The 72,089-nt window shown below is 36.9% G+C and overlaps 1 protein-coding gene across 1 annotated transcript; it reads right to left on the bottom strand.

Moving 5' to 3' along the window:
* Window positions 1–17,896: 17,896 nt before the first annotated feature.
* On the bottom strand, window positions 17,897–64,257 carry LOC142349109 (uncharacterized). The gene is made up of 11 exons (XM_075400521.1): window positions 64,084–64,257; window positions 60,051–60,198; window positions 59,383–59,511; window positions 50,312–50,673; window positions 46,579–46,735; window positions 36,766–37,075; window positions 32,686–32,966; window positions 27,973–28,225; window positions 21,260–21,508; window positions 18,919–19,019; window positions 17,897–18,004 (listed from the first exon to the last, which is right to left on the bottom strand). The coding sequence occupies exons 1-11, from the start codon at window positions 64,101–64,103 to the stop codon at window positions 17,897–17,899; spliced, it is 2,118 nt and encodes a 705-aa protein (XP_075256636.1). The 5' UTR covers window positions 64,104–64,257.
* Window positions 64,258–72,089: the final 7,832 nt, after the last annotated feature.

Below are 72,089 nucleotides of genomic sequence, written 5' to 3'. Positions count from 1 at the left end.
TACTTTGACTTATTGAAAAGAGAACTAAGTTTGATATTCTCAAAACTTTCTTTCTGAGGAACAAAGTTCCAAAAAGTAAGAGAAACTTTGTTGAAAGCACATAGTCAGTTTTGCTCTTACTTGTTTAAACGAAGCCTAATTTTGTTCAACCTTTGTGTTATTTAAACCAATAGAGACACTTGCTAACTTTGAAATTAGAAAATTTTTAAATCTATTGTCAGATTTGCAACTGGTATAAAATCCTGCTTAACAACTGCTAACTGTAGCAGAACGCAACTCTGCACAGCTATAGCCAAGTTATAGGGATACAGTTTTAAAGAACGCGAATTTCTAAGTTCGGTTTATACAATGAGTTATAAACATAACTCATGCAAATTTTGATTGTTTCAATTTGAATTATTTTGTTATTCTGAGGGAAACAAGTTTGTTATACAGCAAAGCAGCGCAATTAGTTATCAAGAGTAATTGAACAAAAAGTAATGCAACGGTAATCTACAGCATAGCTGATATTACCGTTCACAAAAGTAAACTGCAAAAATTACAAAATCCGGACAGATTTGAAACTGTTGAAACGAAATGGGCGGTGTAAAGTTTTCCTCAACTTTGATAGGAGAGCAGCCGTTACATTTGGTCCGCCGAAACGGACAGTGGAAGGCAAACTGCTCTCCAATTTGATGAAGAGATTGTCGAAGGCAACCCCCAAAGAGAATCAAACAAATCAACAGCGCCACTCCAGTGAGGAAGAGGGAATGTTGGGTGTGCAAATCACAAAAGGCGTTGAAGAGCTAACATCACTTAAAAGGAATCAGCAGAGCAAAAGCAAAAAGCAACCAGGCAATCCAGGCACAACCCGCAGAGAGGAATTTAAATCAACACTGAGAGGTACGACAAGAAGTTTCAAGATTTATTGGAAGAAATTAACATTGAAATAAGATTTGGCTCCAAAATAATTGAAGATTCAGATAGTACCAACAAACTAAAGGTCCTCTACCAACAGACTTTTCATCTTCTGGAGGAATAAATACCCAAGCAACTGCAGCGTCGAAACAAGCTTGTGTCATAACAAGTTAATTTTATTGGCGAACATCTGAGCAAAAATATTTGCTCTAGCGGACTATTTGTTTCGCTGACAATAGACCTAATTTCTTGGAAAAAATTGGAAACGTTTTTTTTCATTTGGATAGGTGTCATGAGAACTACAGTATTCAAATTTAAGGCCTCATATATATATATATATATATATATATATATATATATATATATACATATATATATATATGTATATATATATATATATATATATATATATATATATATGTTTATATATATATATATATATATATATATATATATATATATATTTAGAGAACTAATATTGTTGCAAGTAGTTAACTTGGCCAAGTGACTAACAATCAACTTGAGCACAATTTGTTTTCTTATCTATAGTTGACGCTAGGTTTTATATACTTCGATCGATCTCGGTGTAGTTTGTTATAATATCTGTGCAAATTACTGGGTGTCGTCCTATCGGACAATAAGATAAGAGCAACTGAAAACTTGGTGTGGTGGCTGAGCTTATCAATTCAACAACCAAATTGAATAGCGCTTCAAGGCCATTTCAAGCAGCAAGGCTAGAATAGCATGACAAGCGAAATTTAATGCTACATTCTATCGAATCCATACGGATGTGTTCTTTTTGTTCAACATTTATTTTTAGTTACTCTTATTAGTACGCAATCGTCATACATGAAGTAAAACCGAAACTCAAACTCGAACTACGCTATTATTGCCACGTATTCAAGTGTTCACAATGACACCAATTCAGCTCAAATGGACCAAGAGATAGATACCCAACTTGGTAAGCCAGATTCGATGAGTTTCTCCGATTTTCATAACAATTCAGACAGTGCGGGGCACCGTATAAGGTATCCCGAACCCGAAACTCAGTGTATTCAGAGAATCTTATGACATAGTGATCTACAACCAATCAACAGTTCAGTTTGACATGTAAACCCACGTGAATAGCAGCATAAAACGAGCTTCAAATACTACCAAAGATCAGTTGAAACTCTTAAATTTGGTTATATTAAACTGACATACAGTGCGTATTGAGAAACACTTTCTTGAGCGGTAAATTACTTGTTATCGTATCTCGTTTCTGTAGATGATTTAGTGATTTTACAGCCATGACTTTACTTTGACTTATTGAAAAGAGAACTAAGTTTGATATTCTGAAAACTTTCTTTCTGAGGAACAAAGTTCCAAAGTAAGAGAAACTTTGTTGAAAGCACATAGGCAGTTTTGCTCTTACTGATTTAAACGAAGCCTAATTTTGTTCAACCTTTGGGTTATTTAAACCAATAGAGACACTTGCTAACTTTGAAATTAGAAAATTTTTAAATCTATTGTCAGATTTGCAACTGGTATAAAATCCTGCTTAACAACTGCTAACTGTAGCAGAACGCAACTCTGCACAGCTATAGCCAAGTTATAGGGATACAGTTTTAAAGAACGCGAATTTCTAAGTTCGGTTTATACAATGAGTTATAAACATAACTCACGCAAATTTTGATTGTTTCATTTTGAATTATTTTGTTATTCTGAGGGAAACAAGTTTGTTATACAGCAAAGCAGCGCAATTAGTTATCAAGAGTAATTGAACAAAAAGTAATGCAACGGTAATCTACAGCATAGCGGATAATACCGTTCACAAAAGCAAACTGCAAAAATTACAAAATCCGGACAGATTTGAAACTGTTGAAACGAAATGGGCGGTGTAAAGTTTTCCTTAACTTTGATAGGAGAGCAGCCGTTACATTTGGTCCGCCGAAACGGACAGTGGAAGGCAAACTGCTCTCTAATTTGATGAAGAGATTGTCGAAGGCAACCCCCAAAGAGAATCAAACAAATCAACAGCGCCACTCCAGTGAGGAAGAGGGAATGTTGGGTGTGCAAATCACAAAAGGCGTTGAAGAGCTAACATCACTTAAAAGGAATCAGCAAAGCAAAAGCAAAAAGCAACCAGGCAATCCAGGCACAACCCGCAGAGAGGAGCTTAAATCAACACTGAGAGGTACGACAAGAAGTTTCAAGATTTATTGGAAGAAATTAACATTAAAATAAGATTTGGCTACAAAATAATTGAAGATTCAGATAGTATCAACAAACTAAAGGTCCTCTACCAACAGACTTTTCATCTTCTGGAGGAAGAAATACGCAAGCAACTGCAGCGTTGAAACAAGCTTGTGCCATAACAAGCTAATTTTATTGGCGAACATCTGAAAAAAAACAAGAAAGCGCACAGCGAGTTTGGACTAATATTGGCTTGCATATATCAGCAAAGGCACGCAACCAGCAATGAATGCCAAGAAAAGCAACGCAACTCAAGCAGTAAATGACAACGAAAGCGACAACAATAACCAACGGACAAACCAGTTGCTAAAACAGTACAAACTGGAGCAACAGCAAGCGGCCAAGATACGGAGAATGTGTCCGAAACATCTTCAGGAAACCAAAGGTGTGAGGAAAAGACAAAAAAATTGGAAATTGAATTTAAAACCAAGATGAGACTGGAAAAGGCACGGTTCGAACGGAGAAGACTAGAGCTGGAAAAGCAAACGAAGCAACTGGAAACCAAGCACCATCTACTGGAGGTAGAGCGTGAGCTAGAGCGCAAAGTAAAGAGAACAGCATTAGAAAATGAAGATGTCCGTTCCAAATCAACTAGGGCTCGAGACAAGTCACCTTTCAACTTGACACCAAAAACTAGAGCTGATTCAGATTGGGCCAGTAATTTCGACAACCTGCTAACTCCAGATCGATCAACAGCTCGCTCCGAAGCAACCCTGGAAGTGAACAGGCATGGCCAATTCGTACGTTATCTCAGTTAACGAGAACATTCCTCAAGTCTCGGTGACCGAGATGTTTAACCCGGAGCTGGTATACGGTACAACAGTGGTTATTCAGGTAGCAGAGACCTACCAAAGCTGAAGTTGAACAATTTCGACAAAGAACCTCTGGAGTGGCCGGAGTGGTCTAGTATGTTCATTGCTACAGAGGACCAACGCCCAATACCAGACTCAGAGAAGATGAGCCATCTGAAGACTCTACCGACAAGCAAAGCCAGGTCAGCAATCTTTGGAATGGGCTATTCTGGACAGTTCTATGGTGCTGCAGAGAGCTTTATGGAGAGGAAGTTCAAAAGGCCTAATGTAATTATCGCTGCACAGCTAGAGAGTCTTCGCAAAGCTAGTCAGTTGAAACTGCATGAATTAACAGGTCTAATCAGTTTCTCAATTTTTGTTTCCGATTTTGTTAATGTGTTCAAAAACTACAAGCAGATTGGTGATCTGCAATCAAGCTCGACACTGTATATGGCAGTAGATAAACTATTTTAAGTTCTCAAAGAGAAGTGGTGTTTCTATGTTGATGATAAAGATGAAGATTGGCCTGATGTGGTTATGTTTGAAAAATGGCTATCTAGGATAGCATTCTTGCACAAAAGGTTTTCAGCTTTCAAACGAGAGTGAAGAGAGCAAGACCGAAGTGGCACAAATAGATACACATGGTTCTCAAAAACATCGAACTTCAGTGCTAAGTCGAATTTGGAAGAAACGAAGCAAATGCAAAGTGATCAATGTCCGCTAGATGATGAAACTATTAAAATTTGCATAGGTCTACTATTAAGGAACAAGAGTGTGAATGATCGCTACGCAGCAGTGAGGAAGCAACGCTTGTGTCAGGTATGTCTAAGCAAAGGACATGCAATCAAAGATTGTAATGTCAATGCGTGCGGTATCAATGGATGCATCAAGAAGCACAATTGATTAATACACTCAAAAAACTAAATGCATGAGGGCAATCACGCAGTCAACGTAAGCGCAGCAACAAACCAGAAAAACGAAGTTACAAGCTTTCGTCAGAAAGTTGCGGTGGCAACAGATTTTATTGTTTCAACACTGAATTGCTTGATTCGCAGTTTAAATAATTGTATCAAAGGTTTAACATTCATGGCTCATCATAAGATGATGAAATTGCTTCTTGATGAAACCAAACCTGACACACATTTACAAGTCAATGATGGCGCCTTGTTCTGGCACTATCACTGTCTTATGACGTATAAGTCAATTAGGCAAGGCAATGAAACTCCCAACTGCGGAACCCAAAAGTTGATTTACGTTCACAATACAATATCATGACAGCGCCATGATTTGACGCTATCACCATGTAACTGATCTATGAGTCAATTATCGATTGTAAAAATTTCTCATCCAGTTTGTTTTAATTTTAGAGATAAAAATAGCCATGGACTCATGACGGGCAAAAGAAGACAAGATGTTTGTGATTTCGCCTTCAATGAAGATGTGAAAGTGGCTGAGAATATCCAAACCAAGGGAAGTTAGAAACCTTTGCTTTCAAAATCAACGTCGCCAGTCAGTCAAAGAAGGAACTGCACGCAAAAAATGATGCCAGAGAGTGCAACGAATTTTACAGGCGAGCGGTACGAAGTGGGAATGCTGCGGAGTGTACCAGAGCCAAACGTGCCAAACAACTACAGCTAAGCCTTGTGTCAGCTTTACTCACTGGAGCGAAGATTCCAAAGGGCCCCGAAACTGAAGAGTTTGTATCAACAGTCAATAGATGCCGATGTAAGAAAGGGATTCGTAAAGATATTGGACGAGTCCAAAGTGAAAGGCGCCTTCGGGAAAGAATGGTATTTGCCAAACCATCTGATGAATGGTCTTTGACTGGCAAAGTAAGACGTGTTTGCAATGATGCATCAAAATACAAAGAAGTATGTCTAAAAGACCAGCTACTAGCAGCACATGATCTGCTACAGGGGTTAATTTGAACAATTTTGAGATTCCTTGAAGGACCAATAGCCCTGACAGCTGACATCGGATCGATGTTTCTACAAGTGCAAGTTCCCGAACAGGATAGAATTTGCTTGAGAATCTTATGGCGTCCAAGGACTAATGAACCTGTTCAGATATACGAATATCAGAGTCAAGAATTTAATGCTAAGAGTTCAACTTAAGCAGACTACGCTCTAAAGCGAGTGGGACTGGACAGCGAAAAAGAATATCCGATTGCAGCAAATGCAACACAAAACAACTTCTTTGTGGACGATTTCATCAAATCGGTAGAAACACCTGAACAAGTAATTAAGTTCGCTAGTCCACTACGACATACTCTCTTACATTATGAATTCGAACTGATGGAGTGGATAAGCAACAACGACGCAGTTACCGAGGCTATTTCAGAAGACTTGAAGTCAATCAGCAACACGAAAAAGTTGAAGTGGAACCCAAGACGGAGGGATCATCAGTGCAAGAACTACAATGGACTGTTACTGATGATAGTCTTCAAGTATGCAGAGGTACCAGCAAAGCAGTTGAAGCACCTATAACCCAGAGGAAGATTCCCTCTCCGGTCTCCTCAGTATTTGACCCGATCGGACCGTTTGCTCCGTTCAGTGTTCACATGAGACGACTTCTGACAGGCATCTGGACTAAAAATGAACAACATTGGGACAACGATGCGGAGCCTGGTGAAGCAGAACAATTCCTGACATGGAAAGAACAACTTCCATGACTTAACAAGTCTAATCAGTTTCTCAATTTTTGTTTCCGATTTTGTTAATGTGCTCAAAGAGTACAAGCAGATTGGTGATCTGCAATCAAGTTCGACACTGTATATGGCAGTAGATAAACTACCTTAAGTTCTCAAAGAGAAGTGGTGGTTCTATGCTGATGATAAAGATGAAGATTGGCTTGATGTGATTATGTTTGAAAAATGGCTATCTAGGATAGCATTCTTGCACAAAAGGTTTTCAGCTTTCAAACGAGAGCGAAGAGAGCAAGACCGAAGAGGCAGAAATAGATACAAACGGTTCTCAAAAACATCGAAATTCAGTGCTAAGTCGAATTTGGAAGAAACGAAGCAAATGCAAAGTGATCAATGTCCGCTAGATGATGAAACTATTAAAATTTGCATAGGTCTACTATTAAAGAACAAGAGTGTGAATGATCGCTACGCAGCAGTGAGGAAGCAACGCTTGTGTCAGGTATGTCTAAGCAAAGGACATGCAATCAAAGATTGTAATGTCAATGCGTGCGGTATCAATGGATGCATCAAGAAGCACAATTGATTGCTACACTTAGTTGCTGCACAACTAAATGCATGAGGGCAATCACGCAGTCAAGGTAAGCGCAGCAACAGTCAACCATAAAAACGAAGTAACAAGTTTTCTTCAGATAGTTGCGGTGGCATCAGATTTCGTTGTTTCAACACTGAATTGGTTGATTCGCAATTTAAATAATTGTATCAAAGACTTAACATTTGTGGCTCATCATAAGATGATGAGATTTCTACTTGAAGAAACCAAACCTGACATACCTTTACAAATTGATGATGGCGCCTTGTTCTGGCACTATCGCTGTCTTATTGACGTATCAGTCAATTAGGCAAGGCAATGAAACTTTAACTGTGGAACCCAAAATTGAATTACCTTCACAATATCATGACAGCGCCATATTTTGACGCTATCATCATGTAACTGATCTAAGAGTCAATTATCGGTTGTAAAAATTTCTCATCCAGTTCGTTTTAATTGTAGAGATGAAAATAGTGGTGGCAACAGGCTGTACACATATGCTCTCTGTATGGATACTCCATGGACTCATGACGCCCAAAAGAAAACAAGATGTTCGTGATTTCGTCTTCAATGAAGATCTGAAAACGGCTGTGAATATCCAAATCAGGGGGGACATAGAAACCTTTTCTTCCAAAATCAACGTCGTCAGTCAGTCAAAGAAAGAACTGCAGGCACAAAAGATGCCCAGAGAGAACAACGAAGTTTACAGGCGAGCGGTACGAAGTGGGAATGCTGCGAAGTGTACCAGAGCCAAAGGTGCCAAACAACTACAGGTAAGCCTTGGGTCAGCTTTACTCACTGGAGCGAAGATTCCAAAGGTCCCTGAAACTGAAGAGTTTGTATCAACAGTCAATAGATGCCGATGTAGGAAAGGGAATCGTAAAGATATTGGACGAGTCCAAAGTGAAAGGCACCTTCGGGAAAGAGTGGTTTTTGCCAAACCATCTGATGAATGGTATTTGCCTGGCAAAGAAAGACGTGTTTGCAATGGTGCATCAAAATGCAAAGAAGTATGCCTAAAAGACAAGCTACTAGCAGCACATGATCTGCTACAGGGGTTAATTTGAACAATTTTGTGATTCCGTGCAGGACCAAGTTTGTTATACAGCAAAGCAGCGCAGTTAGTTATCAAGAGTAATTGAACAACAAGTAAAGCAACGGTAATCTACAGCATAGCGGATAATACCGTTCACAAAAGTAAAATGCAAAAATTACAAAATCCGGACAGATTTGAAACTGTTGAAACGAAATGGGCGGTGTAAAGTTTTCCTCAACTTTGATAGGAGAGCAGCCGTTACATTTGGTCCGCCGAAACGGACAGTGGAAGGCAAACTGCTCTCCAATTTGATGAAGAGATTGTCGAAGGCAACCCCCACAGAGAATCAAACAAATCAACAGCGCCACTCCAGTGAGGAAGAGGGAATGTTGGGTGTGCAAATCACAAAAGGCGTTGAAGAGCTAACATCACTTAAAAGTAATCAGCAAAGCAAAAGCAAAAAGCAACCAGGCAATCCAGGCACAACACGCAGAGAGGAGCTTAAATCAACACTGAGAGGTACGACAAGAAGTTTCAAGATTTATTGGAAGAAATTAACATTAAAATAAGATTTGGCTACAAAGTATTTGAAGATTCAGATAGTACCAACAAACTAAAGGTCCTCTATCAACAGACTTTTCATCTTCTGGAGGAAGAAATAACCAAGCAACTGCAGCGTTGAAACAAGCTTGTGTCATAACAAGCTAATTTTATTCGCGAACATCTGAAAAAAGCAAGAAAGTGCACAGCAAGTTTGGACTACTATTGGCTTGCATATATCAGCAAAGGCACGCAACCAGCAATGAATGCCGAGCAAAGCAACGCAACTCAAGCAGTGAACAACAACGAAAGCGACAACAATAACCAACGGACAAACCAGTTGCTAAAACAGTACAAAATGGAGCAACAGCAAGCGGCCAAGATACGGAGAATGCTTCCGAAACATCTTCAGTAAACCAAAGGTGTGAGGAAAAGACGAAAAAATTAGCAATTGAATTTAAAACCAAGATGCGACTGGAACAGGCACGGTTCGAACGAAGAAGACTAGAGCTGGAAATGCAAACGAAGCAACTGGAAACCAAGCACCATCTACTGGAGGTAGAGCGTGAGCTAGAGCGCAAAGTGAAGAGAACAGCATTGGAAAATGAAGATGTCCGTTCCAAATCAACTAGGGCTCGAGACTAGTCACCTTTCAACTTGACACCAAAAACTAGAGCTGATTCAGATTGGGCCAGTAATTTCGACAACCTGCTAACTCCAGATCGATCAACAGCTCGCTCCGAAGCAACCCTGGAAGTGAACAGGCATGGCCAATTCGTACGTTATCTCAGTTAACGAGAACATTCCTCAAGTCTCGGTGACCGAGATGTTTCACCCGGAGCTGGTATACGGTACAACAGTGGTTATTCAGGTAGCAGTGACCTACCGAAGCTGAAGTTGAACAATTTCGACAAAAACCCTCTCGAGTGGACGGAGTGGTCTAGTATGTTCATTGCTACAGTGGATCAACGCCCAATACCAGACTCAGAGAAGATGAGCCATCTGAAGACTCTACCGAAAGGAAAAGCCAAGTCAGCAATCTTTGGAATGGGCTATTCTGGACAGTTCTATGGTGCTGCAGGGAGGTTTCTGGAGAGGAACTTTGGAAGGCCTAATGTAATTATCGATCCACGGCTCGAGAGTTTTCGCAAGGCTAGTCAGGTGAAACTTCATGACTTAACAGGTCTACTCAGTTTCTCAATTTTTGTTTCCGATTTTGTTAATGTGCTCAAAAAGTACAAGCAGATTGGTGATCTGCAATCAAACTCGACACTGTATATGGCAGTAGACAAACTATTTTAAGTTCTCAAAGAGAAGTGGTGGTTCTTTGTTGAAGATAAAGATGAATATTGGCCTGATGTGATTATGTCTGAAAATGGTGATCTAGGATAGCATTTGTGCACGAAGGGTTTTCAGTTCTCAAATCAGAGCGAAGAGAGCAAGACCGAAGAGGCAGAAATAGATACAAACGGTTCTCAAAAACATCGAAATTCAGTGCTAAGTCGCATTTGGAAGAAACGAAGCAAATGCAAAGTGACCAGTGTCCGGTAGCTGATGAAACTAATAAAATTTGCATTGGTCTATTTTTAAGGATCATGAGTGTGAATGATCGGTACGCAGCAGTGAGGAAGCAAAGCTTGTGTCAGGTATGTCTAAGCAATGGACATGCAATCAAAGACTGTAATGTCAATGCGTGCGGTATCAATTGATGCATCAAGAAGCACAACTGATTGCTACAATCAAAAAACTAAATGCATGAGGGCAATCACGCAGTCAACGTAAGCGCAGCAACAAACCAGAAAAACGAAGTTACAAGCTTTCTTCAGATAGTTGCGGTGGCAACAGATTTTATTGTTTCAACACTGAATTGCTTGATTCGCAATTTAAATAATTGTATCAAAGGTTTAACATTCATGGCTCATCATAAGATGATGAGATTGCTTCTTGATGAAACCAAACCTGACACACCTTTACAAGTCAATGATGGCGCCTTGTTCTGGCACTATCACTGTCTTATGACGTATAAGTCAATTAGGCAAGGCAATGAAACTCCCAACTGCGGAACCCAAAAGTTGATTTACCTTCACAATACAATATCATGACAGCACCATGATTTGACGCTATCACCATGTAACTGATCTATGAGTCAATTATCGATTGTAGAAATTTCTCATCCAGTTTGTTTTAATTTTAGAGACTAAAATAGCGGTGGCAACAGGCTGTACACATATGCTATCTGTATGGGTACTCCATGGACTCATGACAGCCAAAACAAAGCCAGATGTTTGTGATTTCGCCTTCAATGAAGATGTGAAAGTGGCTGAGAATATCCAAAAAAGGGGGGACATAGAAACCTTTGCTTTCAAAATCAACGTCACCGGTCAGTCAAAGAAGGAACTGCAAGCACAAAAGATGCCAGAGAGTACAACGAAATTTACAAGCGAGCGGTACGAAGTGGGAATGCTGCGGAGTGTACCAGAGCCAAACCTGCCAAACAACTACAGCTAAGCCTCGTGTCAGCTTTATTCACTGGAGCGAAGATTCCAAAGGACCCCAAAACTGAAAGGTTTGTATCAACAGTCAATAGATGCCGATGTAGGAAAGTGATTCGTAAAGATACTGGACGAGTCCAAAATGAAAGGCACCTTCGGGAAAAAATGCTATTGGCCACACCATCTGATGAATGGTATTTGCCTGGCAAAGTAAGACGTGTTTGCAATGCTGCATCAAAATACACAGAAATATGCCTAAAAGACAAGATACTAGCAGCACATGATGTGCTACAGGGGTTAATTTGAACATTTTTGAGATTCCGTGAAGAACCAATAGTCCTGACAGCGGACATCGAATCGATGTTTCTACAAGTGCAAGTTCCCGAACAGGATAGAGGTTGCTTGAGAATCTTATGGCGTCCAAGGACTAATGAACCTGTTCAGATATACGAATATCAGAGTCAAGGATTTAGAGCTAAGAGTTCTCCAACTTGTGCGGACTACGCTCTCAAGCGAATGGGACTGGACAGCGAAAAAGAATATCCGATTGCATCAAATGCGATACAAAACAACTTCTACAAGGGCGATTTCATCAAATCGAAAGAAACCCCTGAACAAGTAATTGAGTTCGCTAGTCAACTACGACATATTCTCTTACCTTATGGATTCGAACTGATGGAGTGGATAAGCAACCACGACGCAGTTACCGAGGCTGTTTCAGAATACTTGAAGTCAATCAGCAACACAAAAAAGTCGAAGTGGAACCCAATACGGAGGGATCCTCAGTGCAAGAACTACAATGGACTGTTACTGATGATAGTCTTCAAGTATGCAGAGGTACCAGCAAAGCAGTTGAAGCACCTATAACCCAGAGGAGATTCTCTCTCCGGTCTCCTCAGTATCTGACCCGATCGGACTGTTTGCTCCGTTCAGTGTTCACATGAGACGACTTCTGACAGGCATGTGGACTAAAAGTGAACAACATTGGGACAGCGAAGTGGAGCCTGGTGAAGCAGAACAATTCCTGACATGGAAAGAACAACTTCCATGACTTAACAGGTCTAATCAGTTTCTCAATTTTTGTTTCCGATATTGTTAATGTGCTCAAAGAGTACAAGCAGATTGGTGATCTGCAATCAAGTTCGACACTGTATATGGCAGTAGATAAAATACCTTAAGTTCTCAAAGAGAATTGGTGGTTCTATGTTGATGATAAAGATGAAGATTGGCCTGATGTGATTATGTTTGAAAAATGGCTATCTAGGATAGCATTCGTGCAGGAAGGGTTTTTAGCTTTCAAACGAGAGCGAAGAGAGGAAGACCGAAGAGGCACAAATAGATACAAACATTTCTGAAAAACATCGAACTTCAGTGCTAAGTCGAATGTGAAAGAAACGAAGCAAATGCAAAGTGATCACAGTCCGCTAGCTGATGACACTAATAAAATTTGGATATGTCTACTTTTAAGGAACATGAGTGTGAATGATCGGTACGCAGCAGTGAGGAAGCAACGCTTGTGTCAGGTATGTCAATGCAAAGGGCATTCAATCAAAGATTGTAATGTCAATGCGTGCGGTATCAATGGATGCATCAAGAAGCACAACTAATTGCTACACTCAAAAGTAAATGGATGAGGGCAATCACGCAGTCAACGTAAGCGCAGCAACAATCAACCAGAAAAACGAAGTTACAAGCTTTCTTCAGATAGTTGCGGTGGCAACAGATTTTATTGTTTCAACACTGAAATGCTTGATTCGCAATTTAAATAATTGTGTCAAATGTTTAAAATTCGTGGCTCATCATAGGATGATGAGATTGCTACTTGATGAAACCAAACCTGACATACCTTTACAAGTCAATGATGGCGCCTTGTTCTGGCACTATCACTGTCTTATTGACGTATCAGTCAATTAGGCAAGGCAATGAAACTTCTACCTGCGGAACCTAAAAATTGATTTAAGTTCACAATACAATATCATGACAGTTTCTCATCCAGTTTGTTTTAATTGTAGAGATAAAAGTAGCGTTGGCAACAGGCTGTACACATATGCTCTCTGGATGGGTAGTCAATGGACTCATGACGGGCAAAAGAAGACAAGATGTTTGTGATTTTGTCTTCAATGAAGATGTGAAAGTGGCTGAAAATATCCAAACCAGGGGGGACATAGAAACCTTTGCTTTCAAAATCAACGTCGCCAGTCAGTCAAAGAAGGAACTGCAGGCACAAAAGATGCCAGAGAGTACAACGAATTTTACAGGCGAGCGGTACGAAGTGGGAATGCTGCGGAGTGTACCAGAGCCAAACGTGCCAAACAACTACAGCTAAGCCTTGTGTCAGCTTTACCCACTGGAGCGAAGATTCCAAAGGGCCCCGAAACAGAAGAGTTTGTATCAACAGTCAATACATGCCGATGTAGGAAAGGGATTCGTAAAGATTTTGGCGAGTCCAAAATGAAAGGCACCTTTGGGAAAGAATGGTATTTGCCACACCATCTGATGAATGGTATTTGCCTGGCAAAGTAAGACGTGTTTGGAATGCTGCATCAAAATACAAAGAAGTATGCCTAAAAGACAAGCTACTAGCAGCACAAGATCTGCTACAGGGGTTAATTTGAACAATTTTGAGATTCCATGAAGGACCAATAGTCCTGACAGCTGACATCGAATCGATGTTTCTACAAGTGCAAGTTCCCGAACAGGATAGAAGTTGCTTGAGAATCTTATGGCGTCCAAGGACTAATGAAACTGTTCAAATATACGAATATCAGAGTCAAGAATTTAATGCTAAGAGATCAACTTGTGCAGACCACGCTCTAAAGCGAGTGGGACTGGACAGCGAACAAGAACATCCGATTGCAGCAAATGCGATACAAAACAACTTCTATATGGACGATTTCATCAAATCGAAAGAAACCCCTGAACAAGTAATTAAGTTCGCTAGTCAACTACGACATATTCTCTTACCTTATGGATTCGAACTGAAGGAGTGGATAAGCAACATCGACACAGTTACCGAAGCAATCTCAGAAGACTTGAAATCAATCAGCAACACGAAACAAGTAGAAGTGGAACCCAAAACGGAGGGATCCTCAGAGCTAGAACTACAATGTTCTGTTACTGATGATAGTCTTCAGGTGTGCAGAGGTACCAGCAAAGCAGTTGAAGCACCTATAACCCAGAAGAAGATTCTCTCTCCGGTCTCCTCAGTATTTCACCCGATCGGACTGTTTGCTCCGTTCAGTGTTCACATGAGTCGACTTCTGACAGGCATGTGGACTAAAAATTAACAACATTGGGACAGCGAAGTGGAGCCTGGTGAAGCAGAACAATTCCTGACATGGAAAAAACAACTTCCATGAGTTAACAGTTCTAATCAGTTTCTCAATTTTTGTTTCCGATATTGTTAATGTGCTCAAAGAGTACAAGCAGATTGGTGATCTGCAATCAAATTCGACACTGTATATGGCAGTAGATAAAACACCTTAAGTTCTCAAAGAGAATTGGTGGTTCTATGTTGATGATAAAGATGGAGATTGGCCTGATGTGATTATGTTTGAAAAATGGCTCTCTAGGATAGCATTCGTGCAGGAAGGGTTTTCAGTTTTCAAACGAGAGCGAAGAGAGGAAGACCGAAGAGGCACAAATAGATACAAACATTTCTGAAAAACATCAAACTTCAGTGCTAAGTTGAATGTGAAAAAAACGAAGCAAATGCAAAGTGATCACAGTCCGCTAGCTGATGACACTAACAAAAATTGGATATGTCTACTATTAAGGAACATGAGTGTGAATGATCGGTACGCAGCAGTGAGGAAGCAACGCTTGTGTCAGGTATGTCAAAGCAAAGGGCATGCAATCAAAGATTGTAATGTCAATGCGTGCGGTATCAATGGATGCATCAAGAAGCACAACTGATTGCTACACTCAAAAAAATAAATGGATGAGGGCAATCACGCAGTCAACGTAAGCGCAGCAACAGTCAACCAGAAAAACGAAGTTACAAATTTTCTTCAGATAGTTGCGGTGGAATCAGATTTCGTTATTTCAACACTGAATTGCTTGATTCGCAATTTAAATATTTTTATCAAGGATTTAACATTCTTGGCTCATCATAAGATGATGAGATTGCTACTTGATGAAATCAAACCTGACATACCTTTACAAGTAAATGATGGCGCCTTGTTCTGGCACTTTTGCTGTCTTACTGACGTATCAGTCAATTAGGCAAGGCAATGAAATTTTAATTGCTGAACCCAAAATTGAATTACCTTCACAATATCATGACAGCGCCATGTTTTGACGCTATCACCATGTAACTGATCTATGAGTCAATTATCGGTTGTAAAAATTTCTCATCCAGTTTGTTTTAATTGTAGAGATGGCAGTGGCAACAGGCTGTACACATATGCTCCCTTTATGGGTACTCAATGGACTCATGACGGCCAAAAGAAGACAAGATGTTTGTGATTTCGCCTTCAATGAAGATGTGAAAGTGGCTGAGAATATCCAAACCAGGGGGGACATATAAACCTTTGCTTCCAAAATCAACGTCGTCAGTCAGTCAAAGAAGGAACTGCAGGCACAAAAGATGCTAGAGAGTACAAGGAAGTTTACAGGCGAGCGGTACGAAGTGGGAATGCTGCGGAGTGTACCAGAGCCAAACGTGCCAAACAACTACAGCTAAGCCTTGTGTCAGCTTTACTCACTGGAGCGCAGATTTCAAAGGGCCACGAAACTGAAGAATTTGTATCAACAGTCAATAGATGCCGATGTAGGAAAAGGATTCGTAAAGAGACTGGACGTCACCTGACTGGTCGTAAAGTGAAAGTCACCTTCGGGAAAGAGCGGTATTTGCCACACTATCTGATGAATTGTATTTGCCTGGCAAAGTAAGACGTGTTTGCAATGCTGCATCAAAATACAAAGAAGTATGCCTAGAAGACGAGCTACTAGCAGCACATGATCTGCTACAGGGGATAATTTGAACAATTTTGAGATTCCGTGAAGGACCAATAGCCCTGACAGCTGACATCGAATCGATGTTTCTACAAGTGCAAGTTCCCGAACAGGATAGAAGTTGCTTGAGAATCTTATGGCGTCCAAGGACTAATGAACCTGTTCAGATATACGAATATCAGAGTCATGGATTTGGAGCCAAGAGTTCTCCAACTTGTTCAGACTACGCTGGGTGAGACTGGACAGCGGAAAAGATTATCCAATTGCAGCAAAGGCGATACAAAACAACTTCTACATGAACGATTTCATCAAAGATGTAGAAACCACTGAACAAGCAAATAAGGTGGTTAGTCAACTACAACATCTTCTCTCACATCATAGATTCGAACTGAAAAAGTGGATAAGCAACAACAACGCAGTTACCAAAGCAATCTCAGAAGACTTGAAATCAATCAGCAACACGAAACAAGTCGAAGTGGAACCCAATACGGAGGGATCCTCAGTGCTAGAACTACAAAGGAATGTTACTGATGATAGTCTTCAATTGTGCAGAGGTACCAACAAAGCCGTTGAAGCTCCTATAACCCAGAAGAAAATTCTCTCTCCGGTCTCTTGAGTATTTGACCCGATCGGACTGTTTGCTCCGTTCAGTGTTCCCATGAGACAACTTCTGACAGGCATGTGGACTGAAAGTGAACAACATTGGGACAGCGAAGTGGAGCCTGGTGAAGAAAAAGAACTCCTGACAGGGAAAGAACAACTTCCAGTCGTATGTGAAACAAGCATCGATAGAAGGTACTTCAGCAGAGAAAGAGAGAGAGTGATGAAATCGATTTTCATGTGCATGCTGAAACATCTGAAGACATGTGTGTAGTAGCCTATCTACGTTAAAAACTGAAAGAATACCCAGTTGACTTAAAATTTGTCATTGGAAATTTCAGAGTGGCACCGATGAGGCGTCTTTCAATACCTTTATTGGAATTGCAAGCGGCAGTCATGGCATTGAGGTTGAAGAAACAGATAGTCAATGAACATTAAATGAAGATAAATAGTTGCAGTTTTTGCTCCGACTCAACTACAGTTTTGCAGTGGATACACAGTTCCCATCGTAAACAATAAGTGTTTGTGGCCAATCGAGTGACTGAGATACTAAATACAACTGATGTTTCAGAGTGGAAGCATATGAGCGGTATCAACAACCCATCGGACATTGGCACCAGAGCAATCAACATTGAGGATCTTAAGAGAAGCGCGTGCTTCACTGGGCCGTCCTGGTTGAAGGCACCAGAAAATGAATGGTCAGAGCAAGTGAAACTAGTCTTTGCCTCATATGAAGGGAATATACTCTCATCAGTCTTCATGATACAGGCTGGAGAGAAGAAAGCTTTTATTCAGTGGGAACAATTCAGTAACTTTAATAGACTAGTGAATACGGTGGCATACGTACAGCGAGCATTGAACAAATGCAAACCAGCAACACTCGGAGTCAGCATTGAAGAAAGAGAACAAGCAAAATCAACAATCGTCAAGTTACTACAGCAAGAACAGTATGGTGAAGAGATGAAATCCCTGATAGCTGAAAAAAGGAAAAAGGAAATTCCAAAAATCAGAAAAATCCTACAATTCTCCCTATTCCTAGATGAAGAAGGACTTATTTTCGTCAAAGGCAGAATAGGCAAAAGTCAATTGGACTTCAATGCAAAGCATCCATTTTTGCTACAGTTGAAACTTCATGCGGTTGAAATATTCTTGCGAAATGGGCACAAGGACAATCAACACGAAGGCACTGAGCATGTAGGAAGCCTTGTTCAGCAGATGTGGATCCTAAGAATAAGAAGCGACTTGAGATCAATCAATAACAAGTGCGTCACCTGCAGAAAAGGCAGAGCACAAACGATAGCACCAGTAATGGCCGATCTGCCCGACGAGTTGTTAGACGCTTCAACAGTCTTTATAAATGTTGGAGTTGACTACTTTTGCCCTTTCACTGGGAAGATTGGGCGAAAAAACGAAAAGCAATGGTGTTGTCTTTTCACATGTCAAACAATGAGAGCGGTGCATATAGAAGTTGTACCCCAATTGGACAAAGATAGTTGTCTCAACGCAGTTATGCGATTTACTGCATGAAGAAGCAAACCAAGTACAATCATCAGTGACAACGGGACAAACTTTGTTTGAGCTGAAAGAGAGTTTGCAGAGTAAGTTGCGGCATGAAACAAAGAAGGGATCGAAGAACATTTGATTCAACGAGGAATCAGATGGAACTTCAACACACGTGCGACACATCATTTCGGAGGAGTATAGGAACCGTTGGTCAGAGGTTGCAAGAAAGCAATGTTTGCAGTGTTGGGGAAAAAATCAGTCACCGAGGACATTCTTTCAACAACGATGTGTTTTGTAGAGCAGACATTGAACTTAGGACCGATGGCTCCAGTCAGTTCAGATGTCAATGACTTGGAATAATTGACCCCCAATCACTTCCTGCTCGGCAACAGGAACGTGTGTTTACCCTACCTACCATTCGCGGATGAATTTTTTGATCATTGAAAGGTCTTTCCACAACCTCAAGTGCAAATCTCAAATGGGAAAGATTTCGTAAACAATCTCTGCCAACTTTGAATTACCGGCAAAAATGACAACCTACAAACTACGGTGAACGAATCCCTTAAAGAAAGCGATCTCGTTTGGTTGATCGAAGACAGCAACAAGCGTAGATATTGCAATCACGGTCAAGTTACTGAGACCATTGATCGGTCTGACGGTGTTATTCGATCAGCGATATTTCGAACAAACGACGGAGTGTACAAGAAACCAGGAACGAAGCTCGCCCGAGTATTACCTGAAAAAGATGTTTTCGAGATGAAAAACAGAACAAGCGATGTTGTGGCTGAGCTTAATAATTCAACAACCAAACTGAATAAAGCTTCAAGGGCATTTCAAGCAGCCAGGCTAGAATAGCATGGCAAGCGAAATTTAATGCTGCATTCTATCAAAGCCATACGGATTGTTTCACTTGGTTCAACATTTATTTTCGGTAACTATCATAAGTACGCAATCGTTTTACATGAAGTTCAACTGAAACTCAAATTCGAACTGACTAATTATTGCCACGTATTCAAGTGTTCACAATCACACAAATTGAGCTCAAATGGAGCAAGAGATACCCAATTTGGTAAGCCAGATTCGATGAATTTCTCCAGCTTTCATACCAATTCAGACACAACGGGGCACTGTTTAAGGTATCCCGAAACCCAAACTCAATGTAATCAGAGAATTCTACAACATAGTGATCTACAACCAATCAACAATTCATTTTGACGTGTAAACCCACTGGACTAGCAGCATAAAAAGAGTTTGAAAAACTGCAAAAAATCTGTCGAAACTCGTCATTTTGGTTATATTAAAGTTACATACAGTGCGTCTTGAAGCACACTTTCTTGAGCAGTAAATTACTTGTTGTTATCGTGTCTTGTTTCTGTAGATCATTTAGTGATTGTACAGCTTTAACGTTACCTTGTCCGATTGAAAAGAGAATTAACTTTGATATTCTCAAAACTTTCTTTCTGAGGAACAAACTTCCTAAGTAAGAGAAACTTTGTGCAAAGCTTATAGTCAGTTATTCTTACTGGCTATAACGAAGCCTACTCTAGTTCAACATTGGTGTTATTGAAACCAGTAGAGAGATACTTGCTAACTTTGAAGTTAGAAAATTTTTAATATTTTTGTCAGATTTGCAACTGGTTAAAAAATCCTGTTTTACAACTGCTAACTGTAGCAGGTTGAAACTCTGCACAGTTATAGCCAAATTTTAGGGCTACAAGTTGTAGGAACGCGAATTTCTAAATTCGGTTTATAAATTGAGTTATAAACAAAATTCAAGCAAGTTTTGATTGTTTCAATTTGAATTATTTTGTTATTCTGAGAGAAACAAGTTTTTTATACAGTAAAGCTGAGCAATTAGTTATCAACAGTAATTGAGCAAGAAGTAATGCATCGGTAATCTTCAGTATAGCGGATAATACAGTTCACAAAAATTAACTCCAAAAACACAATATCCGGACAGATTTGAAACAGTTGAAACGAACTGGGCGGTGTAAAGTTTTCCTTGACTTTGATAGGAGAGCAGCCATTACACTTGGTGCTCCAATAAACCACTAAAAAATAATTTTTGTAACCGTAGACACACCTTTATAGACACCTTTATAGTATTGAGTTATATGGGTTGGTTTTTTCTTTATTTTATTATTTCTAAACCTTCTTAAATATTCCTAAACCAACTGCTACATTTAAATTTGGCGGACAGACACTGAAACCCCATTTGATATCTACAATTCTACGATGAACAGTTGCATCATGCATCCGCAAGATGTTTTTACACGCGTTACCAACACAATCCGGTAACAGAAAAGTGGACCAGCCAAAACCTTCTGACAGACGACAGAGTGAGAAAATCAGAACACTCTTCTCTGACTGAAATTCAGTTACCTCTTAAACCTTCAATTCTTATTACCCAATTCTCTTGAGAACAAAATCTCAAAACAATTTACTATCTCAGCAGTTGAGAAGAAGAAACTTTTTTAGACTCCTTAAACAAGTTTCAGACACCGCATCTTCCGTTTGTCCTGATAGCAACTCGTAAGTTTAAATTTGTGCAGCTCCACAACGCAAGTTTCGGTAAGCCCCGTTTCTTTAAGAACGATAAGCCTCGTTGTTTTAATTATATATATTTAATTCCCGGCATATTTTTAGCTAATCTTGAGAATTATCCGCGCATTTCACTGAATCAGGAGCGACAATACAGCTAATGATTTACTTTATAATTTTCGAGGTTGTGTAAAATTTGGAAACACTCTGTATATAGAGCGATTATGATATTAGAAACTCGGAAACAGATCGAAAATGACAGGGACATCTTTCACAAAACATTTCCAATGTTGAATTCGGCTATGGAAGATCAACAATTGAATAACTCACACGGAATGAATTTTCAAATATTTTTAAATAATGATTTTTTTCTCAATGTTTTTTTTCAGTTTTCGTGTTTCTAATTTGAGTTAAGAGTAAAAAAAACAGGTATACCTCTCCGCGTGGACATCGAAGGATTGAAGCCGACGTTCAGAAGATCCAGAGGAGGGACTCTCCTTGATCTGGATTCTTTTCCACAATCGGGCAGATTTGCAGCGTTGACTGTACCATCATTCTGCTCGCTTTCAACTTGGTGTACTTCCAGCGTCAATGGAACCCCGTCACTCTTCGTTAATTTTCGTAAATCCGAGCCTGGCAAACATCTTCTGTTAGTTGAACTTCCGTTGCTCATTTTGCTGCTATCTGTTAACATAAATGCTCAATTTTACAAAAAAAAATCTAGACTTTTGTTACTACTCGGCATTTTGTACATTTGAACTTGAAATTGTATTTCCGCTCAACTTCCGAAAACATTCAAAAACTTCCTCCAGATCAATCAGAAAAATTGCGGATTTTACCCCGACAGGCCTCCTTGAACTTCATTATGGGATTGAAACAAGCAAAGAGTAAGGATAAATTACATGAAGATCTGTTATTTTGCTAGAGTTCTAGGGGTTAGATTTGGATTGTAATTATTCTATGGCATATGGGAAGATAGCTCCAAGAATAGAGCGCTGTTAAATTAGATGCACGAAATTAAAGATAAAAAACTCTACTCCTGTTTAAAAGATTAAAGGTACAAAAAACTCTAAGTTTGCTGCACCGTTTAGATGCACTCCAATGATGATCAATTAGTTAGTGCTTTTCAGTTATACACTTGATTAAAAGAGTGCAGAAGTCATTTCTTCCAGTGAAGCAAGTCAAAAAACAGAACTTAAATTCCAGTGAAGCAAGACAACATATTAAGCTCGAAGATGACGCAATTGACAAAAAAAATTGACGCAAAAAAGAGTAACAAATGACTTCACCAATAAATTTAATAATACAACTCAGCAGTAGAAATCTCTTAAATTGAAGAAGTTAAATGGCCACGAAAACCATTGATGGAGACGACAAGTTAAAAAATATATACAGCGGGAAAAGTCCTGAGTTACTCCAAACAGTTAATTAAACAAAAAATCTGAACATCATCCCTATTAGAAAGTAAATCTTTTTCGTCATTAGAACATACACCAAAAAAGATTTAAAAGAGAAACACAGCAGACACTAAAAGCAAACACGAAAAAAAACATCGAAACATCATTAAAAACCTCAATTCCATTTATCTAAAAAAACGAGCGTTAGCAAAGTAGAAAAAACAATAACAGCGTATTAAGTAACCGTATACAGTAAGAGACCATTGACAGCAAAAGCCACCTTTGTAAAATACAAACGAGAGACAAAGGTTGGAGAACAATTTCACTATAACCTAAACTCAAAAAATCACTGATCGTTTTTTTGTAAAAGTGTTAGCTATTAAAATGAACTATCAAACAGTTTTAGATAAGTCTTATTAGAGAGCCAATGAGACCTGCAAGTAAAGATGCTAAGTGATAGCGCAACAGGCGAAAATGTAAGACACGGCAGAACTAAAAAGTCAGTTATTTATATTTGGTAAAAACAAAAAGTGTCAAAGTTGTTCGAAACGTTTCAATAAAACAAGAAAACTTTAAGTAGCAACAACCAAACCCTATAAAAGGGCCATAGAGACCAATCCTTAATGCGAATACGAGACAAGACAACAAAAAAAAACAAAAACAGTCAGAAATCGACAATCCACTAAACCCTGGAAAAAACAGAACCAAAGTCAGAAGCCAATAGTTGACCTCTGAAGGACCCGGAAAACAAAAAAGCACCTTTAGCGAAACGTATATTAATCTTTGAACCAATTGTTCCTCCTAATAGAAAAACAAAAATTTAATTTAAAATAGCTAAATTGCCGCACGTGGGAAAAAATTATCTCGCAATGACCCAAATTTTGTTTAATAACCATGCTGATACTCCAGATTCAAAGCAATTAAAGAAAAAATAGCGCCCTAAAACTACTTTCATTTTTCTTTGTTCCTCTTGGCCATAACGACTGCACTAATTTGACTTTTCAATGACTAAAGAAAGTAAAAATTGAACAGATCTTAAAATATAGCCAAAAAACTCCGCAAACCACCCGAAGTGTCGATTCCTCCCCAAAAGAACCTAACATTCTATCAAACTTGTAGGGGGAAAACCAAATTAGCTGACCGCCAGTTTCACAAATATTAGTTTGGTTGAGCAAGTAAAAGGATCTATTAATATTCGAATTTCAAAACAAAAAGAACCATTTTGAAGATAAAACCTAATTTTTGTGGCAAAATTACCATATTGTGGCTTGCCGAAAATGATTTGATTTCCACACACACCCCACTTTGACAGTTTATAAAAAAAGTTATGAAAATCAAAATTGTTGTTGAAAAATTGAAAAATTCGGAAATCTGTGTGAAAAAGAAAAATTGCTGAAGTTTGTTTCAATTCAGTTAAAAACTTTTTTATAGTTATCCCTTGAGCGGAAAAACAGCTCAATTTAAAAGACAAATCAGCTCAATTTCTTAAAAAAAACGTATCGGGAAAAAGATAAAGTAAAAAGATTGAGAATCGAATTTAAAAATAAATTGGCTCAATTAAAGTTAAGCATTAATCCTTTTGCCACAGTAATTCTAGCAAAACTGAAGTCTATTAACTAAAACCAACTGCCAACGAAAATCATAACCGACTAACGTCGGAAAAACTGTTCTCAAACGACTAGTGAGGGGACTAATGGGGGTTTCAAATGACGTCAATAGAGGTTATTGTATACCACTATAACCACTAGTAAAATTTAAAGAAAAAAATTACTCCAATTTTGGCGCCATTTTTATCTGACTTCAAGGAATGAACTGCCACCATTTGAGTTCCGCTGCTGATTTTTGTAAGTGAGAGCGAAATTGGAATCGAGCAAAGCGAATAAGTCAAGGACATAAAAGTCACTCAAAAAGTGAAAGCGGTCAAGCGAAAAAATTCCTTAAAAAATCACACGTTAACAACACTTACTTCAAATTTAGTTTGAGAGCAATTAATAATAGAAAAAGAATATAGTTGCAGAAATTCTGGTCACCAATTATAATAAATATTTAAATAATTAAAAAATGACGCAAAAAGTTTAAAGCCGATGCTATAACAATGTGGCTCAAAAACTTTTAGTCAAAATAAAATGCAAAATGCAAAGAAAATTGCATTGTAGTTTCAGAAAAATGAAATCTTTTGCCAAAAAATAACACAAAATTTTTAAAAATGAAAGTGCCAAAAGAAAATTTTTTTTGAACTTAGAACAGTTAATGTAAAAAATTGAAGACCAAATAACTTGAATTTAAAATTGCTTACGTTGCACAAAAAATCGTTTTTCGCTAAACCGAACCGAAATACATAGGAAAAATGTGGGAATATTGAGGAAAAACTGCCAAAATCGGATAGTCACAGAGTTTTATAAATAATATGAAAGCCGGAGTTCAAAGTGCGAGGTTTGTGTTGCATTATTTAAAAAACTTATGTTACCATAAACAAGAATTTATAGACCCATAAATTCCCAGTAGTGAAAACAGCAGAAACTAACTGAAAAACTGAGAAAAAAACTAGTGGATTTTTACTTTGAAACGCATTATTTGGGCGTTAGAAACACTTTAATATCATCTGATGAGGGTAAAATAAAACTGCAACCACGATTGACAATAAATCCTACAAAAAATGTGTCTATCCTACAAAAAATGTGTCTACAAACGTAACAAATGAGAAAAATGCATAAAAACGGCTAAAAGATGTTATATAGGTGACTTATCGCACTAAAGAACTTTTGAAATTCGGAAAATCATTCACTCAACACAAAGCTTGAACACAAATTGTCTTTCTCTCAGCAAGCATTTGTTCACACAGCAATTTTAACAATTTTACTCACCTTCTGTTTAGGTCAAAACGCGGCGTAAACACAGCACTTATGTTCAACCCCGGGTCGTGGTTTTTTGGTGAATTTTTGTAAGAATTGCGGTGATTGCGGTGAAAGAGGTTAAAAAATAGTTCAACGCGTTTCACCGCATTTCTTACAACAATTCACCGCGAAATTCACCGCATTTTAAAAAAAAATTCACCACATCAACTTTTGTTGCGATTTTATATAAAAAATGCGGTGATTGCGGTGATTTTTTGTAAGAAATGCGGTGATTGCGGTGAATGAGGTAAAAAAATAATTCACCGCATTTCACCTAATTTCGTACAACAATTCACCGCAAAATTCACCGCATTTTAAAAAAAATTCACCACATCAACTTTTGTTGCGAATTTATATAAAAAAGGCGTTGATTGCGGTGATTTTTTGTAAGAAATGCGGTGATTGCGGTGAATGAGGTAAAAAAAATAATTCACCGCATTTCACCTAATTTCGTACAACAATTCACCGCAAAATTCACCGCATTTTAAAAAAAAATTCACCACATCAACTTTTGCTGCTAATTTATATAAAAAATGCGGTGAGTGCGGTGATTTTTGTAAGAAATGCAGTGATTGCTGTGAATGAGGTAAAAAATATAATTCGCCGCATTTCACCGAATTTCTCACAAAAATTTACCGCGAAATTCATCGCATTTCTTACGAAAATTACCCTCATCAACTTTTGATGCAAATTAATGTAGAAATGCGGTAAATGCGGTGAAAAAAATTCACTGCAATTCTTACAAAAATTCACTGCAAAATTTACCGCATTTCTTTAAAAGAAAGTTACCGCATCAACTTTTGTTGCGAGTTTTTGTAAGAAATGCGGTGAGTTTGGTGAATTTTTTTAAGATATGCGATGATTGCGTTGAATGAGGTCTAAAAATAATTCATTGCATTTCACCGCATTTCTTACAACAATTCATCGCATTTCTTACAAAAATTCACCACATCAACTTTTGTTGCGAATTTATATCAAAAATGCGGTGATTGCGGTGATTTTTTGTAAAAAATGCGGTGATTGCGGTGAATGAGGTAAAAAAAAAATTCACCGCATTTCACCTAACTTCGTACAACAATTCACCGCAAAATTTACCGCATTTAAAAAAAAATGCACATCAACTTTTGTTGCGAATTTATATAAAAAATGCGGTGAATGCGGTGAGTGAGGTAAAAAATATAATTCACCGCATTTCACCGAAATTCTCACAACAATTTACCGCGAAATTCACCGCATTTCTTACGAAAATTACCCTCATCAACTTTTGATGCAAATTAATGTAGAATTGCAGTGAATGCGGTGAAAAAAAACTCGGTGCACTTCTCACAAATTTACCGCGAAATTCACCGCATTTCTTACGAAAATTACACTCATCAACTTTTGATGCAAATTAATGTAGAAATGCGGTAAATGCGGTGAAAAAAAATTCACGGCAATTCTTACAAAAATTCAGTGCGAAATTCACCAGTTTCGTACATAAATTCACCGCATCAACTTTTAATGCGAATTTTTGTAAGAAATGCGGTGAGTGCGGTGAATTTTTTTAAGAAACGCGGTGATTGCGGTGAATGAGGTAAAAAAAATAGTTCATCGCATTTCACCACATTTCTCACAACAATTCACTGCATTTCTTACAAAAATTCACCACATCAACTTTTGTTGCGAATTTATATCAAAAATGCGGTGATTGCGGTGATTTTTTGTAAGAAATGCGGTGATTGCGGTGAATGAGGTAAAAAAAATAATTCACCGCATTTCACCTAATTTCGTACAACAATTCACCGCAAAATTCACCGCATTTTAAAAAAAAAATTCACCACATCAACTTTTGTTGCTATTTCATATAAAAAATGCGGTGAGTGCGGTGATTTTTTGTAAGAAATGCAGTGATTGCTGTGAATGAGGTAAAAAATATAATTCACCGCATTTCACCGAATTTCTCACAAAAATTTACCGCGAAATTACCCGCATTTCTTACGAAAATTACCCTCATCAACTTTTGATGCAAATTAATGTAGAAATGCGGTAAATGCGGTGAAAAAAAATTCACGGCAATTCTTACAAAAATTCAGTGCGAAATTCACCAGTTTCGTACATAAATTCACCGCATCAACTTTTAATGCGAATTTTTGTAAGAAATGCGGTGAGTGCGGTGAATTTTTTTAAGAAACGCGGTGATTGCGGTGAATGAGGTAAAAAAAATAGTTCATCGCATTTCACCACATTTCTCACAACAATTCACTGCATCAACTTTTGTTGCAAATTAATGTAAGAAAAGCGGTAAATGCGGTGAATGCGGTGAAAAAAAATTCACTGCAATTTTTACAAAAATTCACTGCGAAATTCACCACATTTCTTACCAAATTTCGCCGCAATTGTTTTCCAACGTTTTTCTAATCCAATTTAATTTCAGAAGAAATATTAATAAAATAAAGTAAAAGATGGCGCAGTGGAATAAGAAGTTGTAGACATGCAGGAGGTGAGAGGTTCGAACCCGTAAACGGAAATTTCTTTTGAATGCAGACTTCCGTTGAATGCAGTGAAATTAATTAATTCACCGCTTTCACCGCTAAAATATGTCAGAAATACGCTGTGAAAATTATTTTTTTCACCGCATTTCACCGCATTTCTTACGAAAGTTTACTGCCAAACCTCGACCCGGCAAAGAAAGCCTAACGAAAGCCAATACTCCTCTCACTTGTAAAAAAAGACGCGCAGCAATACAACTCAAACTCTTTAAATTGAAAGAAACTCCGATGAGATCAATAGCTGCGCGGCTAATAATAGGAAAAGAGTAAGAACTTGCCGAAAACTCGCTTTTTTCAGTAATTCCGTTTTCTGCTCTAACTAATCTTACCCGATGATGCTCTACTTGACCTCTTGTGCATAGCTGACTCAGTTGCTTTCTTGTGATGCAACCGAGATCGAGTTTTGTGATTTGGGAAAGCGGTGACAGCATTTACGGCTCCACGATTCTGCCATGCGTTGGAACCACTTTTAGACGTCCAAGACGAGCTTTCCTCTTGTTTCTGCCAAAATGAGAGAACCTCTTTGACACTGCTGTTTCTTGTAGGATTTTGTAGCTCCTCGACGTTTGGGTTTATGGATTCCTGATAATGTCCCTAGTTGATTACTTCTATTTTTATGAGATTACAAACGCGATAATATGCAAACATGCTATTTAGTTAGAATTTAGTCACAACCAGCACGTCAACAAACGTAGGTAATCACCAGGTTAACATGAAGATGGCCATTAAGGCTCTTAGAAAGGAAGTCTGTTTTTCGAGAAATCAATCTCAAATAAGAAAACAACTGCCTCCCAGGAGTCAGCCCCCAGACAAAATCAGTACTGAATATAGTTTTTCAATTCTGTAAAAAAGCATCTCTGTTACATATACTGCACATAATGAGATAGCAAGATACTCATAGGATGCACTGATACAGTACTGAGCCGATGATATATTATTGGAATATAATATTTCAGTCATATAATATTTCAGTAATATAATATTTGAATATACATTACAGAGCACTTGAACAGCACGTGCTCTGGATTTATCGACAACTTTCTGAATAGACCATCTTTAAAAACAAATTTTGTACATTCTGCAACTCTAGGATCCATCTTAAAACCCCTTCTTTTTTGTCTTCGAAATTACATTGTGGGGTGGATTTGTGAAGGGAGATTATCCAGACTATCGAGTTGAGGCCGAGGAAGGCCGTCAAAACGGGTTGGATCCAAATTTGACAGCCCACCCACAGCCCCCCTCCCTGTCGCTTTTCAGGTCATCGGAACATACGATTCACGGAGCGGTTTGCTTGTTGAATCGTTATCGCTTTTTGACCATGAAATACAACCTAAGAGCTAAAGATCTGGTCCAGTCTGAAGCAAACCACGATATAATCAACAATTCATCCCCCCTACTCAATGTTCTTTGAATATCATTGAAAAAGTTCCAGTTTCTATTTCTCCCGTCAAAAGTTACTCACAGGAACAAACCACTAGCAGTTCATTAAAAAACGTTATGTCAGACACCTCAACTGGTTTAACATAGCAGATAAGTGAACTGTCAATAAACGACCACATATCTCGTTTCGTGATTCCAGTTGGAACTATCTATTTTTATCCCGACAGAAAAGATAACCTATCACGACGTGGTCAGGTCCAAGGTGAGGTACTTGCAGTCAAGTCGAAACTACGGTGAAAGGGTGTGCTCGAACACAATTTCACAACTCACTCATTTTTTGTCAACAGTGAAAAAGATACCGAAAGATTTATCTGCCCGCATAGACGAATCTGCAACACTTTGAAGTAGCCCATCAGGCCGCAGCTACAATCCAAATGAATTACCAGATTTAAAAACTATTTGCAGTAAAAGTATTCCAACGATCCGCTATATCCCCGTGAAATTTCGTATGCCATGGCCCGGGATTTTTACGTCAATCATAGAGAATTGCATCTGAAATCCTGACTGTGTTGATAACTGGAAGAAGTTTTTCGCAGTTAGCAAATGTGTTTTGCGTGCTTCAAACAGAAGGGGTAAAAAAACATACGCAGCAACAGGAAAACTCAATGATGAATAGATTTGAGCAAAGGAGATCGGGTGAGTATGCTGCACTTTGGTACAAAGCGGCTTCAATGAAGCAAGCTAAAAATAAAGCTAACAGCAGAATGGAAGCGCTTGCCTCCCGAGCGAAAACTCTTTGTCTTCAGGGACAGTTTGGTCATGCGGCAAAGATTTTAATATCGGGGGAATAGCACCCGACAAAAGAAAAACCCCCATTGAACTCACAAAACTGCATCCAGAGGAAAACGAAATTTTTGAGCTGATGGAAGATTATAGCTGCGAAGCTTATCAATTCGTTGAAGGAAAGGTCATTTTTCAGCTCCTAATTTCACAGCAGCTGGGCCGTCCCAAATTTACCCAGAGCATCTTCTCCACCTAATCAATTGTTCGATTTCTATTCAATTCAAGCGGGCAATGAAATCCCTAACAAAATTAGTAAACTTGGCCAGCAGGGGCCAGCTCCCAGGCTTCGTGGCTCCAGCTTTTTGAAGTTCTACATTAACAGCATTGAAAAAAAGAAAACCGGCATTAGACCTACTGCTGTGGGTGAAATTATTCGGAGCCCTGTTGCCAAATGCATTGCAAAAGAAGCAGCTATTGAGGCTGTTGAGTTGTTTGGTGTTGAGTTAGAGCATTGTACATGTCACAAAAATAACCTTCGAAAAAATGAAGATAGCAAAAAGTGGGGGCATACTCCAAATTGATTTCAGAATCGCATTTAATTGAGTGAAAGGCAGTCATCTCCTTGGCTCAACAAAGTTTTTGTTGCCTAGTATAATATCATTTGCATTCTTTTGTTACTCGAAACATAGTGATTTGTTCTTCAATAGCTCAACTGTTGATAGTCAGACATGAGTGCAGCAAGGTGATACATTAGGTCCACTTTTGTTTTCATTGGCCATCTGGCCACTTATTGACGAAATCGAAAGCAAATTACCAAATCTATTGCAACAATGCTGGTATCTCAATGACGGAATTATTGCAGGAACGGAGATCGAACTTTGTAAAGCGTTAGAAATTCTCTCAGAATCATGAAAAAAATTGATTTAGAACTCAGGAGGGATAAGTGCCAGCTATGGTCAATCGAAAGCATGAAGAAAGTTGACAGTGTGATGAAGAGGAACTGTTTTGATGGAAATGAAATTCTAGGAGCTGCTATAGGGTCTGATGCTTTTGTTTCCTCTTGTTTACTCAAACGCGTTAAGAAATTAGTGGAATTTCTAGACAATTTAGCATATGTAGACGATCCTCAATGTGCTCTTGGTATTTTGCGTTTTTGCCTTGGTGCTCCTAAAATGGTCTACTCTTTGCGGTGCACATAACCTTCGGACGAATCAAATAAAATCCTTCGAAAATTTGATTCGGTTCAGCGTGCAACTTTTGAAGGTATTCTTGGAGTTTTCAGACACCTCTTGGGACCAAGCATGCCTTACAATCAATAAAACCGGTGAAGGAATAAGACGATCAGCAGATCAATTTTAGGCTGCATACGTTGGATCTGTTTTTCAATCCTCTAATCTTGTAGAAAAATTAACAGGCCAGAAACCAACTGAAGATATCTCATTTGTTAAGGCAGTTGAAGAACTAAGCAAAATTGCGATGACTTTCTAAACGAAAAATTCAGGAGGAACTTGATAACTCAGCCTTCGACAACTTGTTAGGAAAACAAAGTTCTGTAAGAGACAAAGCTTGCTTACAATCTCTTTCTCTACCGCAGTCAGGTGCCTGCTTATCCGCAGCCCCTATTCTAGCTCTGGGACTACACTTATCTTCCAAGGAGTTCCGTGTTAATCTCAAATATCGACTGGGTGTAAAATCGTACGAGAACGAGAGAAAATGACCTTTTTGTAAATCTTGGACTCTAGATGTAATGGGCGACCATGCGGTTTCATGCCATGGTCGCGGTGATAAGATCTCTCGCCAGGATCGTATACGAGACCAAATTATATCAACTTGCTCGGGAGCTCTTTTGTCTCCCATCTGTTAACAGAAGAGTTTACTACCCAACAATAACTCCAGACCGAGCGATATTTTCATATCTGTATGGAATGCCGGTCAACCAGCAGCTTTAGACGTTACCGTCACTTCTTCCTTGCAGTCAAGCCTCAATATAAATGCGTCGGAGAAGAGTGGTTTCGCACTATCAGCTGCTGAGGACAGGAAGAATGAACAGTACGCCCAAAAGTCTAGTGAAGTCGGAATTCCCCCAAACGAATCGCTACTCTGGCTGACAACAGAAATTTGCAGCTGACGGGGTTGTAGGTAGCCTTCAGTAGGTTATCTCAATCAGTCTCTGTTACAGCAATTCGGGGCTCTGCAATCATGCTCCTTGGAAGGGATGCGAGATTATAGTCACATATGAAACGGGAGCAAAATCTTTGAATCCTTGTTGCAGAAGTTAAGAGGCGTGTCGGCCTTGAATAGTGTGTCATCCATGAGCGGGGACAACCTATACCGATAAGTTTTTGACTCACCCAAAAAGAGTGGGGAACTCAAAATTTTAATGCATTATCATACTAGTTGTAACTCAGTGGCGGGTGAAATGAGATTGCCAAGAACAGGAAGTTTTAACTCAAACGATTTTCCCAAGAAGGAAACGAGTGTGATTGCATGGGTGATTGCATGGGTTGAACTGATAACAATGATCGTTTATGGACCCAGATTTTCTAATTAAAGAGTGATCTTTTGAAAAAAAAATATTTCAGTCTAGGGTCATATAACTAGGGTCGGCATCGCCAATCATCTACACTTTTGAACTTATTTTTAATGACTATTCGAGTTGCATTTTAGCCCGAAGAAAAGTTTATTGCTACAGACATACACTCTAATACTTTACTGTCTTCTTACCCGATTTTTCATTCGCGCATTATTACCCGATGTAAAAACGCTATAAAGACCCAAATCAACTGAAAAAAAAAGAGTTGCAGCCTTTTGAGCCAGATTAATTTTTAGCAGTTTTAACTTTGCTTCTCATTTCAAGTATCAACTAGAGAAAGCAGAACCGTTGAATCTATTGCCGGTTGTTTGACTTTTCCAGCTATCCGTTGTCGTAACTCCCGAGAAATAACTTCATCTCTAAGATCTTTCTCATCTGCAGTAGTTGAAACTGGATTCTCCGACTCTTGTAATTGAAAAGAAATGGCGTTGCCCGCTACTTCACTCCCGATGGAAGTGAAGGCTCTTTTGTGTTTAGTCTTTGATGGTTGTTGAGTCTTTAGTGTGTGAATGTTGACATGCCATTTGACTGAGGGTGCTATTTGTTGCGTAGCATTGTTTGAGGAACCTAATTAAGACAGCCTAACAATGATCAGTTAATCTAACAAGGAGACTCGGTAAATTGCGTTTGCACATAATGTTCCCAACCGCTCAACCACATTTCGACTTTTTTGTCTACCAAATGAGGATGGGATATAAAACTTTTGTCTTTTTTTCGAAAATAACCAGTGTTTGAATAAAAAATTGAGTCCAACTCAAATAGCTCAGAGGACTAAAAAATGCCGCTTTAGACGGCCGAGGAGATTTGCCATTATTAAGATTTTCAAGAATACGAGACAAGACAAACAACAAAATCAATTAACAACAACAAACATTATTAACATCCAAAACTCGACGTCCAGCTGTAGAAAAACTTTATGACAAAGTCTAAATAGCGGCAGATAAAACCTAAACTTAACGAAATAACTGATTCATCGTTTTTCACTAGAAAATAATTGGAGCCAGATCTCAATGAGACTCGGTATCAAATAGACAAGAAACAACAAAAGCGGCTAACATAAAAATTACGCTCATCTTTTTTTGAAAACAATTGGTTCCAAAGTAATGAAATCATTTGGATATGAATTGAAATCATTAAATACTTTTGTAATACGAACGTTTAACACTCCATAATACAAGAATTGGGACCTGTCATATTTAAGATTTTTCATACGACTACAAAAAAAACAATTACAGAAAAAAAAACAAAAACTCAAAATCATTTTTGTGAGAAAACGGTGTCGAAGCCGTTAAAACCATAATATATTCCCTAAAAATAAAAACTATTTGATTGAGTGCGAGCTTTTCGAACGCCAATACAATTATATATGACGATTCAAAAATGAGACTAGGTACCAAGAACACAGGAAAGAGAAAGGTTCAAAACAACATTTTAAATTTTTCGAAAACAATTAATTTAAAGATCATGAAAATGATTAGTTATTTATTGAAGTAAAACATTAGGTTTATTTATTTTCCCTGAAACAAACTCAGAGACCTTTTTTGATCAGAATATGTTCTACGTTTACAAAAAGAATGTCAAACTCAGATAAAAAAATCAAAATATATTTTTTTTCGAAATACGGCTTTCGAAGAAATTAAAACAATATTTAGTTCAATTAAAGCATTAGATATGTTAAAGGTTACCTTCATTTAATGTCAGAAAGGTGATATGCGACTTATAATTAAAGAGACTAGGCAACAAATAGACAAAAAAAGGAAAGAACAGATGGTGCAGAATTTAAAAATACTTTTTTGAAAAAACGAGTACTTTTAAAGGCATTAAAACAACGAGCCAAAAAACAAAATTGTTAAACAGTTTCAATTTATCACCTTAAAAAAGCCCTTAAAACTTGAAAACTGGTTTTCATCAGAAGTTAAAAGAAATAGTGTCAAATACAGAAAAACTTCAAAAAAGATAAAGAAACTCGAAAAACCGATGTCAAGTGCGTTATAACCATAATCAATTGCATGAAAACTTTTAATATGCTTTTTCCGCCGCCAATGTTGTGATATGTGACCTTTATTCAACAAAAACAGGTAATTAACGAAAATGAACTAAAAAGAATGGAAGACGCAATGTTAAGAATTAATTAATTTTTGGAAAAAATTTTTGCCCAAGTCATGAAAACCATCAACCATGTCGTTAATCTATCATTTCAAGTCGTCAATGAAGTTTCTTGGTTCTTCCAACGGCAGTCAAAGAGAACTGTCTTTATTCAGAATTTTTTGAAAGTTTACAAAAGTAAAATCAAACAAAGACATTTTTTTTTGAAAAATGTTCTTTTTGTCAAAAAAGCGGCGTTGAAGCCATCAAAACCAAAACTTCAGTGAAAAAAAACTAGCAGTGTTCACATGCACCTTTTATTGATGTTCAAGAGGTGTTTTCCGAAGTCTATTTACGAAGATTTAAAAACAAATGGACAAAAACACAAAAAAGATCAAAGCTAAACTTCTCTTGAATTTATTATTTATAAAGTTATGAAAATCTATCGGCTGAGTATTGAAATATCTGACTAAGTTTATTATATCCTTAAGCCATTTAAACCGTTTAAACCTGCCGCAAAGCAGAACAGGTTTAACGTTTTAAAAATCTCAAAAACAGAAAAAAATCCAAAGACATTTTAATTTTTCGTTTCACTAAAAATATGGAAATTTCAAAATGCATCTCCAGTCAACGCCAATATTTGATATGTGACCTGTGATTAACGTGACTACGTAACAAATAAGCGAACAAAACAGAGGTTTGAAAAACTGTTAAAATCAGCTAAGAACTAAAATCATTAAAAAGGCTAATATATTCCTCCATAACAAGAGTCCATATCCTTGACAACACTTAGTATTCAGAAGTTCTCATACGACTACAAGAAAAACGGCAAACAAAGGCAAAAAAAGAAAAAAAATTATGAAACTCTTCAAGAGAACGGTATCAAAGCCGTTAAAACTTAATATATTCCTTAAGAAATACAAGTTTATTTTTGCATATTTTTTGAACACTAATGCTCTAGAGATAATTTGGTAATGTGACAAAACAAGGAAAAGAATCTAAAAATGGCAAATAACCGAGATGCATTCTGTCTTTTCTGGAATTAAGCTTCAAGATGACCAAAAAATAAGTGAAAAATAGTGACAGAGCTCCATAATCCCTTGTTTAATTTTTAAACAAAAGGATTAAAAGTCAAAACAACAAGAAGGCTTTTGACTAAAAGTTTAAAAAATTTGACTGGAAGTTTTCATTAAACCAATTTGACCTTGAATTAGTGAGCCTTGATTTGAATTGTTCTGTTCTGTAATGAACAAAAAAAAATCAAAATTTTTTTTGGAAAGAAAACAGCCACTGATTACAATCCGGATTACTTTTGGATTTTAGAATTGTACAATCCGACCAAAACTAGCTTTCCTGTTACCCTTCGCAATTTAAGAACATGCAACGGTTCCCAGTTTAATTGATGTAGATAAATTGACAAAAAGATCAAATATCAAAGAAAAATGATGCTGTTTGTTTAATTATCGAGATATGTTAGCTAACAACCGGCAAAATTTCCAATCCAGAAAACTTTCAAGAAAAGTGGAGAAGTGAATTCACCGTGCCCGGCGTTGAAGCAATTTTTAGGTGTTCACTTCCGGCAAATTTAAGAAAATTTAACTTAAGAAGCTTATTCCTTGTAACTTTCGATGAAAAATGGAGCCAAGAAATAGAGCCACGTAAATTCAGCCGAGCGTTAGATGCAAAATTTGGCCAAAATTTAGGTGCAAAATTTTATCGACACTCTACTATCTTTTTAAAATATACCAACAACACTTTTGAAAAACAAAACTGACAAAAAATATGGGCAGAATTCCGGAAAATGTGAATAAAACAACGAAAATCCGTCTATTATTCACAAACCTTTAAACTTCGTAAATTCATTGAAGAAAAAGCCAAAAAAAGAAAATCGTTCAAATTCCATATTCTACGCTGGACAGGTTTTCTAATGATACCAGTGTCAGCTCTACGATGAATATATCGATCGGCCAAAATTGACTCAACAACACACATTTGAGTATAAAGTCCCCCCCCCCACTAAACTGTGTCGGAACAAAAATTGAAGTAATTGGATGCGTTTTAACTGTAACGGAATTATGTTCACTTCAATAATATTCCATTAAGATTTCAATTAAACATATCTTGTTTCATAAAATCGATGCAAAAATTTTCAATTTTAGAAAACAATTTGTGCAAACAATAACTATTCATCAGCCATACATTTTTTCAATAACAGTTTTGTGCTTATTTCAAAGTTCCGTGAGCCAAATTTGAACGGTTTTATAAGTATAAAATTACTCACCAAATGAGTTTGTTGATGTTGATGTCAATGAGCTGCTTTCAAACAGCGTTTTGAGGTTCTTAACATTAGCTGAACCCATTCCTTTTGTTGCTTCTTGACTTGCTGACATAGATTGGGTTAAACTACATTCCTTTTGGGCAGGATTGTTTTTGTTTTCTCGGTTGTCACTGATATCGGGGGGAAATTTGGAAGATGGCTTGTGATGGTAGATACGTGTCCTGTAACTCTGCCGCCCTCCAGATCCAGAGTTATCCGACACTTGTACACTTGACGATGGTGCATCTTGATGGTTGTTGTTGGCTCGCTGTACCTTATAAATGAATGTGACTTATAATTCGGAAGCATCATCTGTTGCCTCATATTAGATATCATAATAAACCGAACACTTTTTTCATTTTGAAAACTACGGGCAAGAGATCCTGCTGTCAAATGAATCGCTTCTCTAGGTCCCGTGAGATATTGCAAATCACAATGAGAGAAAAAAAACAAGGTTTTATATTGTTTAAACAGTCTAAGGAAGAGAAAAAGATTTTGCTGGCCAGTGACAAAAGGAAGCATTGTCCTTGCTTTTATTGCGAGCTCTAATGCAGTTTCTGATTTGTCCATAATTCAACCACCGACGTCCAGATCCCAATTTCTTCTCTCGGAAACAACTGCACCGCGAAAAATTAAATCATGTTTGACAACGTGCAGAAGAATCATGGTTTTGACCAGACATTATGACCATTGCAGAACGAACCAAAAAAATAATGGTTTTATCAGCAATTTTGCAAAACTTTTACAAAGATTGAACTTTGTTGAGACTTAACTTTAACTATGAGAACTTTCGACAGTTTTCGAAAAACATTTTGAGGCTAAAATTTGAACAACAAAAATTGAAGGCAAAATCTCAATAGATAAATGTTGAAACTCCTTGACAAGAGCGACGAAAAAACCTTGACAAGAGCGTCCATAACATGCAATTGTTTCCAACAAATCACAAGATAGCAATTCCTCATTCAAAATTTTGTTGTCTCAAAATCTGATTTCTGTTAAAGATATATTAACCGGATGTGCAGGATTTTACAGGATACAATTTCAGTACAGCATGATTTGGCTGAGAGTTTTATGATACGAATTATGAACGCGGTACATTAAAAATAGTACAGTTTTGGAGTTTCACAATTTTTAAAAACCTTTTACATGAAGAATTTTTGTTGTTGGGACCAATCTCACTAAAGTAGTAATTGTTCACTGACAAATTAAACACTGAAGATAGAATAACTTGACAAGCAAAACTTAAATCGACATTTATCAATTCAAATTCTCAATGGATTTTTTCAGGATTTCAAATAAGTTTAGCAACATCTATTGGTACGTGATTACCATACATGAAGTAAAACTGCAACTCCAACTCGAACTATTTCACTGCTTCCCAATCATTATTGCCACCTAAGCGCAATTATGAACTTTATTACCAGTTCAACATGTCAAACTCAAATGGAGTATGAGATGCCAAATTTGTTATGCCAACTTTAGAGAGTTTTGTGATAATTATAACAATTCAGAGAGCACAGGGCACCATGTGATTTATTCAGAACGCGAACTGTATGAATTCAGATATAGTTTTGTAAAACCAATCAAAAGTGCATATTGACATAAAACCACGTGACTTGCTGCAGAAATATGGCTCGAAAAACAGAAAAATCTGTGAAAACTCGGTTAGTTTATCTGACTAAAATCCGTAATTTTGTCTTAATTACCGACAAACCATTCGGCTGGGGAAAAAATCTTGAGCAGTTAATTAAAGGGGTCTCTGTCTTCTTTCTGTAAATAAATTTGGTGGATGTACAGCCTAACTAAGATTGATGAAAACAATTAGCTTTGATATCCTGAACCTTTTTTGGAAGAACGACGTTACTAAGTAGGAAACAAGTTGATCAAAACACAGTGGTAACTGCTCTTACTGGAAGGTAATGAAGCCTGGCATCAAAACTGGTATTTTTATGGGCACTTGAGAAAAAAATGTGTTTAAAAAGTTTTTAAAACAATTCAATTTGTCATTTTTTTGCGAAGATGACAAAAGCAACTCAGTTCTATCCTTTTTCGTTTGATCACTCATATGACAGTTTGATTCAATGCAGAGTTTACTGAAATTTTAATCTATGCGTATGAAGTTATTCAATTATGAAGAAGTGACCCATGTTTTAAGATTTGGAAAAAATTTAAAAGGTAGGCCCACCGAAACATTCAACCAAGCGTTGTTTATTATTCCGTCAGAAAACGTGTCTGCTCAATATTCATAACTCTGTGGAATACAGGTTACTCCCAATTCTGGTTTTTGAGATAAATGCAAAACAAAAAACAATATATATTTGATTAAATGTTCAAGACTTTTCGATAATTTCTAGTGAAGCGTTTAGTTATTCGGCGAAATTGAACAAATCTTTCTTGGCACTGATCGAGTATGAACATACATGATGGTGATTTATAGTGCAGCAGAAAATACAAATCACCAAATTCAACCGCAAAAGAAATCTTTGGAGGGATTTTGAAACACTGGTTTGCAAATACAAGCAAAGGCACCCAACCAGTAACAAATGCTGAACGAAGAAACCCGTGCAAGGCAATCAACGTAAACGAAGGCAACGACAACTAGCCAGTATTTATTTCTTTTGCTCAAATGTTTCAAAACGGATCAGTCTCGAAGTAAGTGCGCAGAAAGCAGATGAAGACGATTTTGCGATCAAAGGGTCACGGTTTAAACAACGGAAGCTAGAAATAGAATTTCAAACCAAAGAACACAAAACTTAGCTTCATCTACTGGAAGAAGAGCGTGAACAAGAGGTAAGAGTGAAAATATTGGCATTACAGAATGACCATACCTGTTCTCAATCAACGAGTGCTCGGGACAGATCACACTTCAACTTGTCGCCCAAGATTCAAGATGCCCCAGATTGGGCGAGTTGAACCGACAACTTTCTTCCACTGGAGAGATCCTGAGCGTGTTGGGAGCCAACCCCTAAACTGTACAAACACAGTGATATCCGTAAATAATCGAAAATTGCTCAATTGTTCATGGAGCGATCAAGACCGGGACGCTTCCCCAGAGCTCTTTTATTAGTGGATATTTGCAACCTGAAAACTCTCACGACAGGCAATGCAATTTCTGCGATATCAGGATTTTTTGGACATTTCAATAGTGTTTCCCGAAGTTTTATGGAGCAGACAATTGGAGAGTATCATTGAATCATTAAAACCCTAGCTCATGAGTCGTCACAGACAACTTAATTGAAGCTTCGCGACTACTGGGTTCTAAAAATTTTTTCAATTTTTGTTGGTAATTTTGTTACAGTGCTCACAAAACAATTGTTGATCTGTGGTTAAATTATAAATGTAATCAGTTGATTTTCTTTATCAAAGGTTCTCAAAAAAAGCAGTTCTTCTCAGTTGATAAATAAAATTAGTAATGGCCTGATTTGATTTTGCTTTGAAATGGCTATCTAGAATGGCTCTAAGCTTTCAAGCGACAAAAAACGAGGTCGATTGAAAAAACACGCATAGCTACAGACGGTTCTCCATTCTATCGAACTTCAGTAAAGAGAGTTCAAACGCATAGGAAGCGAAGCAAATGCATAATGATCAATTTCAGCTGGTTGATTGCACTCCAATAAATCTCCCTTTGTTTACAAACATAAACGTAAATGAAAATTACGCTGCAGTTAGGAAGCAAGGCTTACGTTACTGGCTTCTGGGCAAAAAACATGACGTTCTTGTTTCCAAAAACGATGCGTGCGATATAAATGGACGTGCAAAGAAGCAGAAATGATTGTTACACAAAGAAAAACAATTGGATGAGGGCAATCACGCAGACACCGTAAGCACAGCAACAAACAACTAGAGTAACGAATTTTTCACGTTTCATCAGATAGTTGCATGCTCAATACAGGCTCAAGATGAGCGTTTTCCTCCACAATGGTTCTACAAGCTGCAACTTGAACAAGCTGAAACATAAAATGAACCACTTGCGTTTACTGCCCAGTAAAAATTACAGCTTGATTAAAGTTGGCATCGTCCATGGTCATCATATTTAAAAAGCCAATTGTACTACAAAACAGGAACAAGCAGTGACGCGCAAATGAAGAAAATAGAATTGTCATCTTACCTTCAGAGCAGATGTGAAACTGGTTGATGATATCCTAGCTTGGTGGGATCAACGTGGTCAGTCAGTTAAAAACGGAAATGCAAGCACAAAGAACTAAAGTCCACTACAAAGTTTACAAGGAAGTGCTGCGAAATAAGAAAGTTTGAGAGGAAACCTGAGTAATACCTACTGAAAAAATTACAGCACAACTTTGGGTCAGATTTACTCTTGGGAGCAGACCGTCCAAGCTGAACCAAAGCTAAAGAAATTGTATCAAGAACCAGAAAGTACAAATGTTGAAACAACAGTTCGTGAAGTTACTGGACGATTCAAAAGTGAAAGGCCTATCAAGAAAGAATGGCCATGGACTCAAAACTGGCGAGTTTGTATCAACAGTCAATAGATACAGATGTAAAATAGAAGATCAAGATGAAAATGGGCGAACCCGAAGTAAAAAGTACCTTGGGAAAGAATGGTATTTGACACACCATCATGTGTTTAACCCAAGCAAACCAAGCAAGCTGCGACCAGTGTGAATATTTTCATCAAAATACAGTAAATTATGGTTGGAATACAAACTGCTGTTAGGATTTTATCTTTTTCATTGTTTGATTGAAAAAGATAAAATTTCTCAAGCAAAGTTAAAGTTGCTGAGGTTTCTATGGACGACAAATGCTACCAAACCTAATAAAAGCATCAACGATGATATTTAGAGCAAAGAGTTTTACTAATTGCTCAATAATGTAAAACTCTTTAATTTCTCAAGCAAGGATTTAATTTCTCAAGCAAGGTTAAAGTTGCTGAGGTTTCTATGGACGACAAATGCTACCGAAACTAAAAAAATCATCAAAGATGGTATTTAGAGCAAAGAATTTTACTAATTGCTCAACTATGCTCTCAACCAAATGGGACTCGATAAAAAATCGTTGTCTTATGACGGTGGCAGTAATATTCAACAACTTCCACTAGGATGATTGTTTCGTTTCGAAAAAGCCACAAAAAACAACCGAATTCTCCAATATTCTAATTTTTTGTGACTTTCATTGAAATTAAAAATTGAATATCAACGCCGCAGATTACGAAAAAAATTCAGAAGTATTGAATTCGATCCAAAAAACAGCGCAAGTTGACTTTGTAAACTGGGACAACGATATGTAGCCTAGTGAAGACACAGAATTCCTGAAACCAAAAGAATGAATTGAAAAGGTAGCTGAAAAAAATTCAATAAAGATAAATTAAAACAGCTAGGGTTGACTTGGAACTTTAAGTGTTCGCAGATGCAACTGAAGACAAGATTTATGCAGTAACTTATATACGTTCAGAACGAACGGTATTCACATCTCGCATAGCTCTTCATATTGGAAATTGCAGTGAAACCGATGAGAAATCCTGAATTTTTACGTTTAAAACTGCAAGCAGCAGTCTTTGCAGTCAGATTGAGAAAACAGACAGCCATAGAAAATGAGTAGAAAATAGGCAGCTGCTGTTTCTTTTTAGACCTAACTCCAGTATTGCATTGGTTACACAGCTCCTATTAATAATAATAATTAAATGGTAGATATTTTGTATAAAACTGATGTTTCTTTGTTTAAACGTGTAAGTGGTATCAACCACCTAGCAGATATTGAAAGCAGAGCAATCTACATTAGAAACGCAAAATAAGAGTGGTTTAGTGGACCAGCCTGATTAAAGCATCCAAAAATTAGTCGCTAGAGGATGTGAATTTTTTTGGCCTCAGCTGATGATAAATATCCTCTTCAGTCTTCATAATACCAGCCATAAAAATTGCACTCATTTTCAGTGGGTTGGATTTAGTGGCTAAAAAAGTCTAATGGAAACAATGGCATTTATAATGCGACGATTGATCGCGCAAACCAGCAATACATAGTCAGCGCTGAATCTGGAAAAAAACAATCTTCAAGCAGTTACAGCAAGAAAAGTTTGGTTAACAGATGAAGTGTCTCAAAGCTGAAAGATAGGTTCCAAAAAAGAGTAAAATCCTACAGTTCTCCAGTTGCGCAGAATACTGGCTGTTCAGGAAAAGCTTAATAGTTGCAAAGACAAAAACGCAACAGTCAAACGGACTTCAATTCAAAGCAGCCAACATTACCTTGGCTATACTATATCATTCAGTTGAGTTACTGAAGCAAATTAGGCACGAGAACTTTCAGGAAAAAAAAATACTCTCGAGCATGTAAGTATCAATGTTCATAAAAAGATCTGCATTTTAGATATAAGAATTGCGTTCCGATCAACCAAGAGCATGTAAAATGCCCACCGAAACGGCACAGAACAAGCGATGGCACCAGCATTGGCAGATTTAAACAACGAGCGTTGAAACGTTTCAACGGGCTGTAGAAAATTTGGAGCAACCTTTTTTGGACGTTTAGCGGTAAAGATTGAGCAATGGAACTAAAAGTATTTTTTTCTGCTCAATGTCTGACTGCGAGAGTCGTCATTTTAAAAAAGTACCAATGTTAGACTCGGATAGTTGTTCTAAGGCCATAACAGGGTTTACTTTTTGCGCAAACAGGTGAAAACTACAAATATCAACAACATCGAGAAAAAAATTGTTGACGCTCACAGAGAGTCTGAATAGTACATTGCTACATGAAATAAAGAAGGGATCGAAGAAAATCTTATTCAACAATGCATCAGATGGAAGATCAATAGACCCAAAGTTCCTCATTTCGGAATACTAGGGAAACTATTAGTCAGAAGTTGCAGGAAACCAATTGATAAATTGTATAGGAACAAATAAGTCACTAAAGATCTTTCAATCACACTGTGTATTGTTGAACAAAAAATAACGTGAGGGAGTTGACAGCAGATAGTATAAAAGAATTAGCGGCACTGACGCCCAATCAATTCTTGCTTGGCAACAAGAATGTCTGCTTACTACATCAACCGTGGTCAAAGGAACAATTTGATGAGAAGTTTTTTCGACAAATTGAAAGTGACGTAATTTTTCTTCTGGCATATTTCAAAAGTTTGATACTTTCGAAAAATTCGAAGAAAATGAGATCTAAGGCAAACGAGAAATCAAAAGATGCGATCCAGTTTCATCGACAGATCAGTCAGAATTTTATAGATTGGGTCGACTTTCAGAAAAAAATCAAAAAGCGTGACAGTTTAAATTGATCAGCAAAAATTTTAGTAAACAACGGAGTTTAAAAGAGACCAGTAGTGAAACAACATTTGAGTGACCGGAATTTAGCTTCGGATCAGTCACCAAAAAAGAATTGTATAATTTTATTGATAATCTATCTAAGCATAAATCTCCCGGACCGAGCTATATTGCAGCATGGGCGCTAAAAGAAAGTAAACTGTCTCTTGGAACTAATTTAAAATTTGTCGTCAATGAATTTGTAAACAAAAACACGATTCCTCATATTTTGAAAACAGCCCGTGTTACACCTGTTCAAAAAAGAAAGGAGACCGACTAGAACCAGAAAACTATCGACCCATATCAGTCACACCAACTCTAGCAAAAATTTTTGAGCGATTACTACTTGAACTACTGACTCACCACCTAACTCTTAATGGTCTGATTAAAAAGAATCAATTCGGACTTTAAAAGCAAAAGTCCTGTCTCGATACTATCATTTCATTACTTGAAACAAAAAAATCAATGCGTTGACGAAAACAAAATTGTTGTCACACTTTTTTTAGACTTAGCAAAGGCTTTCAACTCAATATCTATAGATGTTTTATGAACAAAAAAATGCATGGAATTGGAGAGAATGCAAGAATCTTATTAAACTCCTTCCTTTGTGATAGAAAACAGTGTGTAAAAAATGGGATAGCAAAATCAGATTGGGTTTTCATAAATCACGGTGTTCCTCAGGGAACTATCTTGGGGCCTTTAATTTTTATACTTTATGTCAACAACTTCAGTGAAGCTGTATCAACGAAGTGTGATGTATTATCGTTTGCCGTGTTAAATATTAGCTCATTAGCATTCCTGATTTAGTTCATAACTGCAAAGAAGAAACAATTTTCCGTTTGACTATATGCTCAATGATCGAATTTTTTAAATTTTTTTAGCGATGCCCTTAGTTATTAAGTGAAAGCAAACAATTAATTCTGTCACTGACAAAAACAGTGCAACGTTTTCCTTGTCATTGCTAGAGAGCTTTTGTCACAGCTTTCGAAAGTGGTAAAATGAAAAACAGTGTTGTCTTTATAACCCGTTGCTATATTTGTTTTAAAACGTTTGTTATTGTTTTTGAATAGAAAGTTGAAAAGAAACAGAAGCAAGTGTAAAATCTTCATCAAACTGAATGCTCTTTCGTGATAAAAAAATTTTCTATTATTTCACATTCAGTGCGAAAAAACAATTAAAACAAAACAACACTAAACTTTCAATTCAAAAAGGAAAGCCAAAAAAGCTTAAAATATATCTGAAAGATTCATAAGATGAAAACTTGGAAACATTAGAACTGTCCAGAGAAGGGAAAAAATTAGTTTGCATATAAAAAATGGTACTGCTTCGAAAATTATCAGGATTCAAAAAATAATTTAAAGTCTTATATCTTACTGAAAAAGAGAAAAGAGCGCTGTATTCTGTACCAACTGGACGTTTGATTAAGTTAAGGCATATAAAATACTTTACGTTGCGACATTTACTCACGCACAAAAACTCAAAAGCTTGTTACTGCAATTAAGTGAAAAATTTAGTTGAGATGATCGAACAACAAACTGAGAACGGCATTTTCTTGTTTGGCACAGATTCAAAAACAAGAAAGGGAGGTTAAAGAAGGCACAACTCAATTCGTACTGTGAGAGAAACCAATCAATTTTCAAAGTAATTTTTAGAAGTAATTAGCCAAAATTTTGAGGAGAGGTATTCATCTGGAGGAAAAAATTAATTATTATTTGTGTTAAATGGGAGAAGTTTCAAAATATAGAAGAACATGTACATCCACCAAACCATCTGTTAACGCAACAGGCTGATATTTTGAGCCCATTGGAGTAAGAGTAAGGAAACCCTCTATATGCTCACTTCAATCCTGACAAGGCAAAATTTATAAATGTACTGCACAAGAACAAATTTGAAGAATTTTTTTCAAGGTATTTTGAAAGTTACATTCAATGCAACGCCGAATTACTTTCAAAGTGTCACTATTTTTGTTTTAAATTTCCTTTCACTAATTTTCTTCATGTATTTTTTTACTTTATCTATAATGAAGTTTCTTTCATAAACCTTGGAGAATTGTTACGTTTAAAGAAGGAGTTCTGGCCAAGAAGTTCTAGTTCAAGGCATCATTTGACTAGGATTATTTGAAGCATATTGATGACATGTCACATCTGAGTGGGACATTTGTGTGCAGTTAATAAGTTGTCCTTAGATCCTGAAAAGCAATTTAATTTTATTTCATTTCGTAATTGCGCTCTAGGTGATAAAAGCACCTCTCCAAAAAAATTCTCAAAAATTGTTGTTCGAACTCTACCGATTTCTACTGAATGGTTTGCATTTTCTGATGTTTTGATATTGAAATATGTTATAGATGTATATCTGCGTGTAACGCAAAGCAACGCAGATGTTTTTGAATGCTCACTGCTTCATTGAATGTACCGCCAATCAGTCAATCAAAAACTGCAAAAGAAGAGGCTAGAATTGTCCATTTAGCATCTGTCTAAGACAGGTCTCCACAAAATTTAATGAGAAAGTTCATTCATGCACTTACAAATGGTTGTTGACTGTAGTTTTCGGAACATACAGGTTGTGGGAAGTTGAGTTGGCTCTTAGCACTGTGGGCAAGCAGCTCAAATTTGTTCCTCTGTGGGGCGATGCCGCATTTGTTGGATCCGTTGTCTCTTTTATGTCCACATTCGGCCACATTCCTAAAATCAATCTTGTATTGAAGTATTAATCAGGCGCGAAGATTTGGCTACCGTTAGGCCAAAGATTATCGTACGTAAGATAACAACAAAAAATAATTTTTTTCACACTTCTCAGAGAAACTAGTTTTTTGTGAACAGAAAAATCTTAATATATTTGTGGCAAGCACCTTTAGCGGCTAGTTATTACAATGAGAGAAAATGCTTGTTGCATAATTAAAGCTGAAAAATTTTTAAAAGGGCTCTAAAATGTATCAATAATTTCCAAATAGAAGCTCAAGTTTATTAATCAGGTTTTTCTAGTGTAAAATTAATTCTGCTCTGGTCTAAAGATCTCAGGTTTGTTTTTAATAGCAACTGTTAATCAAAAATGGACTCGAAAAAATATAGTTTATCAAGCTCATATATTGAAGTCCAAAATATACAACTTGGCGAGAACTTAATTTGAGATCGAATCACAGATTGTTTTTGCAAAAAAAAAATAAAATGCATCCCTTTAACAACTTATTTTTGGAAAAATAGCTTAAATTGTCCCATATTATTGCCTCAGTATTTTATTTGTCTGAAAACTATTTGGTCTAAAGGGAAAAAGAAAAGAAAAATCTCAATTATTATATGGCTTGGTAAGATGATCTTAGTCAACTTTACTAACTCATTGACATGTTATTACTTATCAGTTCAAAGTCATAATCCAAGTTTCGAAAAATCCCTGCAACTCTCAGATTATTGCCCCCTCGTCACTCTCATATTGATTTATTATATGATACAAAACCCACAAAATCGGGTTTTCAATTGAACTTGTAGAACCCACAAAATCGGGTTTTCAGGTTGAACAATAAGACCCATACAATTGGGACCCACAATTCAATACGTTGGAATTTCGAATACAGGTAAAGAAAAATTCCTGACACGCTAAGATAATCAAGAAGCCAATTTTATTAAGCATTCATGAAATAAAAATGTTGGTTTCGTGTATATCTTGCAATTGAAATTTAGTATAATGAACAAATTTTTAGAAGAGCCACTATAGAAACAAGACAAAACATGATATCACGGGCTTGATTTATATCGTTCGTTTTTAAATTTTAGAATCATTAGTGCTGAATTAATATGCATATTTAGTTCTGTGGCCGAGAAATTTTACCAAGCGTCCGACATTGTATATACATTGTACCAAAAAGACTTATCATATTTTGCTTTTTTTAAAATAGATTTTGCCTTTATAACTATCAAGAATACAGTTTTTGACACAGATTTTTTCGGAAACAGATTAAGAATTCTCTTGTTTTGTAAGTAGATCCACCAAACTAAGGTAACATCTCAGGGGGTCTCCGGGATACTTTTTACAATTATATTTAAAAAAACGAGCTTTTTTGCTGCACTTTAGTGTGTTTGTTCCACTCCGACAAGCAATTGCACACATTAGACTGTAATCCTAAGGATATATGTAATCATCATTTTCGGGTGAAAAATCTCTGGATGTAACTGCTTTGATGTTGATCTATTGATAGGGTATCTATATTGATTTGTCTTTTAATTATTGCCACTTATATATTTTTTGAAAAAAATCCAACTATGAGTCTTTTTGAACCAATTCTTCTTCCATATCATTGGGCTTAAAAATTGCAAAAAAAAATATCAAAAAATATATTAATTATTTGCTTTCAAAGTCTAATTTGACCAATATTTGACCTTGAGAGAAAACAGGATTTACACTGGCCGCAATGATGAAGCATTTTTGTTTCGCAAACTATAAAACCCCTCAAAAAAGCATTTTACGATTATTCAGAAAATGATACTATATATTTGTAATTATTCGCCATTTTCCCATACATTGTATACAAAAGATCTACTCAAGAACTGATCTTTCGATTTTTCTTTTATTTGAATAAAAGAAGAGAAAATTGAGGCGAAAAAATTTGCGTCCTGCTTCTCAGCTTGATATGTTTAAAAGCGATCATTGGTTTAGAAATCAGACACGATGTTATGTTCTATCGTCCACTAAAGCGGCGCAAAAGTGATTGAAATAAAATCTTTCAAAACAGACAAGTATTTCATCGTCATCAGATTAACATATGGCTAAAATCTAAAGGCTTATCTTGCACAATGTGGTGAAGAAAGTAACTGTTTTACGTTGAGAATTTGAATGATTAAAAGGTAGTTTTAAACATCTGCGTATAAATTAACATCAATTGGAGGATAGAATTGATCCTCTCAACAAAAAGTCCTAATCTTTTGCCACTACTTTTGCCACCAGTTTTTAAAATCACAACGATAATCACGATCATAATACGACCTCATATTACGATCATAATACGACTTAATCCAAAACTGCTGAATTACTTGTCTAAAGCTTAAAATTACTTGTTAAAATATTTTCGTTTCCTTTGTTAATTGAATTTATGACACCCAAAAAGAAACAAGTCGGATATATACGTTTTCGGTTTCAAACAAAGCAATCATATATTACTTATTGAAACAGCTTTGATATCTTAACTGGGTAAATGGTTTTTTATTCCCAAAATACTTTCAGCTAAAAAGTGTTACATATAAATCCAGCTAGAAAAAAGTATGTTCGGTTGTTGGTTCTTAATTCTGGTTTGACATTCCACAATTTTTGCTTTTTTACAGACATACCCACCGGAGAGCCCATTTTAGCTTTTTGCTAACTCTTACCAAGTTTTTGCTTAATGTTCCTATTAAAATCATGCAAGAATAGTTAGAATAAATAAACTTACTTTAAAACTTTTTAGCATTATAATTAATACTATTATAATTACTGTTCATTGTTCCAATTAAAATCATGCAAGAGTAGTATAAATAAAATCATTTCAAAGTTTTGTATTATTTTAATTAATTTTTCTGGTTTCTTTTCAAATAGTTAAGTTTCAATTCACATATTAGTGCCAAAATTACAACAATCGGTACAATTGCTTGTTGTTTTGAAAAAAAAACAAAAAAAACCGAAATGAACAGTGACGGACCTCGATTAAAGATCACTTGCCCACTTGCCGAGGAGTATTTTTTTTGAAAAGTTTTTTGTGTTGGATTTGTATTTGTGTGTGTGCGTGTGTGTGTGTCTGTGATGTGTGTGTATATGTCTGTGTGTGTGTGTGTGCGTGTGTGTGTGTGTGTGTGTGTGTGTTTGTAAAACTTGTCGAAAGAGACGGCATGTTTTTTTGGTTTATACAGTACAAGAAATTTTCCCCAATGCATATAAGTTGTTTTAGGATACTACTAATAGTTTCTCTGACAGAACCTGCGATTGTTTGAAATCTGATATATATTATCAGATTCTTCTGCTGGAAGTTATATATCTGCTGGAACATACTGTGCTACGCACACACTCGCACGAGCCACCTTGTTTTGTTATCTACTTGTATCATTTGAGTTTTCACTGACTCATTCCAACTTTGCAAAATGGTGAAAATGGTCTTTTCAATGTTTATCATTAAGGCTCCGGACTTGTTAAACGCTGCGACTCGTATAACAACCACCTCTTCCCCATGTTGCATGTTGATATAATATTTGGATAAATAATTCTATCTTCCTTTCTATACATGCTTGTATTTTTCGAACCTGGAAGAGTGATGTATGTTGTTGTCATTGGCGATCTGTTGTCCTTTAGCACAGGTTACATTTGAAGTACTTTTAGCATTAGAACTATTAGTAGGAGGAACTCTGATAGTGAGTCTTCGGTCTGTGTCCCAGGAGCGAGTGAGTACACTTAAACTACTGTTTTCACTCTGCGCTTCACTAGTACCAACACCAGCACCACGGTACTCATCGTGTATGAATCCCTCATTGTTCCATCCTTGATTGATTACCCGTGTCACTTCTTCACGGCTATTTTCCACACCTGTATCATCTTGCCCTTCTCCTTCCGAGGGCGAGAGATACTCACGGGAGTTACTCTGACCGATACCAGTTTTAGTTTGGTCCTGAAAGTTAAATCACCATCTGCGAGAGAGTTGAGTCTAGCAAAAGTACATGTTCCATTGAGAAAAAACGAAGCTGTTATTATAGAGCTGAAATGCTCGTTAATATTCCATGCAAGTCTCATAATGAATGATACATATCTTTGTGCTGTCCTGACAAGTAAAATTCAAATTCATAGCATGGCCTTTTCATATTTTTTGGTCAAGCATGGTCCTTTGATAATTAAGTGTAAACTTGAGAGAAAACAGTGAGGTATAATTCGTGGTCAGATCGCGTGAAGATATCTCTTCAATAGTGAGGTTAAATTTCTATTTCACAGACTGAGGAAGCAATCATCTTCTCATTTTTTGTTAAACAATTTTTCAAAAATTTTGTGATTAAAAGTTTTTCAGAAATTGACCTTATATGGTTCGAGCAAATATATGATCAAGATTTTTTCAATTGGATTAAAAAATTAACATTCGCCAGATAACTATGTCAAGTCGATTTAAAAGCGACTCCTGGTACTTTTCAGGTTTAATTTCTGTTAGCCTCATGTTTTCTAATTTGGACTGGGAACCTGCTGTGAGGCAACTACTGATAAAAAATTATATGACCACGTTCATACCATGGTAATACCCTGACTTGTTAAATACCATAGCAACTAATCCTTCAGAAACAAATGGTAAGCTTACAAAAAAAACATTTAAACGAAGCCGACTGAGATGAACAGCTGAAAAAGCACGAGGAAGAAAAACCAAAAACCAACTAAGCGATTTTAATAAAAAATTTAAAGATTTGTTGATTAAATCAGCTGAAAACTGTATTTTTGTTTAATTTAGGCAGATTTCGTATGCCATAAAAAAGGATTAGCATTTTTAGGAGTGAAATGTGAAAATAAACGTTCTCCCATTTTTCACTTTCATAAAGACAAATCATACATATCACTTTTCGGTCAAGCAAATGTTCATAATCAGGTCTCCTCATCGGCGCAAAAAAATTGAATCTGATCCTACAAAATTTGGGTTGCAAAAACACAGGCAAGGGGTACAAGACCTCATAGAGAAATATAGACTGTGTGCAGATTTGTGCTGGGCTAAAAAATTTCAGAAGCCACTAACTCACATGCTACAGAACATGAAAACATGAAAACAAATCTACAATTCATCTCGTTATCTTAATGAGACACTTTTTTTGCTCTCAATTCTATTCTGGACAAATAAAAATAAGCAAACTTTTTTGATGAAGAATACAAGAGGAATTGCAATGCAACTCAAGTAAGTGTAATCAGAGCGGACTTGACTCTAAGCATTTTGGTGCTGAAAAGCTAGAACTGAAGTTTATCTAACAAATGCTGTTTTGAGTTGTGTATCTCCCTCCATCTTGGTAGATATTTCAAACGCAAATCTGCTACGAAGATTTAATTTTCAAGAAATCTATATAATTTTTAACCATATTGCAAATATTTGCAGATAATTTTCTTTATTTTGTATTTTTAAGACCCATTTAGTCGGACGCGGATCGATACTTTTAGGTTTTCGTAGACTAAACTACAAAAGGAGGAAAATTGGCTCTGCCTTGCTCCGTATTTAGTTTCTTATTTTGAGATAATACAAAAAAGAAACTTGTATTAAACTCGAGGTATTCGGTCAGCTAAACTTGAATAGAAAAGCAGTAACCGAACAACTCGGGTCGAGATGTCACCGCTAAAAATTGCTAAAATATGTAAGAATTGCGGTGAATTTTAGAAAAAAAAACGTGTAAGATTTGCTCTCAATGCGGTAAATGCGGTGAAAAAAAAACTTTCAAGAGGTGAAATATTTGTTTACCGCTTATTCAGTGAAAAAAAATTGACAGCTAAAATTGCAATTTTTACAGAAATTCACCCCTAAATTCACCGTCAATCTTACAAAGTTTCACCATTGGAATAGTTGTATGAAAATGCAAGAATAGCGCTGAATAATCAGCAACATCGTAATATTAAAAAAGATATAATACTATAATGTATGTCAAAATTTTTGAATATAAAATTAAATTGCCACCTTACCAGTCAAAAATTATACTAAAATAGGAACTTTATCGCACACACAAGCACACGCATGCATCTTAGTTCATATCAGGATTGCATCTTACAATAAGTGACTCTCTAAATTGTTATGAAAAAATCTAAAAACAAAGGAATAAAAGTCGTGCCTCGCAGAAATCTAAGCTACTATGAAATTTAAAAAACCGTAAAAACAAACCATTTCAGAATACAGCGTATCTTACAAGTCAAACAATATTGCCCGGTAGTGGTTGTCTAATTAATTAGACAACCACTTCCAGGCAATAATGTTTGAATTATAAGTTACGCTGTTGTCTGTAATGGTTTGTTCCCATTTGTTTTTACGGTCTCTTTGTTTTCATAGTATCATTGACTTCTGCTAGCCACAATTTTTATTGTTTTGTTTTTAGATTTTTTCATAAAATTTTTGAGTGTCACATTGCAAGAGTAAGTGTTACATTTTGAGTGTCACATGCAATCTAAGATGCAAGCATGTGTTTGTGTGTAAGATAACGTTCATATTTTAGTATAATATTTAATTGATAAGGTTGCAATTTGATTTTAAATCTAAAATTTCTTACATTAAGTTGGAAATCTTACTTCCCGTACATATCAATAAGACTTCTCGTACGTGCGTTGCTCACTTTGTTTCCAAACATACAACTCAAGGTTGAAAAAAGAACTTTCATTTCTGTCAGACAAATTGATGAGAGTAAACGAAGGCAATTTGTATGAATTGAAGAAAATTACTAATAATGATTGATATATTTGATAAAAACTTTATTTTGATGAATACCTTCGAACACAGCCGTCTTTCTTCTGCAGTATAAAACGATATCTTTACTAAACACTCTAGAAATATAAGTCTCAAGTGTTTTGAAAGCTCCCATCGCACACACACACACACACACACACACACACACACACACACACACAGGGAGAGAGAGAAAGACACACACACACACAAACACTAAAGACAACACAAATTCACAAACACACACACAAACAAACGCAAACCACGACACAAAAATAGTTTAATTTTTTTAAATTCCATTTTGGTCATTGGCCTTTTATCAAGGATCATCACCATTCAATTAGGTTCTTCGTGAATTTCATAAAATGAAAACAAAGCATTCCCCATTAGGGTAGTAAAATTGAAAATCGTAATTATAACAAAATTTGATATGAAATTTTTGATATTTTCCAAAAAAACTGTCATTTTTTATTTTTAATGACCATATTGGGCCAATCAAGTTAGAGAAATCTGGGTTAATATACAGATTTCATAAACATAATTTGTTCATGAAATATCATAGAATTGTTGTTCAGGCTGCAAAAACTGGACAAAATCAGTTCGAAGAGAAATATCAAAATACAGAAATGACGAAAAATATTTTATTCTATTTTCAGACTCGTAACTCAATAATTCTTAAATTCTTTTGCTCTACATCATGCTAGGCTCTACATCATACTGCTCTACATCATACTACATCATACTATTTTGATTAGCTATCAAATCTAATAGATAAAAAAAGTGAACAGTAGAACAGCACACAAAAGCAAGATTCAAGAATTCATAAAAATTTTTCAAAAACTGACAATAAATCTCTTAATAAGAACGCTAGGTAAAAGTTGAATTCAATAAATTAGGAAAATTATGCTGTCCTGATAGGCCAATGGGAACTTTTTTTGCCGAGACTGGACGATGGGACAACAAGAAAAAGAAATGGAAACAAGCAAGCCTAACAAACTTTCAATTTCTAAACAATGTGTCAAAACGATGAAAACAATTGCTAAACAAAAAGAGTGCTAAATTTTCTAAACAATAAGCGAAAAGTATGAAGACGATTTATATGAACCCAAGGAACTATCTAAATCCACTTATCTTTCGTTAGTAGCCGACAAAACCTGTTACTAATGTGTCTAAATGATGAGGGAGCAAAAACAACCAACTTTTTCAAAACTTCAACAATAATTAGCTAAGATTTGAAAACAAATAGTCAGAAAGTCACAGAAAGCATTAACAATGGAGTAAAACAATTGTTTTGATTAATTAAAAACTTCACTATCAACAGATGAGATCAGTCATTAATGAGATTAATTGATAAGACAGCAACTGGAACAATAAACATAGGCAAAGATCAAAAATTCACTAACGTTTTTCAAATCCAATAGACGAATTGAGCTTAAACGATTAATTTGATTCCTTTAAGCATTTTTTGAAACCGATGACATCTGTCATTACTGAGATTAAGAGTTAAGGCAAAAAAGTGAACAACCAATACAATCAAAAATGAGAAAGAACAATCAGCGTTAAAATCGAAGAAAACATTACATTTGAACAGAACCAAATGAATGCGTTTTTTCAATTAGCAAGTGCAACCAATGACACCTGTCCCTCTTAAGAATTAATTGATAAAACGGCAAAAGCTACAACAAATACTCGCACAACTCTCAGAATAAATAGAGTTAAATTCAAAAAAAGACTAGCAGAGCAGTCAAAAATTAAGATTGATACCTTTTCGTATAATTGGCATGCAATGAGACTGATCATTGTTGATACTAAGCGGTAACATAAAATAGAAACACAAAGAAGGTGCCAAAAATCAACTAATCACAAATGTTCTAAAACAACGAATAGTGTCAACGTTTTTAAAGGCGTTAGTTGGCGTCAATAAACTGAAGACATCTAAATTGAGTACAATTAGAAGACATAAGTATCATTTTAATAGCTCTCAAGAGAATCAACAGTAAAAATGAAGTCAATTTGAGACACGTGAAAAAAGTTCTTCCCAAAGTCCAAAATTATGATACAAAAACCTCATTCGAACCCTATTCAATTCTTTGCTTTCTTTACTAGTTCAACGTAATTAATTTTTAGTTACCTTAATTTTAATTGCAAGCACCTTAATTTTAGTTCCAAGTGTCGTAAAAAAGCAAAAAAAAATGTAAACAGGTGTTTAAAAAAACAGCGGACCTAAACAATCCATATAACTCTGTTCGATAAGGGAAAACGTTCGTTTGTATGCAAATGATTAAGGAGCGGAAAACAAAAAGTGGGAACAATACAATTGCAAAACCATGTTTTTTAAAAGATAAAATTTTGTTCAATTCTTTGATCAAAAGGTTTAAATTGTTTAGTTTTAAGATCCAAAAAGTATTCAATTAATCGTGAAAATCAAAAAGCTCCTTTCAAGTTAAAACTTAAACATCAAGTTGAGGGAAATTGGCTGCAAGTCATTTCCGTAATCACGATAATTATTGAAAGAACAGAAGAAGATTGAAAGAATTGATTTTTGTTCAAAAATATGTTGACGTGCAAATTATTTTCATGTAATTCAGTAGTTAACCTTAGTCCCGTTCTATATTTTTGGGATACAGGGGCTACAACAAGTATTGGAAAAGGTAAGTAAAAGTTTTAAGAAAAAAGTTTATATAAAAAAGTTTATAAAAAAGTTTATAAAAGTTTAGCATCTAAATTTTGGCTTCATTTATTTACGCCTATCCCATTCTTGATTTGCCTGTGATTGCTCTGTTCAGTTTGGATTACTTTTTTAGCAGCTATTGTTTCAAAAACTTTTTGAGCAGAAAGAGAGTAGGATGAAACTAGACTTTTTAAATCAAATAGATTTAACTAAAATATTGATAAAGCTGTGACTTACGGTAAAGCGAAACAATTTTTTATTATTTTTATTCAACAAAGTACAGATAACATGGCAGAACAAGTCCTGAAGTCCAATTGAAGGAACCGAAGTCACTAATGACCTGACAAATAAAATCTTCCAGCAATATCAAAAAACTAGTTCATATGAATACATTTCTTCAAACAACATCAAACTGACACAGTCTGCAAAGTAATTGGCCCTATGTGCGCAAAAAGAACAAAAAATCTGAAAACAAACAAATTTTTTTCCAACACCTGTCGTTTTAATAATCACTAACAAAAACAAATTTTTAAAAAAATATTGACTCTATTCACCCTAAGAATGAATACACAAATCATCAACCTTATGGAACTCAACGTTAAACTAAAGCAGAAAGAGACAAAAATAAGGAATTTGAGAAAAATTTGATTATTTTAAAAGCAAGCGTTATCACAATAAAAAAGCACATAACTCATGCTAGAATTTTCAACTAGAGAATACAATAAAGATTAAAAGTCTTAAAAAATCTTTTAACAATTCTAATAGCGCGAAAATTAACAAAAGATCTACAAAAAAAAACAAGATTTAAATTTTCACTCAAAGATTTCCAAAAACAGATGATAATTTAATCAATAAAACGAAGAGTAAAAATTGAAGCCAATATTTAACAAAATAATGCGCTGATAGATCAATGAGAACCGATTTTTTTTGTGGATAAGCGGTAAGACCCCAAGTAAAATAACAAAAATATGCAAAACTAACAACTAAACTTTCAATTTCTTTACATAGTTTCAAAACCATGAAAATGAGTGCTATGAACTGAGGCAGCTAAAAAAATTTTTACACTTCATTAGTTGCCAACAGAACCTGCTATTAACACGTCTGAATGATTAGGGAACAAAAACAACTAAATTTTGCAAAAACTCGCGGAAGCGTTCTCAAAACAAATAGTCAAAGGGTCACAGAAGGAATTAGCAATGGAATGAAACAGTTGTCCTGATCAACTTCCTTATCAACCGATGAGACCAATCATTAATGAGATTAACTGATGACACAGCAACAAGAACAATAAAAACAGGCAAAGCTCAAAAAATTACTGTTATTCAAAAGTATATAGAATTATTGAAATAAAAAGATTAATTTTATTCCCTTAGACCTCGCATTAACGATACTGAAGTGAAAGACATCAAAGTGAAAACAATCAATCAATAAAACAAGCGAAAACGATCAAAAACAATTATTGTTTAAGTCACAGAAAACAATAGCCCTGATCAGAATCAATCCAACGAATTATTTCAATTTCCAACAACAACCTATGATACTGGTCCTTAGTAACATTAAATGATAATTTAACAAAAATTACAACCAATACAAACAGAACTCAAAAACTTTACTTAAAATTTTTGAGAATAAATTGTGTCAAGTTCATGATAACCACTAACAGTGAACTTCAAATCAAGTTGGGTACATTTCCGGACGGATCATTGGCATGCAAATAAAAATTTTATTTTTGACATTAAGGTAAAACATAATATAAAAAATAATGAAAAAATTACAAAAATTGTAAAATCACTAACATTCTACGACAAGAAATAGTGTCAATGTTAATAAAAGCGTAAGATGACGTCCATCAAATCAAGCACATTAAAATGGGTAGCATTAGAAGACTTATGTAACGTGTTCATAGCTAGAAAAAGAAGAAACACTGAAAACAGAAGTCAAATTGAATCACGTGAAAAAAATCCCTCTGAAAAACCAAAATTTTTTGTTCAATCAACAATTTTGGAAACCACTTTAAAAGTAGTTGTAATAAAAAACCACTTATCAAACCTACTCGCTTCTTCGCTCCCTATAATACCTCAGCGTATTAAAATTCGGCGCCCTAATTTTAGTTCCAAATGTCGTAAAAAATCGACAAAAAATGTAATCAGATATAAAAAAAGCAAGTGCACCACGACAATCCATAAAATTAAGACTGTAAAACATTAGGGCCACAATTAAAACCGTTAAAATCGTGGGGGCTATTGATAAAAATTATTACAATTTTTTGTGTTTTCTAATTTTAATTTCCACGCCAGCTGTCACCCCATAACCCGACCGATGGTTTTTTTTGTTTTAAATTTTTGTCGTTCGAACTTTTAAGAACTTCCCCGTTTTTAAATCTCTGTAAAAACAAAATTTTTTATATAAAACAAAACTAGATTCTTAAAGCTACAAAATGGTGTTCTTGTTTTTTTCACAACGATGCGTGAACAAAAAGTGAAAATTTGACTGAAGAAAGAAAGACAGCCTCCTATATATATTACCCATTTTGAAAAAAATGTTGGAACCATTGGACTCTGTTGTACGCTCTGATTGGAATTGGACTTTTGAACCATTGCAGACGTGAGTTTTTTTCCGTGTGGAATTTTTTTATTTCTTTAATTTTATTTGGCCGATTTCTGCAGACAAAAATTTCATTATCAAATTTTGCTCGAACATTATTTTACACCGTACATTCATCTGTACTTTACTACACTGAAACCTCGTCTAATACAATCAAAGTGAATCTTTTCGAGGCAATCATTGCTATGGCAATCTTTGATTCAAGTTTTTCAATTCAGTCTAAAAAATATGTGAAATTAATGATAAACTTCAATTTTTTTTCCATTTTTCCCTGCTGTAATCAACTTTTAACTCAGTACCATTGCAATATCATTGCTATAATAAGACCAAATCAATCTTTGCATGTACTCTATTTGTTTAAAATTTATTTGCTGAATTTGTATGCTTTTTGAGGAATCTCATAAAGTTCAGAGAAAATAAATGAAATAATAAGTTTCAAAACCTTTTTTCTAAAAATTTCTCCGAAGCCATTTCAAGATGTGAAGAACCGAAATTATCAATCAAACCAACGGACTTATTAATGGAACTTGTGGACTATTCTTCGAGCTATCGCGCTTATGATTCTAATAATCTATCGTGTGGAAGAGTAGAAATATGTAGCGTCATATTTCTACTACTACAGTAACCCTGAATTTTTTTAGAGAAGAGCTGCTATTTACATGTTGTCCTTGTAGAAGTGGAGTGTCTGGTATGTGCAGAGAATTACAAGAGGCAAATGAGGTCCATGACTTTGAGGGGTGACTAATGGGCTGTGCATTCACCAGAGTCAGTCTGCATCTACCGCACACCTGTAAGGCATTAGCCCCCAATGACCACTGATGTAAGTTCCCCAATCAAGTAAAGTGCTTACAAAAATACGCGGGAAAAAGATGAATTACCTTAAAACCCCCTCAAAAACAAGCGCTGATTGTGCTGAATTAGCACTGAAAAAATAATATTCCATGTTCAGTTGGCATATTCAACGCTTTTCCTGCATAAATTTCAGGTTTTTCTGATAAATTTCAATACTTTTCTCTGGATGGGTATTTTACTCTGAAATTATGCCAATTCCGTTTGATTTTTAATTTGAGTGCTTTTCAGTGCAGTTCCCACAAAAGTAAACTACACTTAGTTCGATCCAGATAGGACTTTCGCACAGTTTAGTTTATATTTTGACAATCAGAAAAGTGCGGATGCTTAATGGGGACTTGGGTTAAACATGAAGAATCTGAACTTGCCGAAAAATTGAAAACTCCAACGTAGACACCAACACAACATAAAAAAGTGCTTTAATTTTATCTGAATTGATATCTTGAAATTACATTCCAGTGACCAGAGTTCAACTTACATGGCCGCTGTTAGGGTGTTTGCAGTTGCACAAGAGGAGAGTTGGCTCTAGGGACGCAGTGGTCGAGGACATAGGTGAATAGTTGGGACCCGATGTTCCCATTCTAACACCCACACCTCCCAGACCCATACTTACACCCAGACGAGGACTGAAACAATTCAGGCCTCCACTTAATCAAAAGACAATGAAATATCAATAATATGTGAGAAAAGCCCGTATGCTTGACTCAAAATAATAGTCTATGAAAGATCTTTAGCTCGACCTGAGCTTAGATTGACCAAAAAGGGATGCCGGATTTTGCTCGACCAAACATTGTCAAACTGAACCAAAAAACTGTGTATTTTAAGGTGTGCATATTAAGCGGGTACGAGTTTACGATTTTACAAAAACTTGCAGAAGTGGTCGTAATTAAAAAAATCAATGTGCTATTTTCAATTGCAGAAATAATATTTTCGGTGACCGGAATCATTAAAAAAACGACACTGAAATCATGGCTATAAAGTTTATGATGCAATTGCTATACATCTTAATTCCGTTAAAGCACTTGGATTCGCAATTGTATTAGATGAAATACTGAATGTACACCTTCAGCCAATCAGAGGCTGAGAAGAATCTATTCTCTTTTATATAGCGCTTCCATGCCTGATTTTAGTCAGTCTAATAGATAGTTGCACTATATGTGTATACCGTTGACTCCGGTGCTATATTATATTATCACCGTAATAATTGAAGTTTATCGTCAGTGTTTTATAGAGTCTGTCAGTCAGAGATATTTAGGTATCTCTTCGCGGGCAGAAATAAGTAGCCTTAACTCTTTATACTTTATGGCTATAAAAAGGAGCCCAACTAGGGTCTGCCTTACAATATAGCCTGCATGTGACAACTGATTAAATATGACATCGATTTTACTTCTTTGGCAAAACTATAAGTAACTGATTTCTAAGTGGGGACTGACTGATGCAACTCTAGCTTTGCCTTGCAGGTAGATGCACTAGCTGATAGGTATTGCTTATAGCTGCATGCACATGGGCATAAAAAATAAAACAATCTAGGCAAAAAAAAACCCTAAAAAATCAATTACTTGAATTATGACAGAATCATACTCGATCATTGTGGCATTGAATAGACCACTCTCGAAGGAAAACCACTACCATGCTCAAACCATGAATGACAAAAACTCGATTTGAACAAGTAATCTGAACTGAGTATTATAATCAGTTTTGAAACTCGCCCATACTGCACTTTTATATATATATATATATATATATATATATATATATATATATAAGCTTGAGATATAATCCTGAGCTTCATATTAAATACTTGAGTTTTCTTTTTTTAGATAGAAACATTTTTTGTCATTTTGTAACAAAGTTAACAAAAGAACAAGTTTTTGAGGAATGACGTTTGTTCTGAAATTAAAAACTACAATATTAAAATTGACATCATTGCGGTTCATAAAAAATTTACGCTCACTAAGCCGGGGGGGGGGGGAAACAGAATAGATCCTCAGACTTTTGTCCTTGCGAATTTTTGCGACAGTCCTTGCTCTAAACCTATCCAAAACATTATGCCCAGTTGAAAGGGACTACTACAAATTTGTTGCATTTTACGGAACCCTTATCAACGTTAGCGTTTTTGTAACTTCTATCATTTCAAGCCAATTTTTTCACACCACCCCTCCTTCAATTGTTCAATACTCCTAGTTTCAACGCATTTTTTGGTCAAACCCCACAATCAAATAACCAGAATTTATTCGGGTCTTTCCCATTATAGCCCCGCCCCCTTTCTTATTATAGGTTAGTGGTCAGATAACCTATAAGGGGGGCTATAATGGGAAAGACCCACTTACTCAAGTTAATAAACGTTTATAGTTCGGAATGGTACAGCAGCTATAATCAATCAACGTTTTATACTTTGGCAATTTCATTTCCGATTAATCTACCTGGGTTTATCACGACAAATCTCATCTCATTAACAAATTTTCATCTCATTAGCATGAGAAATTTTGGACCTTTTCCGTTTATGCCCCCCCCCGTAAGTTATGCACCCCAGTACGTTATGCACGTGCGTCTATGGGGTGCAAATAATATGCACCCACTAAGCGATGGGCACAAACGGAAAAGATGCGAATTTTCATAATTTTACAAAGTTTCATTCATCTCATTAACAAAGTTTTCTTGCTGATTTATATTCAATCTTGTGTGGTTGTGCTCTGTGGTTATCGTATTTGTAGTTTTAATTTGAGGTCGTATTTGGTTTTCAAATAAATTTGATTTTTTGGATCTTTTCCGTTTGTGCCCCCCCCCCAGCTTAGTGGGCGCATATTATTTGCACCCCCCAAGACGCACGTGTAATATTTTACATAATGATTTACTATGTAATGGCACGTGGTCTGTAACTGGGGGGCGCATAACGTACTGGGGGGGGGGGGCACAAACGGAAAAGATCCGATTTTTTCTAGGATCTTTCTGTTTTTTCCGCATACGTTTCTTTATATGAATTGATAACCAATTTGCGGGTTTTTCCCATTACAGTCCCCTTAGTCGTTAGATAACTTATAGCCCCCAATCATGGTAAATATACCACAATGAGGGCTATAATTTGATGGCGGGCTTTAATCGGAAAGACCCCGATTTGCTATAGCAACTTTTTGATAACTTCCAAAGGCAAGCATGAATTTCATAAGTTAAGACTTACCTCGTGATTACATAGCTTGGGTAACTTCTATTTAAAATTGATTGGATTTGGTTTCTCAATTAGGATTTCTAAGGGATTGCATAGGTCATTTTCCATTTTTCCATTTCTTTGGGCTCTTTTTTGGACTCAATTTTGTTTTTTTTGAAAAAAGTTTTTGGCGACTTGATGAAATTGTTTTTTCTCATTTAAACATTATTTATTTTTTAATAGTCGATTTATGAGAAAAAAATTAAAGTTGAACTAATGTCTGCCGTTTCGTTTGTTCGAGTGCTTATTCGAATGAAATAAAAAAAAATCATCTCACCGGTATGAGCCTTGTTGGGGTCTTGCCCATTATAGCCCCCATGAAATTATAGCCCCCCATAATGGTATAATTACCATGATTGGGGGGGCTATAGGTTATCAGACCACTAAGCTGGGGGGGGGGTATAATGGGAAAGACCCCTTTTTGTATAGAAATTTGAACTACTTTTTTAGAGGCAGTCTATCTCTGCTTCAATTGGTTGACAGTTGAGACAATATTGCGGATAAGCGAGGTTGGAACATTGTTCACTCTGTTAACATTATGAGCCTCCTTGTTAACACAGTTGCTATTTATAACAACACTTAGTTTGTGAGGGGGCATAAAAGACTCTAAGGAGCCAAAAAATAACAGATCCTAAATAGTATACTAATGAGGAAAGCGAAACATATTGAATGCTGAATAGGTTTATCGGGCTTTTCTCATTTTAGCCCCCCCCTCAGCTTAATGGTTACACAACGTCACAACGTTTTTTTAAGAGGGGGACAAAAAAGTTGTAAAATTGGATCCTACTACGCAGCCGCAAGAAGTAATTTCGTTGGTTTCCAGTTTGCAATAGAGTTTTATTATTAAGCATCTGGATCTTCATTCTGAAGTGGAAAAACAAGATCAATAATTTTTTTATCCCCTTCTCACCCCTCGCCCTCAATTACTCTGTATTATGCCCCTGATAAACTGAAGGTCTCAGTGACTTCAATTTGTAGCGGGGGGTCATGAAAAATACTGGTAAGGTTGGGGGAGGGGCGGGGGATTTGGATTTGTTTCAACTATGCACCGTCACGCATATTTAATAATTATCTATGCGTCAAGAATTATCAAGATCTTAACAAATTATACCAAAAAAATTCTTGACATATCTTGATAAGATCTTGTCGAGATCTTATCAAGGTGTTCCAAGAAATATTTGTCTATCAAGATCTTGTCAAGATGTCTCAAGTTTCGCAAGAGTTATCAAGATCTTGCATGACATTGCAAGGTGTATCAAGTTTCGTTTCACTGGGCCCCTCTTGAGAAAAACAGATCATTATTTACCTGTAATCAGTTGAGTGCATCCAGCAATAATAGCAGCACTTCGAACCCTTTCATCTGATGGTGCAGCTTGTTAGCAAATGACAGTAATCAAATGTATAGCAATGTTCGTGAAACGTTATTATTCTCATATAACCAGGTTAATTTTTAAAAAAGTATAAAAACTTATCTGATTGAACTTCTGAAAAAATACTCTTAAGAGCACGTGCTGAAAAAAAAATGACCCTTTCCACTAGCTCATTGTTATCAGAAATGTTGGGTCTTTCCCATAATAGTCCCCGACAAAAATCATAGCCCCCTTAATGGTACAAACAAGATACTTGGGGGAGGGGTTCGGTATACGTTAATTGCCCGCTTATCCCCACTGGGGGGCCATACCCGGGTCGAGGTTTTTGGGTAAATTTTCGTAAGAAATGCGGTGAATGCGGTGAATTTTCGTAAGAAATGCAGTGATTGCGGTGAATGCGGTGAAAAAAAATAATTCACCGCTTTTCACCGCATTTCTTACAAAAACTCACCACCCAATTCACTGCATTTCTTACAAAAATTCACCGCATAGACTATTATGGCAAATTAATGTAAGAAATGCGGTGAATGCGATGAATGCGGTGAAAAAAAATAATTCACCGCTTTCTCTCAAGCGGTGAATTATTGTTTTTCACCGCTAGATGCGGTGAAAAAAAATAATTCAGCACATTTCACCGCACTTCTTACAAAAAATCACCGCATTTGCTTTCCAACGTTTACTCAATCTGATTTAAATTCACGAGAAATGCCAAGGTAGTAAGTGACAGTTGGCGCAGTGGAATAAGCAGCTGCAGGCATGCAGGAGGTCTGAGGTTCGAACCCCTGTGGGGACGATACATTTTGTAAGAATATTGAGAACGTGGTGAAAATAAATAATTCACCGCGATTCACCGCATTCACCGCAAAAAGATGTAAGAAATACGCGGTGAAAATTATTTTTTTTCACCGCATTTCACCGCATTTCTTACGAAAATTCACCGCCAAACCTCGACCCGGGTAATGGGAAAGACCTGGAAAGTTTTGTGGGGTCTTTCCCAGTATAGCTCCCCCTGAAGCTATAGCCACCATTATGGAATAATTACCATGGTTGCGTGCCCAATATACGAAAAGGCTGATTTTGAAAAATTTTCCGTTTTTGTGATAATAAAACCATTTTGAGCATGTAATTAGCTAGAACTGTACTGCCTGAGTTTTACCATTAATTAGTTTAGGTCAAAAACTTAAAAGTTCTCATGAACAATGCCGCGGTCACATGGCGCTATAACCAATGCTAATATACCCGATATATTCCCCTTGATATTTTCTATCAATAATCCGATTACAAATTAGCATTCGGTATTGCAAGCATATTTTCTCATAACTATAAGCTGATTTAATCCCATGGTTGGTTGAGATAGTTTCATATCAACTCCCACGTGCCGCTGAGGAATAAGCGTAGCCTGCGAATCATGGCCAAATGCACTATCAAAATATTATGCTGAATAATGTTTCTGGTAGTTTCAACATTAGGATTTGTTGGATTTTTCCGTTTGTGCCCCCAGTTTAGTGGGTGCACTTTGTGTGCAACCCCAGAAACTCGTGCCACATTTTTACGTAAAAATTTACTATGCAAACGCACGTGCTCGGTAATTGGGGGTGCATAACATACTGGGGGCACAAACGGAAACGATCCAAATTGTCACATTGGGTACATTGCCATTGGGTATTTTGTACTGACACCGAAAAGCGCTATGGGTACAAAACCAGCAATTGTCGGATCTATTCTGTATCGCCCCCCCCCAGTGATCTTTATGACCCCCCTTAGTAATTATATGTTGTTATATAGCACCCCTGGTCAAATTTTTCCGCCCAAAATGATGTAAGAGTGAGGCTGAAATGAGAGGAATTTTTAGGAAAATGCAGCTCAACAATCTTACGTCTTTTTGGACTGCATTAGGCTTCCAAAAAGGGTAAAGTGGTGTAAGATTGAGGGGTTAAAAAACAAATTAACCCCCCACTCTTACATCTTTTTGGTCTGTCAAGGGAGGTAAAATGATGTAAGAGTTCGGGGATAATTTATCCATTACCCCCGAACTATTACATCATTTTACCCCCCTTGACAGACCAAAACGATGTAGGAGTGGGATGTTATTATGTATTTTACCTCCTCATTCTTAAAACATTTTACTCCCGTAGGAAGCCTAATGCAGCCCAAAAAGTCGTAAGAGTTTTGAGCTGCATTTTCCTAAAAAGTCCTCCTATTGCAGCCCTACTCATACATCATTTTACGGCCCTCTGAATAAATTACCCCCTCACTCTTACATCATTTTACCCCCCTGGGAAATCAACTCTTAAATCATTTTACACTCTCAGTCTTAATTGTTTCAGCCCCCATACTTGAAGACTGCCAGTCTTGATCCCACAACCTCTGTACCCTCAGCTGGTCCTCCTTAACCTCCAGACCATTGATTTTCCAACTTTTGGCGGTCTATATATATATATATATATATATATATATATATATGAATAGCACTTGTTAGAACTTCCCTCTCTCAACACTCACTCTTACATCATTTTACCCCCTCAGAGCAAATCACCCCCAAACTCTTACATTATTTTACCCCCCTTGGCAGCCCAGCTCTTAGCCCATTTTACCCCCTTCTGAACAAATAACCCCCAACTCTTACACCACTTTAACCCCTTGGCAGCTCAAATCCTACTTCATATTACTTCCTCTGAACAAACTAGCCCCTCACTATTTCAGCGTTTTAACCCCCTTGGCAGCTTATCTCACTTTACCCTCTGAAAAAATACCCCCTCACTCCTGCACCATTTTAACCCTCATGGCAGCTCAACTCTTACATCATTCTACACCCTTTGAAAAAACTAACCCCTCACTCTTACACCAATTTACCTTTCTCCTCCCATTGCAGCCCATTGAAGCCCATTCCTACATGGCAATTTCAGTCAGGGGAGGTAATTCCTGAAATTTCCTTCTATTGCAGCCCATTGCAGCCCGCTCTTACCTGGAAATTTTAGTCAAGGAGGGTATTTCCTCAAAAGTCCTTCCATTGCAGCCCACACTTACATGGTCATTTTAGTCAGGAAGGGTAATTCCTCTAAAGTCCTACCATTGGAGCCCAAATCTTACATCAGTTTACCCCATCTGAACAACTTACCCCCTCACTCTTTCACCATTTTACCTTTTTCCTCCCATTGCAGCCCATTTAAGCCCATTCTTACATGGCAATTTCAATAAGGGCAGGTAATTCCTCAAATTTCCTTCTATTGAAGCCCATTACAGCCCACTCTTACCTTGTAATTTTAGTCAGGGAGGGTAATTCCTCAAAATTCCTTCCATTGCAGCCCACACTTACATGGTCATTTTAGTCAGGAAGGGTAATTCATCAAAAGTCCTACCATTGGAGCCCAAATCTTACATCAGTTTACCCCATCTGAACAACTTACCCCCTCACTCTTTCACCATTTTACCTTTTTCCTACCATTGCAGCCCATTGAAGCCCATTCCTACATGGCAATTTCAGTCAGGGGAGGTAATTCCTCAAATTTCCTTCTATTACAGCCCATTGCAACCCACTCTTACCTGGCAATTTTAGTCAGGGAGGGTAATTCCTCAAAAGTTCTTCCATTGCAGCCCACACTTATATTGTATTTTTAGTCAGGATGGTTAATTTTTCAAAATTCCTACCATTGGAGCCCAAATCGTACATCAGTTTACCCCATCTGAACAATTTAACCCCTCACTCTTTCACCATTTTACGTTTTTCCTCCCATTGCAGCCCATTCTTACATGGCAATTTTAGTTAGGAGAGGTAATTTTTCCAAATTCCTTCCATTGCAGCCCATTGCAGCCCACTCTGACATGGCAATTTTAGCCAGGCGCGGTAATTCCTCAAAAGTCTTCCCATTGGAGCACATTGCAGCCCACTCTTACCTGGCGATTTTAGTCAGGGGGCAATTCCTGAAAAGTCCTCACATTGCAGCCCCTTGCAGCCCACTTTTACAGGGCAATTTTAGTAATTGAGGGTAATTCATCAAAATTCTTTCCAATGCAGCCCATTGCAGCCAACTCTGACATGGCAATTTTAGCCAGGGGAGGTAATTCCTCAAAAGTCCTCCCGTATCAGCACACTGCAGCCCAATCTTACCTGGAAATTTTAGTCACAGAGTGTAATTCCTCAATAGTCCTCACATTGCAGTTCCTTGCAGCCCACTTTTACAAGGCAACTTTAAACAGGGAGTCAATTCCTCAGAAGTCCTCCCATTGCAGCCCATTGCACCTCATTGCAGCCCACTATTACCTGGTATTTTAGTCAGGGGGTAATTCCTTAGAAGTACTCTCCTTGCAGCCCCTAGCAGCCCACTTTTACCTGGCAATTTTAGTCAGGGAGGGTAATTCCTCAAAAGTTTTTCCTTTGCAGCCCACTCTTACATGATGATTTTAGTCAGGAAGGGTAATTCCTCAAAAGTCCTACCATTGGAGCCCAAATCGTACATCAGTTTACCCCATCTGAACAATTTACCCCCTCACTTTTTCACAATTTTACCTTTTTCCTCCCATTGCAGCCCATTTAAGCCCATTCTTTCATGGCAATTTCAGTCAAGGGAGGTAGTTCCTCAAATTTCCTTCTATTGAAGCCCATTACAAACCACTCTTACCTTGTAATTTTAGACAGGGAGGGTAATTCGTCAAAATTCCGTCCATTGCAGCCCACGCTTACATGGTAATTTTAGTTAGGAAGTGTAATTCCTCAAAGGTCCTACCATTGGAGCCCAAATCTCACATCAGTTTACCCCATCTGAACAACTTACCCCCTCACTCTTTCACCATTTTACCTTTTTCTTCCCATTGCAGCTCATTGAAGCCCATTCCTACATGGCAATTTCAGTCAGGGGAGGTAATTCCTCAAATTTTCTTCTATTGTAGCCCATTGCAGCCCACTCTTACCTGACAATTTTAGTCAGGGAGGGTAATTCCTCAAAAGTCCTTCCATTGCAGCCCACTTTTATATGGTAATTTTAGTCAGGAAGGTTAATTCCTCAAAAGTCGTACCATCGCAGCCAATGCTTACATGGCAATTTTAGTTAGGAGAGGTAATTTTTCCAAATTCCTTCCATTGCAGCGCACTCTGACATGGCAATTTTAGCCAGTGGAGGTAATTCCTCAAAAATCTTACCATTGCAGCACATTGCAGCCCACTCTTACCTGACAATTTTAGTCAGGGAGGGTAATTCCTCAAAAATCCTTCCATTGCAGCCCACTCTTATATGGTAATTTTAGCCAGCGAGGTTAATTCCTCAAAGTCCTACCATTGCAGCCCATTCTTACATGGCAATTTTGATTAGAAGAGGTAATTTTTCCAAATTCCTTCCATTGCAGCCCACTCTGACATGGCAATTTTAGCGAGGGGAGGTAATTCCTCCAAAATCCTCCCATTGCAGCAAATTGCAGCCCACTCCTACCTGGCGATTTTAGTCAGGGAGGGTAATTCCTCAAAAGTCCTTCCATTGCAGCCCACTCTTATATGGTAATTTTAGTCAGGAAGGTTAATTCCTCAAAAGTACTACCATTGCAGCCCATTCTTACATGGCATTTTTAGTTAGGAGATGTAATTTTTTCAATTTCCTTCCATTGCAGCCCACTCTGACATGGCAATTTTAGCCAGGCGAGGTAATTCCTCAAAAATCCTCCCATTGCAGCACAATGCAGCCCACTTTTACCTGGCAATTTTAGTCAGGGAGGTAATTCCTCAAAAGTTCTTCCTTTGCAGCCCACTCTTACATGATAATTTTAGTCGGGAAGAGTAATTCCTCAAAAGTCCCACCATTGGAGCCCAAATCTTACATCAGTTTACCCCATCTGAACAATTTAGCCCCTCACTTTTTCACAATTTTACCTTTTTCCTCCCATTGCAGCCCATTTAAGCCCATTCTTACATGGCAATTTCAGTCAGGGGAGGTAATTCCTCAAACGTTCATTCTCTTGAAGCCCATTACAGCCACCTCTTACCTCGTCATTTTAGTCAGGGAGGGTAATTCCTCGAAATTCCTTCCATTGCAGCCCACGCATACATGGTAATTTTAGTTAGGAAGGGTAATTCCTCAAAGGTCCTACCATTGGAGCCAAAATCTTACATCAGTTTACCCCATCTGAACAACTTACCCCTCACTCTTTCACCATTTTACCTTTTTCCTCCCATTGCAGCCCATTGAAGCCCATTCCTATATGGCAATTGCAGTCAGGGGAGGTAATTCATCAAATTTCCTTCTATTGTAGCCCATTGCAGCCCACTCTTACCTGGCAATTTTAGTCAGGGAGGGTAATTCCTCAAAAGTCCTTCCATTGCAGCCCACTCTTATATGGTAATTTTAGTCAGGAAGGTTAATTCCTCAAAATTCGTACCATCGCAGCCAATTCTTACATGGCAATTTATTTAGGAGAGGTAATTTTTCCAAATTCCTTCCATTGCAGCGCACTCTGACATGGCAATTTTAGCCAGTGGAGGTAATTCCTCAAAAATCTTACCATTGCAGCACATTGCAGCCCACTCTTACCTGGCGATTTTAGTCAGGGAGGGTAATTCCTCAAAAATCCTTCCATTGCAGCCCACTCTTATATGGTAATTTTAGCCAGCAAGGTTAATTCCTCAAAGTCCTACCATTGCAGCCCATTCTTACATGGCAACTTTAATTAGGAGAGGTAATTTTTCCAAATTCCTTCCATTGCAGCCCACTCTGACATGGCAATTTTAGCCAGGGGAGGTAATTCCTCAAAAATCCTCCCATTGCAGCACATTGCAGCCCACTTTTACCTGGCGATTTTAGTCAGGGAGGGTAATTCCTCAAAAGACCTTCCATTGCAGTCCACTCTTATATGGTAATTTTAGTCAGGAAGGTTAATTCCTCAAAAGTCCTACCATTGCAGCCCATTCTTACATGGCATTTTTAGTTAGGAGATGTAATTTTTTCAATTTCCTTCCATTGCAGCCCACTCTGACATGGCAATTTTAACCAGGCGAGGTAATTCCTCAAAAATCCTCCCATTGCAGCACATTGCAGCCCACTTTTACCTGGCAATTTTAGTCAGGGAGGGTAATTCCTCAAAAGTTCTTCCTTTGCAGCCCACTCTTACATGATAATTTTAGTCAGAAAGAGTAATTCCTCAAAAGTCCTACCATTGGAGCCCAAATCTTACATCAGTTTACCCCATCTGAACAATTTAGCCACTCACTTTTTCACAATTTTACCTTTTTCCTCCCATTGCAGCCCATTTAAGCCCATTCCTACATGGCAATTTCAATCAGGGGAGGTAATTCATCAAACGTTCATTCTCTTGAAGCCCATTACAGCCCACTCATACCTCGTCATTTTAGTCAGGAAGGGTAATTCCTCAAAATTCCTTCCATTGCAGCCCACGCATACATGGTGATTTTAGTTAGGAAGGGTAATTCCTCAAAGGTCCTACCATTGGAGCCCAAATCTTACATCAGTTTACCCCATCTGAACAACTTACCCCCTCACTCTTTCACCATTTTACCTTTTTCCTCCCATTGCAGCCCATTGAAGCCCATTCCTACATGGCAATTTCAGTCAGGGGAGGTAATTCATCAAATTTCCTTCTATTGTAGCCCATTGCAGCCCACTCATACCTGGCAATTTTAGTCAGGGAGGGTAATTCCTCAAAAGTCCTTCCATTGCAGCCCACTCTTATATGGTAATTTTAGTCAGGAAGGTTAATTCCTCAAAATTCGTACCATCGCAGCCAATTCTTACATGGCAATTTATTTAGGAGAGGTAATTTTTCCAAATTCCTTCCATTGCAGCGCACTCTGACATGGCAATTTTAGCCAGTGGAGGTAATTCCTCAAAAATCTTACCATTGCAGCACATTGCAGCCCACTCTTACCTGGCGATTTTAGTCAGGGAGGGTAATTCCTCAAAAATCCTTCCATTGCAGCCCACTCTTATATGGTAATTTTAGC

Source organism: Convolutriloba macropyga, chromosome 11 (assembly GCF_964194025.1).
Source record: "Convolutriloba macropyga chromosome 11, txConMacr16.3, whole genome shotgun sequence".
Taxonomy (NCBI): domain Eukaryota; kingdom Metazoa; phylum Xenacoelomorpha; order Acoela; family Convolutidae; genus Convolutriloba; species Convolutriloba macropyga.
The sequence above is the reverse complement of the archived record's forward strand: the minus strand, read 5'-3'. Positions and strand labels throughout refer to the sequence as shown.

Bases quoted from the DNA above. Each gene is read 5' to 3' on its own strand.
- LOC142349109 (XM_075400521.1), bottom strand. From the start codon at position 64,103: ATGCACTCAACTGATTACAG. The intron at 28,226-32,685 runs GTTCTGCTTTCT...GGACATTATCAG, and splicing joins AACCGGCAATAGATTCAACG to GAATCCATAAACCCAAACGT. The intron at 19,020-21,259 runs GTATACCTGTTT...CATCTTTTTCAG, and splicing joins TTCGATGTCCACGCGGAGAG to GTAATACTCGGGCGAGCTTC.